This window comes from Leopardus geoffroyi, chromosome D2 (genome assembly GCF_018350155.1).
Source record: "Leopardus geoffroyi isolate Oge1 chromosome D2, O.geoffroyi_Oge1_pat1.0, whole genome shotgun sequence".
In the NCBI taxonomy this organism is placed as follows: Eukaryota; Metazoa; Chordata; class Mammalia; order Carnivora; family Felidae; genus Leopardus; species Leopardus geoffroyi.
This window is the reverse complement of record NC_059334.1, coordinates 76,694,540-76,757,052: the sequence shown is the minus strand read 5'-3', so window position 1 is coordinate 76,757,052 and position 62,513 is coordinate 76,694,540. Positions and strand designations below refer to the sequence as shown.

Sequence of the window (62,513 nt, the reverse complement as noted above, 5' to 3'; positions counted from 1 at the left end):
TTTGCTCCGGGCCCCGAATTTCCTATCCCATTTCCCCAGCGACTTGTTGTATGTCACTGCCCCCAAGTCTCACCCCTTGGCTTGGACCTAGTTTCCCCCTACCCAGGCCCTTTGGATGGGACCCTTCACTTATACTGTCTGCTTCCCCTTGGCACTGAGCCTTGAAGCTTCGGACCTACCCTGTGACAGACCAGGCTCCACTTCATGAGAGCAGATTCCGGGCAGTTTCCTGAAGGTGCTGCAGGAAGAACCTTTATCCCTTGGCTCCCTGGATGACCACATTCCCTGCAAGAATCCATCTCCTTGTACTCTTAGTACCTTCCCAAATCCTCAGCTCTTTACAAGACCCACAGCAACACACAGCCCAGAACTCCCAGAAAAGGACACCCAATCACTCTTTTGTGCTTTCCGTTCTATTACCCATGCCCAGATTTCCAGTCTACTAGGCACACATATCTCTTATATATTCATTTTATGTACAGCAAATTCCTCCCATACAGTTGAGTTACTCTAGAAATGTAATAACATTTGCAAAGCACTCTTGCATACCTGTTTCACTTGGTAGTTACAGAAACCCTGTTAGGTAGCCAGGTGACCCACTAGGATAGGCCATCTGCACAATAACAATCATAATAATATCTGACATTACGGAGAGCTGGCTGTGTTCCAGGCAATGTGCTAATAAGCACCTCATATGCATTATCTCATTAAAGTTTAAAACCACCCTCTGAGGTTGCTATTATTATCCCCACTTTACAAATAAGGACACTGAGGGGCGCCCGGGTGGCTTGGTCGGTTAAGCGTCCGACTTCGGCTCAGGTCATGATCTCACGGTCTGTGAGTTCAAGCCCCGTGTCGGGCTCTGTGCTGACAGCTCAGAGCCTGGAGCCTGTTTCAGATTCTGTGTCTCCCTCTCTTTATGCTCCTCCCCTGTTCATGCTCTGTCTCTCTCAGTCTCAAAAATAAATAAACGTTAAAAAAAATTAAAAAAAAAAAATAAGGATACCAATGCTCAGAGATGTTAAGTAACTTTCCCAAGGTCACACAGCTAGTAAGTGGTGGCGCTGGGATTCAAACCCGGGTCTTCAAAGTTCCTTCTGTTGTACTATGATCCAGAAAGATATGGTGATAGTAATTAGAAATGCCAAAGTGCATGAAGGGTGAAAGAGAAAAACCATAAAAATCAAAAAAGAATTCAAAAAGCACATATATCTAGACCAATGACCCTACACTCCTCCTGGAACCCAGGAAGTTCTGTATCATGATTGATGTCATTTACACAGCACTACTCTGTGCTAGGCCAAGGGGCTTCCGTGTGACTTTTTCTTACTAGTTGTGTGACTTAGGCATGGTCAAGTCTCCCAACATCCTGAACATCGTTTTCTCTCTTGTAAAACGAGCTGAAGATGCCTAGTCACACAGCTGTTATTACAGGTGAATGGATGGCACTCAACATTACCGTCACAATGGTTGTGATCAGAGTAGGGGGACACTCAAGGCCTCCTTAGGTATGAGGGGCCCCCTTCCCAGAGCACCCTACCCCGACCCTAGCCTGCTGTCTCCCCCCACAGCATTGGCCAAGACTGAGTACATGACCATCCCTAAATCAGTCACTGGCAATGGGATAAATGCCATCTAGGTTAGACTAGTCACTGGCGGGGGGGTCGGAGTAGGGGGTGGGGGGGTGGAGGGGAGACACAGTCTAAACGGGAAAAACTAATTTACAAGAAATTCCTTTTTACTTTGTTTAACTTGAGCCTTTCTAAACATCTTCACAATTCTCGGGAGCCACTCAGGAGGCCCCTTCTCCCAAGGCTCCCCCTCTATTTCCAGCCCTCGGATCCCCCTCCTTCGTATGATGCATCTGCCCATCCCTTCTGATGCCAGCTTCCCCTTCTCTCTGGTCTGGTCCTTCTCCACCTCGCCTTGGAGTCATCCTTACTCCTCTTTGTCTCCCACCCAAACCCAATCTAACAGAAAATCCTTGGCCAGAGGCGCTGGTGGCTTCTCAGCCCTTCCCTGCCCCAGCTGTGGTCCAGGCCACCACACTCTCTCCCCTGAATTCGTGTAAGATCACCCACGATCTCCCTGCTCCCACCCTTGTCCCGCGGTGGACGCCATGAAGTGCCACCCAGATCCGCCCTTGGGACCACTGCACTCATTTCCCTAGAGGTCAGGAGTGTCACCTGCTGATGGCTCTCAGCCGAGTCCCTCCCCAGGAAGGCCCTCTGAGGAAGTAAGAGCAGCCCACGTCCTATGACTGGTCAGTGTAGGGATATAAAGCCCCGGCCACTTCCCTCAATCCAGGACATCTCCCATTGAGCCAATGTCGCCGTTGCAAAACACTACGCGCCCTGCCTCCCTCACTCCCCGACGACGGACGGACGCTGCTCTCGAGGGCACACCCTGCACACCCTCCTCCCTCTCGGAGTCCGTTTCTGGGGAAATCCAACTATGACACCCTCTGCTGTCTCCTTTCCCACCGAAGCAGCCAGAAGGATACTGATAGTATCATAACACAAATCCCATCATGTCACACACTCTGCTCACATCTCCCTCGTGGCTCCTTATCTCTCTCAGGCTAAAAGCCAAGATTCCAGTAATGGCTCCAAGGCCCCCAAGAGTCTGTGCATGAACTCTCCCTCCTTTGCTCCCTCCCCACAGCCTCCCCAGCCTCCCTGCCATGCTGGGCGTGCCCCACCTCGGTGCCTTCGTTCACACTCACGTGCGCCCTGCCCACCGCTGTCGTCCAGCTCCCTGCGAGGCTCAGGTCTCACCTCCCTCTAGCCTCCGCCCAGATGTCACCTGTGTGTGAAGCCAAGCCTGACCACCCTTCCAGGTTCTAACACCCCTCCCAGACTGTTCATCTCTCCTAGCCCACTTCATGTTTTCCATTGCACTTACTGTATTCTAGAATACCAGCACTTATTATGTTTAATGCTTATTACCTACCACTCCTCCCACTAGAATGTAAGTTCTCGAAACAAATGATCCCTGTTTTGTTCAGTGCTGCATCTCGAGGGCCTAGAATGAAGCCTGGCTCATAGAAGGCTCTCAGCGAATCCGTGTGGAATGAACAAGTGAATGAATACAAGAATGAATCCAAACGTGCTTTACAAGAGCCTAAATTCTCCCCAAAACGCAACAACAGTTCATTTATGTCATCCTGGGAAAGAGGAATAAATCTCTGTTAATAATTTTTATCCCAGCACATAAATACACTCTGGGCCCTCTACCTTACAGCAGAAGCCTTCCTTATAAGTGAAGATTATACCTTGTAAGTGAAGAAGTCCCACCAATTTCAGTACCCAAGTTCATATCTGTATTAAAATCAGATTTCTGGGGCGCTGGGTGGCTCAGTCAGGTAAGCGTCTGTCATGATCTCAAGTCATTCAGCTCAAGTCACGATCTCACAGTTCACGAGTTTGAGCCCCTCATTGGGCTCTGTGCTGACAGCTCAGAGCCTGGAGCCTGCTTCAGATTCTGTGTCTCCCTCTCTCTCTGCCCCTCCCCTGCTCACACGTTGTCTCTCTCTTTCAAAAACAAACATTAAAAAAATTAATCATATTTCTGCCTAGTGAAAAAAAGAATAAACGATATGGTTGGCCCGTAAAGGCTTCCCCACGTTGTTACAAGGACGACATGAGATCTTGCATGGCGACAGCTTCTTCTGATGCTTGACAGATACTGACACACACACACACACACACACACACACACAGAGTGCGAGTGGGGGAGGGGCAGCGAGTGGGAAGACACAGAATCCGAAGCAGGTTCCAGGCCCTGAGCTGTCAGCACAGAGCCCGACATGGGGCTCGAACTCACAAACGGTGAGATCAGACCTGAGCCAAAGTTGGACGCTTAACCAACTGAGTCACCCAGGCACCCCTGAATACATTTTTTTAAATGCCTTAACCAAGAAGTTAACAGTAGTCAGGTTAACAGACAGTTGAATCAGGAATACAAGATTCAGTTGATGGAAATTGTTATTAAAGAATTTTCCAGTAGAGAAAGTGGTGCATCCAATGCATCAACCTTTCTTAAAAGGCAGAACTAGGGAGCAGATGAAAATGGGCCAGGGTAGTAAGGGCAGTACCCTTTACTATACACAGAGACAAATTCTTCAACCAGCCCAGGTGGTTTATTTGATCCTATCAGGGTCTGATTTTTCTGGCTTTTTTGGAAACTTTTCAAACTTTAACGTTCACTTCCTCCTTTGAAGGGTGAAGTTCACCAACTCTTGTACATACTTAAAGAGATTAATTTTTAAGCTCTCTCCTCTGATATAAAATGTACACCTCCTCCTCTCCTTTCATGTTCGGTTCCCACTGGGGCAAAGCAGGCACAAAAGGTCTGAAGAAGCCTCAGCTACTATTAAGGAAGAAATGCATGGCTGTGATCAGGCTGAAGAAACCGATCAGGAAGATTTAAAAACGAGCCCGTCCACTAATTGTCTTCTATACGTCAGACACTTTACAAACATGAGCTCATTTAAATCTCATAACAGCCCTTAAAAGTGTAACGGCTATCATCCTTATGGGGCACATGGGGACACGAAAGCTCCAAAAGGTAAGATTATACAATGACTAAGTGGTGGAAGAAGGAGGTGAGCAGGCATAGTGATCTGTTTCCAGAGCCCGTGCTCTCAGCCATGACCCTATGTACCTTCTGACCTCTCAGTAAAAGGCCTGCCCAGGCGGATGAGGCACTAGGCATTTCTCCCCTGGGACCACAGACAAGGGTGCAGTGGGAGAAGCACAACAGCCCTGGGGGCACAGGGACCTCACTGAGGGCAAACGCTGGTCCTTGGGAAATGCTCCAAAGAGAGATGCGCCTGCGAAGAATTTGAAGGCAAAGCTATGGAAGCAGTTGTGGGATACAGAGCAGTAGTGTTTGCCCAAGTCGGTGAAGACATTCTAGTCAAGTAGTGACTTAAGGAGTGGTTTAACTCAGCATTTTACCACGATGCACTTTTAAGGTGTCATTTTCTTTGTATTTACTCAGCTTATGGTTTACGGAGCTTCTTGAAACCATCGTCAGTTTTGGAAGGTCCTCGTCAATTTGCTCTTCAAATACTGCTCCTGCCCTAGTCTCTGACCTGCTTGCCTTCCAGGACTCCAAATACACGTTAGATCGTTCATACTCCATATGTCTCTTACACTCTTTCCTGTGTTTTCTATCCTTTTCCTCTGTGTGGTTCAGGCTATTTCTTCCTGACCTGCCTTCTAATTTACTATTCCTCTCTTCAACTACTACATCGTATCTGTGTTGAAACCCACTGCTGAGTTCTTATCTTCTATTACTATATTTTTCAGTTCTAGAATTTCCATTTGGTTCTTTTCACATCTCCAGTTCTCTACTCCAAATTGTCCGCTAATTTCTTGATGATATTAATCACCATCATTTTTAAGTCTGTATCAAATAACTCCAATGTCTGGATCTATTTTAGCTGTGTTTTTTCTTCAGGTCTTCAGTCATGTAGATTTGACATCGTGTATGAAAAATTACACAGAAAATTTGAAGCTCTGGGTGATAGTATCTTCCTTCCAAAACAATTTGTTTTTGCTTCTTGCAGGCAGTTCACATGGGAGCAAATCACTGTAATGCATTCAGGGATTCAGCTGATTTAAATCTGAGCTTCAGTCTTGGTGAGAGGTTCTCTATTTCTGGTTCATCCCCATCTGAAAGAATGGACTTTCAGAAGTCCCAGCTGAAATCCTGTGATTTGTATCAGAACCTCTCCTCGTTGGTGTGCTGTAAACTATCATTTCTGTCCCCTCAGTCCCATAAAAATGCCAGAAGCTCTGCTGTAACCTCCATGGCATCTCAGGCACCACCTTCTGCTTTGGCAATTGCCTCAAGGGGATAAGTGGCACCCACTGATACGTACATTGCTGAATCTCCTCTCTGGAACCTTGGTCCCTTGGGTCCTCGCTTCTTTGGTAGGTCTCTGCTACTCCCAGACATTGTTTTCTAGATATCATAGCTCCTAGTTGTTTATAGTAAGATGGTTGGTGTGCAATAAGCTAGTCCATCATTACTGAAAGTGGAAATCCCTCTCGTGGCTTTGTAATTGAATAAAGTGATGAGTTGGGTAGTGAAAATTGGTGTCACGGCAGTGGGGGCTGCTGGGCAAGAAGCCAAAAAGGGAACAAGTGTATCCTGGAAGACAAGATTGCTCAGCAAGAGGAAACACTGGATGGGCTACTTTGCTCTCCCTCTTCCCCTCTCATGCACGTAATTTGGATTTAAGAGTCTCTGGAAGGTGGATTTGAGAATCTGAATAGGTTTGTAAGGAAACAATACCTACAACCAATAACTGTATTTTCTGAAATTAGAGCTTTATGGTCAAGGGCAAATTTCATTTTTAAATAAGAGTAAATAAATGAAACATGCAGGGGCGCCTGGGTGGCTCAGTCGATTGAGGGTCTGAGTCTTGGTTTTGGCTCAGGTCATGATCCCAGGCTGTGAGATCGAGCCCTGCATCAGGCTCCACACTCAGCATGGAGCCTGCTTAGGATTCTCTCTCTCTCTCTCTCTCTCTCTCTCTCTCTCTCTCTCTCTCCCCTGCCCACACGTGCATATACACTCTCTCTAAGATAAAAATAAATAAGTAAATAAAGTGCCACAGATACCATAAAAGGAATTTAAATATTGCTAACACTGGCTACAATGAATTAGACCAAGGACTAAATTTCCATTTGCTTGAATGAAAGCAAATTAATTGAATGCAATATGAATCATATGCACCCCATACAGTGGATAACTAAAAACCTTTCTGAAATATAAAGCCTTTCCAGAAGATTTGGAAAGGTTCAGAAGTCATATCATTAGGCTTCCATGACCTTATGTGCAAGCCACATTTAAATGACATCTGCTGGTCAAAACAGCTTGTGGATTTAACCTTTTGGGGTGTCTGGGTGGCTCCGTTGGTTAAGCATCTGACTTCAGCTCAGGTCATGACTTCACCATTCGTGAGTTTAAGCACCATTCATGCTGACAGCTCAGAGCCTGGAACCTATTTTGGCTTCTATGCCTCCCTCTATCTGCCCATCCCTCACTCACACTCTGTCTCTGTCTCTGTCTCTCCCTCTCTCTCTGCCAAAAATAAACATTACAAAAAAAAGTTTTTAAATGCCACCTTTTGGTAAACACACCCCTTCTAAGTGAATCAGACTTGAAAGCCACTGTGGGTGTGTGAAATGGTCACTGTGTTCTGACAGAGGCGTGCCTTATAGAATTCTCCTTTCCGACAACTGTCCACTTCACTTTTGCTTTAATTTCATTCTTCAGTAGAATTAACTTTTGGTTTGAAAATAGAAAACCGCTTTACCACCCAGCTAAGTAACTGAGGTTGAAATCTACATGTAAGATGGGGTTTTGGTGGATACCAGCACTGCCATTCAGGGAACAGAATCTTGAGGGTGATTTTGAGCCTTTTGAGAGTGTAAAAAGACTGAAATAAAGCCACCTCAGGAAAGTCTTATTTCCTTAGCAACTTCCTGTTTCATTGGACCTCAGAGAAATCATACCTGTTCAGTGACTGAATTTAAAACTCATTTTGAGTTTATTTTTGTGTATGGTGTAAGAAAGTGGTCTAGTTTCATTCTTCTACATGTTGCTGTCCAGTTCTCTCTCCCAGCACCATTTGCTAAAGAGACTAAGACAGTCAAAGAAAGACAGATATCATATGTTTTCACCCACATGTGGATTTTGAGAAACTTAACAGAAAACCATGGGGGAAAGGAAGGGGAAAAAAAAGTAGTTACAGAGAGGGAGGGAAGCAAACCATGAGAGACTTTTAAATACAGAGAACAAACTGAGGGTTGATAGGGAGTGGGGGAGAGGAGAAAGTGGGTGATGGGCATTGAGGAGGGCACTTGTTGGGATGAACACTGGCTGTTGTATGTAAGCCAATTTGACAATAAACTATATTAAAAGAGAGAGAGAGAGAAATGTAAAATACATACATACATACATACATACATCTTTTTATTTTTTTAATTTTTTTAATGTTTATTTATTTTTGAGAGAGAGAGACAGAGCACGAGCAGGGGAGGGGCAGAGAGAGAGGGAGACACAGAATCCGAAGCAGGCTCCAGGCTCCGAGCTGTCAGCACAGAGCCCGACACGGGGCTCGAACTCACGGACTGCGAGATCATGACCTGAGCCAAAGTCGGACACCCAACCGACTGAGCCACCCAGGCGCCCCAATAAATACATCTTAACTCAAATGTTCACAAAGCTTTCTCTGAAAGGAGGTTCATCAAAAGGTTGATCTAATGTGTCTATCTTCCTATACACACACATACATGTGCATATATATTTGGAAAATTGGAAACAATTCAAAAACCAAATGATGGTGATTGGATAAGTCAAAAGTGATTTAATTTTATAGAAGATTTTTCAATGACAGAAAATTCAAGCAATAACACACATAAAAAGTAAGTTCCAAACATTATAGTGTGATTCCATTTTTTTAATGTTCATTTTTTTTTTTTTAATTTTTTTTTTCAACGTTTTTATTTATTTTTGGGACAGAGAGAGACAGAGCATGAACGGGGGAGGGGGAGAGAGAGAGGGAGACACAGAATCGGAAACAGGCTCCAGGCTCTGAGCCATCAGCCCAGAGCCTGACGCGGGGCTCGAACTCACGGACCGCGAGATCGTGACCTGGCTGAAGTCGGACGCTTAACCGACTGCGCCACCCAGGCGCCCCTTTAATGTTCATTTTTAAGAGAAAGAGACACACACACAGAATGCAAGCAGGGGAGGGGCAGAGAGAGAGAGGAAGACAGAATGCGAAGCAGGCTCCAGGCTGTGAACTGTCAGCACAGAGACTGACGTGGGACTTGAACTCACGAACGGTGAGATCATGACCTGAGCCAAAGTTGGACCCTCAACCGACGGAGCCACTCAGGTGCCCCAAATGTGATTCCATTTTTATGAGGAAAGAAATGGTGTAATTTTATTTTCTCATTTATGCCTCTCCGTCTTTTCCAAATTTTCGAATACAACACGACGTCAAGAGCTATTTCATATTTACACACTTTGGGGTCTGGCAGAGTTCTCAATTATATACCGATAAGAAATGTATTCCCAAGGAGCAGCAAGCAGTCTAGGATGCAGTGTAGGGCAGGTCTAGGATGGAAAGACGTGAGCTCCGGTCCCAGCTTCCTCATCCACTCCCGAGTCTCTGTAGACAAGTCACGTCGCCCCTGGGAACCTCGGTTCCCTCATCTATAAAGATGGAGATGGGGCGCCTGGGTGGCGCAGTCGGTTAAGCGTCCGACTTCAGCCAGGTCACGATGTCGCGGTCCGTGAGTTCGAGCCCCGCGTCGGGCTCTGGGCTGATGGCTCAGAGCCTGGAGCCTGTTTCCGATTGTGTGTCTCCCTCTCTCTCTGCCCCTCCCCCGTTCATGCTGTCTCTCTCTGTCCCAAAAATAAATAAACGTTGAAAAAAAAAAAAGATGGAGATGATCATCCCTGTCCTGCCTTCTTCCCTTAATGAGCACAAAGATCAAACGCAGTGAAGTTCATGAAAGCGTTCTGCCAAGGGGCAAGTGCAAACCAGTAAGAGAAATAATTGCCACTGCTAAAGATGCTCTTAATGTTCGTATGGGTCTGACTCAAGCTCATAAAGTTAAGGCTCTGTATTTTACATCAATTAAGATATTCATCCCTACCGTGCACCTGTTCCGTCCAATACAAACATGGGACCCTACGCAGAGCATTAAAGCGGGGGTACCGGACAGGTGGGTAGCACCAGCCAATCCAGAAAGAAAGAAAAAAAAAAAAAACACAAGATATTTATAAAACCTACTAAAGTAAGGAAGAGCTGTCCAGACCCCAGGGGTACATTATCAACAGTTACACGACGCCAGAAAAGGTAAGGATACTGTGGGAGATACGTCCACATATGAAGGACAGGATAATTAAAAAAAAATTTTTTTTCAACGTTTATTTATTTTTTGGGGGGGACAGAGAGAGACAGAGCATGAACGGGGGAGGGGCAGAGAGAGAGGGAGACACACAATCGGAAACAGGCTCCAGGCTCTGAGCCATCAGCCCAGAGCCCGACGTGGGGCTCGAACTCACGGACCGCGAGATCGTGACCTGGCTGAAGTCGGACGCTTAACCGACTGAGCCACCCAGGCGCCCCAAGGATAATTTTTTAGATGATTAACATACTCCTCTCCCTTCCAAATCCATGAAAAAAAAGAATTTTTGATCAACACACTGAGATATATGGGAGGAACATAAGAAAAGCAATAAGTAAAATCTTGACCTTTCATCTCAGTTTTCCATTCTTTCTTTCTCTACTCTGACAATTCCACCCCTGAATCATTATGTCATCTTAGACAAGTCACTCCATTTTCCTTTTATTTTTAAGTATTTTTAAATGTTTATTTATTTTTGAGAGAGAGAGAGAGAGATACAGAGTGTGAGCAGGGGAGGGGCAGAGAGAGAGGGAGATACAGAATCCAAAGCAGGCTCCAGGCTCTGAGCTGTCAGCACACGGCCTGATGCAGGGCTTGAACTCACAGACCACGATTTCATGATCAGAGCCGAAGCCAGACGCTTAACCGATTGAGCCACCCAGGTGCCCCATCCGCTTTTCTGATCTCAGTTTCTTTACCTGTAAAACGGGCCTGTGCCATTCCAAAGCCACAAACATTGAAGTGATACATGAAGCTGTCGCTAAGTTTTGGGCTCCAGGTGGACACAAATGGGCTTTGGACTCAGGAGACGGGACTCCACGCTGGCTTTGTTGTTGTCTGCAACCCATGCCCACCGCCTCCCACAGTGCTCAGATTGCTCAGGACTGGTTAGGAGGGTCTTGAGCCCCCAAGTCCAGCCACCCTTAAAGCTACACACATCCATCATCCGCCCAGACTGGCTTCCCTCCACTTCAGGTGGCACTCTGTGCGAGGACACTGCCTCTGACATGCTGACCCTGTACAGACAGGGGATGCACGTGGGTTGTTTTTATATTTACAAAAATAAACAGATTTGCACTGAACAGTCCACATGCTTTCACTGCCCAGTAAGATCCCTGGTGGCCAAGACTAGAAATGTGTGAAATCTCATGTCTCCCTTCCTCTTCCCTGACTTCTTCCCAAACTGACCATCTTATTTTGCTTCCAGATCTTCACTCTAAAAAGCTCCCCTGATGAATAATCCAGGGTATATAAATCTGTGTCCATTTTTAAGACTATTTCTGAAAGTGAAACTATGGGGTTATAAGACCATTTTAAGGCTCTTAACACACAGTATACCACATTGTTTTCTGGAAAGAAGTATCAATTGATATTCCTACCAGCAATGTAAGTTCTGTGCACGTCTTTTTTTTTTTTTTATTTGCCATTATGAGCAGTTTTTTAAAAATGTCCTTCTTCTTCCCTCTTAGTTTGTATTTCTGAGATAAGTAACAAGCATGAACGTTTCATTTCAAGTGTACTAGTCTTTTTTAGTGAATTATCTGTTCGTGTCCTCTTCCTATTTAAGTGGCTATAAGTTCACCCTAAAAAATTTTGTGAAGCAATTTCTTCCTTAGGGGGGAAGACTCAATTCTAGCCAGAAAAATAAAAAGTGGCCACTTTCTTTTCAGTTGGTTGGGATTCACACCATGCAAAATGAAACAACATCTATAAAATAAAAACAACTTTAAATATTCATTTCCCTTTGAGGCTTGGCAACTGGGAACGTACTTCTAGTTTACTGCACACGCTCACTCTTGCTGTTCAAGAAAGCTTTCCAGAACTTTAAGATATGACAAGGAGAAGACTTTATGTTCTTCTCTCAGTACCGAAGAAAGCAGACGTGGCTCTAAATTCCAGCCAGCAGGTGGATTTCATTCTCTGCACAGAAGCAGCACATGTTTTGACTAGTGATGCCCAAGGATCAGAAACCTTAATCTTCATGTCTCTTCTGGAGGAGACTTATTGAGACTCCAAATCGCCAATTCAGAACTCATTATATTTGACAACAGTTGAGGTAAACTATCATTTTCAGGTAACAAAACATTGTCATTTCATAGACAACGAAACTCCACAGGGCCCCATCGACAGAAAGTAATGACAGAGGAAGGTAATAATACAGTCGTCCAGAGACCAGAGCCGTGCGAGATTCAGGTGTTGACAAAGCTAATGTGGGAAAAGGAAAAACCATGTAGGGCCATCTAAGGCATTGGGAAATGAATTTTGAAGGGAGTTAGGTGAAAGGCGTTTGAGCTAAAAAAAAAAAAAAAAAAAAAAAAAAAAAAAAAAAATGAGGCAAAGTCTCAAGGGGTAAAAAGCAACTGTACCTCACAACCGTGTTTCTTTTTTTTTAATTTAATTAATTTTTTTTTAATTTACATCCAAGTTAGTTAGCATATAGTGCAACAGTGATTTCAGGAGTAGATTCCTTAATGCCCCTGACCCGTTTAGCCCATCCCCCCTCCCACAACCCCTCCAGCAACCCTCAGTTTGTTCCCCATATTTAAGAGTCTCTTATGTTTTGTCCCCCTCCCTGTTTTTTTTAATATATGAAATTTATTGTCAAATTGGTTTCCATACAACACCCAGTGCTCATCCCAAAAGATGCCCTCTTCAATACCCATCACCCACCGTCCCCTCCCCCTCCCTGTTTTTATATTCTTTTTGCTTCCCTTCCCTTATGTTCATCTGTTTTGTCTCTTAAAGTCCTCATATGAGTGAAGTCATATGATATTTGTCTTTCTCTGAGTGACTAATTTCGCTTAGCATAACACCTTCTAGTTCCATCCACATAGTTGCAAATGGCAAGATTTCATTCTTTTTGATTGCCAAACAACCCGTGTTTCAAACACAAGACTCAAGAGCTTCCTGCCCAAATGCTGAACAAAGTAACAAAATCTGTCCTGTTGCCACACATGACCAAGACATGACCTAAAGCAAGTTGTAATCAGTGATGGAAAAGCGACACTCCAAAAGAGGCAAATTAAGGAATTTCTAGATGGCCTCCGGAAAGATTTACCTAGTAAAAGCAATCATGGATCCCATTTAGAGAAACTTTTTGACACAAAATGATACTTTGGCGGGGGGGGGGGGGGGGGGGGGGGGGGGGGGGGGGGGGAATTTTGTATCTTTTCACGGGTGAACCTTTGTAATTAAAGCTTCTTTGTTCAGACCAACAAAATGAATTCAGTCCGGATCCTTGAAGTGAAGGTGAGCTCCCAAGCCTAACAGACACATCCCGGGACCTCTGTGTGTTTTAGAAGCGGCACCTGCGGCCTGGTCGGTGGCTCAAGGACCTCCCCTCACCAGGTGACCCGCCACACAGGGGTGCTGGAGAGCAGAGGGTGAAGACGTTTACCCTCCCTTCTCCTGGCTTTCGGATATTCAGGTGGGAACCTGTCACTCTGACGTGGCTATTCTGCCTAGGGTGCGGCACCAGGTTGAGGACAGCGTGGCAGAGGCCGTGGGGGCCAGGGAAGAGGGGCAAAAAGGGTCTGCATGTCTGTTCGCCTCCCTTCAATGTCCTTTGAAGGCAAAGGCTGGAATCCCAGTAGTCATTTCCCCCTGTTCAACTGTGCTTTTTGAGTAAACCCCTGAGACCAAACTGAGGCACAGGGGCTGGGGGAGGCAGCGGCCACATGGGGCCGAGACAGGTGCAGGGAGCAGGTGGGACGGGGCTCTGGTCCCACAGAGAGGCCGGACTCGCAGCTCGGGGCAGCACAGCCGAGAAAAGAAAAGCCACTGGGGAGAGTGTAGAGTCGGCTTGACTCATGGAGGGAGCAGAAGGCAAAGCCAGAGAGAGGCTGGGGAAGAGGGCAAGGGGGACAGGAGACTGGGAACAAAGGAAAACCTCTCAGTGGGATGGGGAAGCCAGGGGCAGCGTCTGAGGACAAGCTGGGAGGGCTGAGGTTCAGGCTGGACTGCTGAGCCAGGGCGGTGTTGTGGCTACCTGGGACTGAGGCAAACGGGTCACGGAAGGGAGAATGGAGAACCGGCCTGAGGACGGCCAGCCTGGCAGTGGTCTCTGCGAAGCCCAGGGTGGGCACACAGACCAGGACGCTTTCGACACCCTGAGGTCAAACAGACCATCTTGCATTTATTCCTCCCTTTTCAGTTCAGAGGGTCGTTGTGCAAACGTCTAGGTCCCATTTAGGCCAATTATTTGGGAATCTTCATTAACTAGAAGTTTTTAGCCCTCTGTCAAAGAAAACAAGAGCACTTCAGGCCAAAACGACAAAGCCCATTAGAATCCGCAGCTCCTAGGGGCGCCTGGGTGGCTCAGTCGGTTAAGCGTCCGACTTCAGCCAGGTCACAATCTCGCGGTCCGGGAGTTCGAGCCCCGCGTCGGGCTCTGGGCTGATGGCTCAGAGCCTGGAGCCTGTTTCCGATTCTGTGTCTCCCTCTCTCTCTGCCCCTCCCCCGTTCATGCTCTGTCTCTCTCTGTCCCAAAAATAAATAAAAGTTGAAAAAAAAAAAAAAAAGAATCCGCAGCTCCTAAAACTTATCCTTTTCTTTCAAAGGTATCTTTTGAAGATGATTTGGCTTATGCAATAATAATGCAGTAAGCTTCGTCACTGCCTAGGCGCTTCCATACAGAGGCGGGCAGGCAGCCTGCGAGTATTCAAAGGACTTCCCATATTTTCATTTTGGGGGTTTAGGTGCACTTTATCCAGCCCTGATACTAACTGTATGGCCCCAGCAACACGGCTGGCTTCTATAAGCCTCAGTCTTCTCATCTGTAAAATGGGGTAACACCCACCTCCAACAGGCTCCCGTAAAAATTATGCTAAAGAGCTGGAGCACGCACAGTGCCGGAAACACAGTCGGCGCCAAACCCCCCAGGTTCCCACCCGAGCTCTCGTCCAGGAAGGAACGTTCCAACGATAGCAGCCTTGTTTACCTGAAGCTTCTCTGGGAGTCAGAAGTGTCCTTCAAAATAGCTTTGCAACTCCTCACTGGTAAAGAGAAACAGCTGGACGCAGACCCGAGAGGCACAGGTTAACGAGCACTTGCCAATATTCCAAACTGCGCTCCTGTCCACAAGAGCGAATGCTTACTCAGTGGCTACCGAAAGAAAAGGCGCCACTAGGAATGTTGTCTTTAAAACAATATTAATGGGGCGCCTGGGTGGCTCAGTCGGTTGAGCATTCTGCTCAGGTCACAATCTCATAGTTGGTAAGTTCAAGACCCGCATCCGGTTCTGTGCCCACAGTGCAGAATCTGGTTGGAATTCTCCCTCTTTGTCCCTCTCTCTCTGCCCCTCCCCCACTCTCTCTCAAGATAAATAAACTTTAAAAAAATACAGTGTTAATGACAATCAGGCTCGACACACTCATAGGATTCTTTTCTTCACATTTCACACCTAAACAACCTAATTTTTTCCAGTGGCGGGAGCGGGCGACACCCTTTCCCACGGGACAGCCTCCCACACATCCTGAATGCACTTCCCCACTTCCCACCTGGCCACTACTTACCTGTCCTTTTAGGTTACCTCAAGAGGCTGTCCCTGCCAGTACCTCCGAAGGGAGGGGAAGGGTACCAGGGGATTCATTATACCATCCTCCATACTTCTGAGTGCGTGAAAATTTCCATAGTAGAGTCTCTTAGAAGTCACTCTTTAACATAAGGAATGAAAGAAAAACATGGTGGGTCATCCCAAGGATGCCATTTGCACCTGTTCATGAACCTGAACCTGCAGCTCACCCTCTAACGAATCTACTAGCTCCAGAATGGGTCCTTGATATTCCCCGGTCCGTTTGAGGTGTCATCGTGCGGTTTCACACGCTGAACTGTATTTTGTGGTAGTTTCCGGGGATATTACGTGTGTATACCACCCACGTAAAATCGGTCCCCTGGACCCGAGACTGAGGTATGAAGAGGCTGCGCTGTCTCACGAGCTCCCCCTGGTGGTCACAACGTGAAGTCATCTTCCAAGTGTTCTGCGGGGCCAGTGAGTTTGGAGGAAATCTAGAAGGGTTGATGTTTTAAAGCAGGAAAACGAAATATCAGGGAGAAAAGAGAATTTAAGAAGGAAAAACATGTTTTCTTGATTGTTATCCCAAAAAGAGCTTAGGGAATCGGGGCATGCAGAAGTAACACACAGGTGCTTTCTTTTTTTTTAAGTGTATTTTTATTTATTTTGAGAGTGTGTGCGAAGGGCAGAGAGAGAGAGAGACAGACAGACAGAGACAGAGAGAGGGAGAGAATCCCAAGCAGGCTCCACACCATCAGTGCAGAGCCCGACATGGGGCTCAAACCCACGAACCATGAGATCGTGACCTGAGTCGAAATCAAGAGTCGGACTCTTAACTGACTGAGCCGCCCTGGTGGCCCACAGGTGCTTTCTAACGGTCCTGCTGACCTGCGCGAAGCAGCAAAGAAGCGTTAGCATCCCCACCCCCGCCATCCCACCCCACTGGCTCCGCTGTCCCTCATCCTCCTTTCTAATGACCGCCGCCTCCTCCAGGCCGCCATGCTTCACACACCTGCACGGCCGCTAGCTGCTCTCGGCTACAGGAAACCTGGCAAAAGTACAACCCAGGGAGGAGAGAAGTGGCCGTGAGCCAGCCGCGAAGGCCTGGGTCTTCCCCGACGTGAGTGCTCCTGGCGACAGAACCGGGCGTTCTGAGTGCTGCTACGTGCCTGGTGCTGTCACATGCACTTTCCCCACATTTCCATTGAGTGTCACACAACTGCAGGGTCGAGGAATCGCACGGCAGAGGAAACGGACCAAAACCAAAACACGCCGTGCCTGCCGACAAGCTGGGGACAAAGTCTTGCCCCAGGAGCCACAGCCGAGGGCTTGGACACCAGGGCGCGTGGGTGCCAGAGCTCTTTACGAGGCTGTCAAGGTCTGGGAAGCTCATTCGGAGGTGAAATGGCAGGACAAGACTGATAACCTGCCGGAAGTATGACAGACATCTCGAGGAGAGGGCCCAAGAGCAGGAACGCAGGGTCAGGGTCACTGCTCACAGTCAGACCGCGTGTCGTGACTATTTCACACATACGGTCTTCCCGCCAGGATGGCGGTTATCTACTATGATATAATCTGTGTAGTTATGATTACACTCGCGTTTTGAGAAAACGCCCTTACTTGAGAGACCCAGGAAACACACAGGTGTATCAGAGCTACAGAGCTCTCTCCCCTTGTTACACATCAACGTAACCAGCCAGGTTACCATCATCGGTTTTATGAGGACTCGGGACCTCCAACTTCAGACACTCCTGCTTTTTTTGGTCCCACACTCTGGGTCTGAAACCCTTTCAGAGGGACGAGAGATGACCTTCCTCACCTAGGGAAAGTGAGGACATTAACCTGGATCAGGGGCTGGGTGGGAGGTTCCAGGCGGGGGGGAGTTGTTCCTGGGGGAAGTGGGGAGATTCAAGCTGGACTCGGAAGCTATGCTCACGTCTAGGTTATGTTCTGGAATTTGGTGAAAGTTCTCAGTTTTGCAGACCACTGATCTGGTCTTCCAAGGCCTCTTCCATGCGTTAAACCATGTTTTTGATTCTTAAAATTCTTTTATTCAAGAAATATTTGGAAAGCGCCTTAGTATGAGACAAGACTGCCAGGCCTGATATGCTATCAATAGTGAACAACATGCTAATAGATGCCGATTCCACCCTCATGGGAACTACCAACTACACACTTCTTTTTTTTTTAACGGAAATTGAAGAGTAATACAAATATACGTCCACAGGCAGAGTCACCAAAAAATCCGGATACGTATTTCAAGTGTTAAAATCTCAAAATTCCTGAAACTCAGCTGGTACACTATTCTTTGCACACTGGTTCAGGTGTTTCTTCTTTGCACAAGACTCAAAAGACATAGGCAGACGAAACCACTTGTCAATTGAAAATTCAAACTGGATTTTGTTTAGTATCCATAAACAACCCTCATTTTTCTTTATGTCGTCAGTTTGGGGAAGATAAGTGGCTATTAAGTGAAAAACAATAGTACTAGGTGTAGAGAAATGAAGGCCAAAACGGAGTCAGGGAAACTGTGTTCCAGCCCCGGTCTGCAGTCAGAGAAAGGCACTTAGCGTTGTGTCCTCAGCCGGAGAATGAGGTTGGTTGGAATGAACACATGTTGCCCGAGATCACTTCAGCTCTAAAGTTGTTCTGTCCTAATTCTATTATTAGGAGTAAATGCTAGGAACAAACCACATACAGCACGTACTCACGATGAAAAGGAAATGAATGCAGGAATAGTCACAGGAACATTTTTAAGAAAGACGAGAAATACAGACGTATGCTGCTTTTTAAAAATGCCATTACTGTTTTATTCACACTAGTTAGAATATATACACAAAAAAATGTGTATCATATGTTGCTTTCAAAAAATTCTATGTTCCATGAGAACTATGTAAACAGTGTAAAATGTTTCTATCGCATAACAAAAGAAGAAAAATCGGCATTCCCATGTAGTATTAGGAAAATATTTAAGATAATTTGATTTTAAAGTCATAGTAAAACAAAGTGAAATATTACAGAACAGTCTTTCCAGGAAGTAGATCTACAGTCTAGAAGCAATACATTTCATACTCTGAAATACTTTGGTATACGTGAAATTAATACAAAGCAAAAAAAACGAACAAAAAAAACCCACCCCAAAACCTAAAAAGTCTACTTTGGTTCTCATATTAACTGAAAGTTTAGCAATGAGGCGACTGCACAGCTCCTCAGATGACAAAACGGAAAACCTCTCAATTTGCTCCCCACACCCCTGCGAGCGGACGCGGATGTGCCCGGAGGACACTTCACAGGACCTCTGGAGCATCTCACTTCTTTCTACAAGTACGCTCTCAGCGAGAGCCTGAAAGGCTTCAAAAAACCTCAGATTCAACTCGGAATATAAGTGCTCTTGGTTACTTCCTCTTAGACACCAATGACCCCTCATTAAAGCAGCTCGAAACTACAAGTCACATTGAAGGTAGAATATAAATTTTTGGAAAGTCGTATTACTATAGTTTCTCAAGAAGTCCATACTTGAATAAAAGAACATACTACGTTAATTTAAAAAATGCAAGTTTAATGGCCCATTGACAATAGGTTTTTAAGAAACAGAAATAACCATCTGCATGCTACAAATATTTCTTCATTGATATCACGCATTACTCTGACAGCTGTACAACTAAACTGATCTGAGGAATTTTTAATTGCATCATTTTTCAAATTACGTTTTCTTATCTATACTGTCCACATGTGGTACTGATTTTCTCCATTGTCGTTTTGTTCTGTACGTTTTCTTTGAAACGACTTCCTGCATGTGAGAAATTCTGAGCAAACGCTGATGAACCACTTTTCTGTCATCCATCACGGGAGCAAACTGGGAATGTCTTCTGAGGGTTTTCTCAGCAATGCAATTTCTTGCCCGACTTTCTGGAAAGACAAGAAAGCCTTTAGAAGAAAAAGAAAATGCCTGGTGAACTTCACAAAGTTACAGTAATAACACACTAATGCACTGTTATTCCTTCCTGAAGTAAAAGATATACTGTCAAGTGCCTCCGAAGAACACAGCCCGTGAGCACAAGGCCTCGGGCCTTCCACGGGGGTGGACGTGAGGCGAGGAGCGTTCACTGAGAGTAGCCAGCATGGTAGCTCTCCAGAACAAAACACGTATGGAAAATAAGAGAGAAAGTTTCTGTCAGATTCATGAGAGGCTTTTTAAAGAACAATTCTTTTTCTATTTTTATTTTTTTAATTTGAGAGAGCGTTCATGAGCAGGGGGGGAGCAGAGAGAGAGAGAGAGAGAGAGAGAGAGACGGAGGGAGAGAGAATCCCAAGCAGGCTCCACACTGTCAGCAAGAGCCCAATGCGGGGCTCAAACTCACGAACCGGAAGAGCATGACCTGAGCCAAAATCAAGAGCCGGACACTCAGCCAACTGGGCCATCCAGGAGCCCCTTAAAGAATACTTCTAAAAAGGACTAAAGGAGAAAAACATAAGATTATTCAATAAAACTGACCGAAGCTTACATGAACCAAGTAGAGAAGAACTGTTCATATTCTCAATTATCGTATACTATTACAACAGCCTCAGGAACCAAAGTTCTGGCCCAAATTTTACAACCAAGTGTAAGGAGAAGTAAAACAATGAGCAGTGAAAAATTCTGTATGAAATGAGAAAGGTTCTTAGTTTTTCATGCTAGCTTTTGCTTTCTTTTGGGGAAAGACACTGTCAGGGGAACTTGGGTCATTTCAAAAGTCATTTGCGACAACAGCCAAGACCGTCGTATACTCAGAACTTGCACCGCCAGACAGCAAAATCTTTGTTACAGTCACTAAAACACCGTATTTCACGGTGTGAGACACCATCGATTGTGAGATGTACCATCATTTCAGGCACCCATCTTAGGCAAAGAAAAAAAGATGTTCAGGATACAGACTCTAAAAGGAGACAGAGACCATCACAAAAAGTGGGGACACGGAATGGCCACCGCCTCAATGAGGGGTAAAAAGAATAACCCTTCCTCTACAAAGGACGGCCAAGAAGTCTGCACGCCTCTTCCTTGATGATGGGAAGAAGGGAAAAGATATTCCTTGGTATGTGAACTGGTCCCCCAGCCCTGCCAGCCCACAAATTTTGTGTCTGAATTCATACTAGCAGCATCGTCCAAAAACCTGAAGCAGAGAAATTAGCTTAAGCAGGCTCAGGTTGGTAGTGCCCCACCCAGTAACTGGGAGAAAATAATGCAACCCCTTTTGGCAAGAAGTCAACTACCATCCAGGCAACACCTGATTAGAAGATGCAGTCCGGGGGCACTTGGGTGGCTCAGCCAGTTGAGTGCTGACTCCAGCTCAAGTCATAATCTCACGGTTGGTGAGTTCAAGCCCCACATCGGGCTCTGTGCTGACCGCTCAGAGCCTGGAGCCTGCTTCGGATCCTGTGTCTTCCTCTCCCCCTACCCCTCCCCTGCTCGTGCTCTCTCTCTCTGTCCCTCTCAAAAATAAATAAACATAAAAAAAAAAAAAAGAAGATGCAGTCCAAACGTAAAGATAAAATGTGGAAAATATACGACTTGCAATCAGTAAAATATGGTAGACAGATGAATAAGTCAATAGAAGAAATGTCAAAAAACCTAGAAAACAAAGACTGGGTACAATTATCCTGATGAGCACTAACCTATGTATGGAAGTGGTGAGTCACTATATTGTACACCTGAAGCTAATATAACACTGTATGTTAACGACACTGAATTAAAAAAAAATTTAAATCAATTTTCTTGGGGTGCCTGGGTAGCTCAATCGGTTAAGTGTCCGACTCTTGGTTTCAGCTCAGGTCATGATCTCACAGTTTCATGGGTTCGAGCCCCATGTCGTGCTCTGTGCTGGCAACCCAGAGCCTGCTTGGGATTCTCTCTCTCCCTGTCTCTCTGCCCCTTCCTCACTTGTGCTCTCTCTCAAAGTAAATGAATAAACTTAAATAAATAAATTTTTTAAAAGCAATTTTCTCATCAAAAAAAGAAAACAATACTGGGCATATAATAAAAATGTCAAACAAGAACTTATCATAGAAACATCAAATCAATGACAAAAGGATGCATTTTAATATATGGCATGGGCAAAACAACTAAGAAAAAAGTTAAATCCCTCTATTCTTCTAAAATATGTCTTTCTAACCTATAAAGTTAAATTAAAACACTATATAAAAAAAAAATTAAACGTAATTATTGAAATGGTAAGTAATCTCAAATGACTGGCTTATGTATTTTTAAAACATATTCTCTACCCATCCAAACCCCCAAAATCCAAAGCATAAGCAAAAATAAAAGGCCAATGTCAAACTGGAAAAAAACTCTGCAGTGACAAAATGTTATTATCCTTAAATATTATAATATAAATCATTAAGAAACAAAAATATCCAGAGAAATACACATAGGTTAAGACTAGACAACTGACAAAAAATACAAATGGGCACCTAAATATACCAAAAATGTTCCATTTCACTAATAATGGAAATATAAACTAAAACAATTATAACAATTTATGCTATCAAATAGGCAAAATTTTTAAAAATAGTAATACCCAGTGTTGGCAAGGGTACAGGAAAACCAGCACTTTTATACTGATGGTAAACATGAAAACCAAGAAACCTTTCTGAAATGCAATTTAGCGATAGGTAGTATAGATCAAAATCCTTTTATTTTGGTTGTTTTTATTTAAGAGAGAGAGAGAGGGAGGGAGAGGGAGAGAATCCAAAGCAGGCCCCACATTCAGCACAGAGCCCAACAAAGGGCTTGATCCCACAATCCTGGGATCATGACCCGAGCTGAAATTAAGAGTCGGATGCTCCAATGAGTCACCCAAGCACACCAAATTCCTTTAAAATGTGCAATACTCTTTTTTTTTTTTTCAACGTTTATTTATTTTTGGGACAGAGAGAGACAGAGCATGAATGGGGGAGGGGCAGAGAGAGAGGGAGACACAGAATCGGAAACAGGCTCCAGGCTCTGAGCCATCCGCCCAGAACCTGACGCAGGGCTCGAACTCCCGGACCGCGAGATCGTGACCTGGCTGAAGTCGGACGCTTAACCAACCAAGCCACCCGGGCGCCCCATAAAATGTGCAATACTCTTAAATCCAACAATGCTACATGTAGGAATTTATCCCAGATATGTGCAAAAAGCATATGCAACTACATGTCAGAATTATTTATAATAAAGTTGGAAAACATCTAAACACTCGACAATAGTACATAAATTAAGTATTTTAATAAATAACAGAACTATAAAATGGAATACAATGCAACTCTTACATACTATGAACAGTAAAGCCTTCTTTATACTAGTAAAAGATCAGAATGACCTAAATGCCTATTAACAAGGAGCTGGTTTAAAAAACTATAGTGTAGGGGTGCCTGGGTGGCTCAGTTGGTCAAGCATCTGACTTCAGCTCAGGTGGTGATCTCACAGTTCGTGAGTTCAAGCCCTGTGTCAGGCTCTACGCTGACAGCTCAGAACCTGGAGCCTGCTTCAGATTGTGTCTCCCTCTCTCTTTGCCCCTCCCTCCCTCCCTCTCTCTCTCTCTCTCTCTCTCTCCCTCTCTCTCTCTCTCTCTCAAAAATAAACATTAAAAAAATTTTTTAATTAAAAAAAAAAAAACACAGGGGCGCCTGGGTGGCTTGGTCGGTTAAGCGTCCGACTTCGGCTCAGGTCATGATCTCACGGTCTGTGGGTTCGAGCCCCGCGTCGGGCTCTGTGCTGACAGCTCAGAGCCTGGAGCCTGTTTCAGATTCTGTGTCTCCCTCTCTCTCTGCCCCTCCCCTGTTCATGCTCTCTCTCTCTCTCTCTCTCTCTCAAAAATAAACATTAAAAAATTTTTTTGATTAAAAAAAAAAACACATAGTGTAGCAGTCAATAGAATAGCACACAATCATTACAAAGAATGAGGCAGCTCTTATGTTGTAATATATATACTTCTCTCTGCCTGAAATGAGCTTTCCCCAGATACCCGCCTTGCTCACTTGCTCCAATGACATTGTATCAGTGAGACTGTCCCTCACCATCTGATACAGAATAGCAACGAGTCCCATCCCAAATGCACTCCCTCTCCCCCTGACCCTGCTGCTCTAGTTTTTACCATCTGGCACACTTCAATTGTTTATTTACTGTCCGTCCTCCCCCAGACGAAAGAAGATCCCTGAAGGCACCACCAATGTCACCACCTATCTGCATCAGTGTCCACACTCCTCTCCTTCATCTGGCACTGGGAAAGATGCATCCCTGTTCTTTTCCTAAGGCTAAACGCTTCACTTGACCTAGGCCCCTTCCTGCACTGCCTTTGCAAGTATTTCCTCCACAATTATCCCCTTTTGCTCCTGTCTTATCATTTTCTCCCCCCAGCACTGGGTCGTTCTCAGTAGCAAACATACCTTAATATCATAAAATGTCCCCCCATCTTATTTCTATTCCTTCACAGCAGAACTCTTTCCTATCTGATCCCTTACTTCTCCTCAACCCACTTTACCTCTGCCATGGTGTTAACAAGGTTACCAGTGAAGTTCTACGCCCTCCTCGAGCCTCAAGCACACGGCCAAGTCTTGGCCCTCCTCCTTCTTGACCTCTGTGTCAGCAGCCCTGGACACCACTGACCACTCTCTCTTGAAGCAATCTTCTCTCAGCTTCTCTGAGATCGTAAACCCCCAAATTTTCTTTCACTTCTATGGCTCCTCCTTCTCCACCAGACCTCTTCTCTTCTCCACCTACTCACTCCAAAGTGATCCCATCCAGTTTCTGGCTTCAAACGGCCAAGTATATGCTGATGAATGATTTTAAGGTTATTACCTTAAGCTCAAACTTTCTTCTGGGCTTCAGGCCATCAGCTTCACAACATCATCAACTACTGACTTAACACAACAGAACTACGGATTCCTCGTCCCCACCCCCACCCCCACCCAAGAGCCTGCTCTGTCCATAAGCCTTCCCAGGAAAGGTACACCATCCACCCAGCTGCTCACCTCAAAATCCTAAGAGTCATCCTCAACTTCATTCCTTCCCCGCTTACCATGAATTCCTCTGGAAGTCCTGGACTTCCCTCCCTCCACAACAGATCTGCCCTCAGCCATCTGTCACCATCCCTATCACTAGAGCCCTCGTCAGTCACCACTAGCCTCTTCACAACTCCCCCTTCCACCATTCTTGCCCGGCAGTCTGCCCTCCACCCAGCACCGAGAGCATTCCTTCTACAGCCTAAGCCAAGTCATGTCACTCCGCCCATTAAAGCCTTCCATGTTTCCATTATACTCAGAGTAAAATGCAAAGGCCTTACCAGCGACCTCATCGCCAGGCCCGCCCACCTCTCTGACTCCTCTCCTCTTTTATTACCACCAGCCACAATGATCTGCTTGCTGTCCCTCAAACGTGACACGTCTGTTCCCATCTCGTGACCTTAGAAGGAAGCTGCCCTTCCTTCTGTTTCTTCTCCCCAAATCCTCAGATGTCCACCTCCTTCTCATCTTTCAAATTTCAAACCCAATGTCATCATCGCCAGCAAGGCCTTTCCCAGTAGCTACCCATCACTTGCCACGTCTTCCTATTTTCTCTCTCCACAAAACCTACCAATATCTGGAATGTACTTGTGGGGAAAGCACAGGTTTACTACTGCTCTCCTCCCAGGAGAAGGGAAGTTCTTTAAAGGTGAGAAGGCTATCTTATTATCCATTTATCCACAGCATGAAAACTGGTGCCTGGCACACAATAAGTACTGAATAAATATTTGTCAACCAAAGGACAGACCATTTTATAACTGAAAATCTGAACTGGGGTAGCTTTTGACATCACCTCCAGTTTATTTTAGTACTATAGTATCAGAAATGGTGAGAACTGGTAAAACTATATCAAGAGCCTGATTGCAAAATGGCTTTTTTAAACCTCTTACCTACTCTGTTGACTAAGACTCCCTAATATATATTAGGGAATGCTCTAAATGTGCATTAATGGGAAACTGGCTAAATAAGACGGAGTACAGCCACACAAGAGGTTACTATGCGGCCACTAAAGAGAATGAAAAAGATACCAGCCAACATAAAATACAAGCTGCACAAGTGAGAAGGTTGATGGAAACCATCAAGTAGCACAATACGTTCAATGAGATCCCTTTGTTTCCACGTGCACACATACCAGCCTGGATATACACAGGGCGATCCCTCGAGGGCAATCCTGAAAGTGGTTACCTCTCCAGAATAAGGTGGAGGCTGAACTTTACATTTATTATTAGAAAGATACAAAGTGCCAGGAACTACTTTTGACTTCACAGTTTAGAGCTCACCACTTGTATTTCATGCTTTGAAGGGCTTCAAAATTTCGAGCTATTTAAAAAACACACCTCTTTTTTGTAAATGATGCAACATCTAGTGAGGAAGAGGAGGGGTCGGGGTCTCAGGAGAACCGTCAGGAACGCAGGCTGGCTTGTTCTTCATAGGTTTAACCCCCTTCTCTACCCCTTCCCTCTATAAGGACTGGGGCGCATAAAGCATTGCTTTTATAACCCTCCATGAAGTTTGGGGTTGGAGGAGACACGGGACATGTGGTACAGGCTTAGTCAATAGCAAATTCATTAGTGAATTTGCTTTCCTAATTAAAAGGAATAGATATAACGGGACAATCCTTTCCCTCGTATTCATGTCTCAAATGTACACATGATGCCTGGAACCACAGGACCCGTCTTGTAATTGTGGAGTAAGAGCCGAGGCGCAGATGAAAAGATGCCAACAGTGTGGATGTCCAGTGACTTTACCCAACAAATGACACAAAAAAAACAAACCTCTCTTCATTTAAGGTACAGTGAGCTGCGTTCTGCTACCTACAACCAAAACAACTCCTAACTGATATTCTTGGGAATGTCTCATTGAAAGAAATTGAAAACAAAAGAACTCAAATTTGATGTGGAATTAGAAAACTGTTAACACATCAGAAATGTAGACTGCAAACCAATTCCCCTCTTTAAGGTCTCTATTCTGAATTTTTCAAAAAAAGGAAAAAAAAAAAAACTACTAGGAAGAAACAGAAAAAAGAGAAAATTATAGTCAACATCAACTCCATAAAAAAGACTTCAGAGAGGTGCCCGGCTGGCTCAGTCCAAGTGGAACACGTGACTCTTGATCGCGGGGTCATGGGTTCTAGTCCCACACTAGGCACAGAGATTACATTAAACAAACAAACAAAAAACAAAAACTAAAAAAGACTTCAGAATGAAACATTCACAATGTATACGCATAATAAAGATAAACTCACAGAGTGAAACTGAAGTCCAATCAATGCTGGGGCTGTTCTGGACTAATGTTCATTGTTCGATAAATTTCTTTAAGTAACAGCAGGGCAGTATCTTCAGATTCCCTATCACAAAGAAAAGAACATTTTTACTTAACAGACCATGAGGAGAAATTAACCTCTATGCATAAAGGTGAAAAATGCAACTTTTGTTCTAGTCAACCTACCTAAGAAAGGCAAATGAAAATAAAGTAGTGTAGCCTTAAAGCTGCCCTTAAAAACTGGATGGATACCGACCAGCTACAAAACAGCTGGGCCGAGGGGCGCCTGGGTGGCGCAGTCGGTTAAGCGTCCGACTTCAGCCAGGTCACGATCTCGCGGTCCGTGAGTTCGAGCCCCACGTCAGGCTCTGGGCTGATGGCTCAGAGCCTGGAGCCTGTTTCCGATTCTGTGTCTCCCTCTCTCTCTGCCCTTCCCCGTTCATGCTCTGTCTCTCTCTGTCCCAAAAATAAATAAACGTTGAAAAAAAAAATTAAAAAAAAAAAAAAAAAACAGCTGGGCCGCAATATGAAAGGGTGGCTTTTCAAAGTCCCCACGGCTCTCATTCTGTGAAAGGTATCCCTACAGAAACAGTGTGCAAGTACCAAAGGCCTGTGGTCAAAGTCAGATGACACACTGCCATCTTGTGGACAACAAACTAAAGGGGGAAAATACTGATTCTGAATACACGGCCGCTGAAATTAATATTCCATCCCAAGTGATAAATCCGCAAAAGAGTCTCCCTAAAACTACTGTATGTGCTAGCACCTAAAGGCCACGGGAATGTTATCAAAGAAGAAGACACTTACCAATAGCATAAATGACTCTGAAGAGCGAAAAGATATTCATTAAAACTCTCTATTGGCTTTTCTTGAAGAACGTAGTCAATTCGACGGCCTCCGTTTAGCATTCCCACCTTTCCTAAGTAGTCCTCATCCTTGGAAAAATCTGGACTTTCAACAATCTTTTCTGCTAGAATTTAAACCATTTCAATATCAAAGTCAATCACTTAATCATTATCCTTTGACTTTAGCTGACTTTCTGGGCTCAAGAGAATATCGCTTGCCACACGTAGCAACCTGGGGAGCTACCAGGCTCCCTTCCCATTCCTCCAAAGAGCCGGGGGAAGGAAGAGGGGCTGGTTACCCGAGAGAGAGGAGAAAGAGCCAACGAGCTGACAGCAGTTTTGAAGAAAAGGGGTGAGAGAGTTGCAGAAAGAAAGGAAACAGAATTAGAATCTGAAAGAGTCAAAAAACATCACGGCACAATGACCTGACTATGCAGGTAAAGTCTACAACATAATGACACAGTTCAACAACAGCAAGATAACTTCTCACAGCGAGCAGGCCTTTAACATGCCTGAATACGAGCTTAGCTCTCAACTCTGACATGCCATTCTGGCCTTAGGAGTTTCGACAAAAATTTAAGATTGCAGAGTAAAAAAGTCCAGCAACTATCAGGCGAAACTCCAGGAAAAGGCCGACATGCATTCTGAAGCAGTTTATCAGAACAGATTTTCCTTTGTAGGAAGAACATTTTAACAAAAGAGATTAGAATGGAAAGGCCTCATTGAACAATTCGTAAGTATTATGTTTACAAACGACATTTGTACTAGAAAATGCCTCAAAGGTTAAATTTACCTTCAACGACTTGTTTTTCTTCTTCTTCTTTGATCTGATTGGCCACCTTTTCCAGTTCTTCCTGAAGCTGAGCTGAAGAGGTGTGAGCGCGGGCAAACTCGTTCAACGTCTGCCAAGCGCTTTTCAGGGAGCTGATGAAGCCCTGCTTCAAATCAGATCCCATACGAGAGAGACTGTCTTTCAACTCTAAAGAGATTAAGACGACATATCAAGTGAATTAGGCACTGGGTAAAATTCTGTACCATGAAAATTAAAACAAAAGTTAACACCGTCCTCAGACAGGTTAAGACCCCCTCAAGGCCTTAAACGCCAACCACTCGGGAGTTTCTCAGCCAAGAACTTTCAACATATAAAAATGTTTTGAGGAGTCTTACTCTGTCATTTTTTTAACAACTAAAGCTAATCCAGCTAAAATGTATACACTTCCTCTCTCCAAAAAAGAAAAGAAAAGAAGAGAAAAGAAAAGAGTTCAAATACCATAAAAATTCACGTGCTTTTTTTTTTTTTTTACCATAAGTTAGAAGGAAAAAAATAGACCCATAAGATTTAAAAGATGACTGCTTTTCTAATCTGTAATGGTAAAATGGTTTTGAGAATTTGAGATTCTGACATAACCACAATTTAACTTCTTTAAAAATGAAAAAACTCCTGCCCCTTCAACCTTTTCTACTTCAGTCTAATAAATCCTATTTGAACTCAAGGTATTTGAGTATCAAATTTCTCATTTTAAGTCCAAAAGAGTTAAATACATTTTTATTTATTTTTTACTGTTTATTTATTTTGAGAGAGAGAGAGAGAGCAAGTGAGTGCAAGTGGAGGAGGGGCAGAGAGAGAGAAAGAGAGAGAATCCCAAGCAGGCTCCATGCTGTCAGCACAGAGGTAGATGCGGGGCTCGAACTCACAAGCCTCAAGATCATGACCTGAGCCAAAATCAAGAGTCAGACAGACACTTACCCAACAGAGCCACCCAAGTGCCACAAAAAAGAGGTAAAATGTTTTTTAAAAGCATGATGTAAGCAAAAAAAAAAAAAAAAAGGAAAGGAAACCCCCACTTTCAAATAAAAAGGCATGATCACTTTTCTCGCTCTTCTGCGCTACACTCCCATCCTTTCCACCCAGATCTTTAAACCTATGAGTAATATACACCCTTAACTGGCATAAGAGAAACCTAAACCCCACTTGGAATTATTATCGATCCACTATGTTTAATGAACATTTTTAAAGGGAAAAGTTTATCCTGTTAGCAAGGACATCACAGCTCACTTAACTTAGCATAGGGTTTATTTCCTGATTGTTGGTCCTTAGTTCGTGTTACTCGGCTTCCCAACTCCAAAAATTATGACCAAATTCTATCAAAATCTATGCGTCTCATCATTTTATTACCAACTTCCCCCATTCCTAAGTACCTCAACCATTAGAACGCCATTTCAAGGAAAAAGTCAACAAGGAGAAGCAACGCATTCAAAACCTTTCTTCACAGTTCCTCTGAATGTTCTAATAAATGGGTTCTAAACACAGCAGGCATTTCAATAACACTAATTCCATCAAGAAAGAACTTAGTGTTAAAATTTTCATAATTCAATTACAAATGACAGGAAACACCTAATTCATTAGGACTGACAGATTCCAAAATGACAAGAAGGAAACAAGTTTTTACAGTATTTGCTTTTTACCTAAATGAAGTCTTTTTCTGCCTTTGTGATGGGGAATGAGAACTGCTTTCAGGTCCAAATCTGGAACAATCATAGGCTCTAATCTATACGCCACTGGATCAAGCTGTAAAGGGAAGAATTGGAAATTCAGGAAAAGCTGTTTTATCTTGAGTTACGTATCTCAGTTGGGCGACCAAACGGATAACCAGCAAACCAGAGATTTTGATTTTTTCCCCCAGGTTATTCTGGTATATTACCAGTATAATTATACTGGTAATTATGAGGAGACTTCCACGTTTGTGGGTAAAATTACTTTGCAAGCAAAACAACAGAAATATTTCCTTGAACAAAGGCTCTCTGGTAGAGAAGTTTATTGGAAAGCATCAGACTGTTCTCTATTAGGACAGAGAGCTGAGCTGTATGTACCTCAAAATCAGAGTTAGTTCCTAAGAAATAAGGATCTGAGAAGCTATTAGGATGATCGTGTTTCTATGTGGGTGTTTCATCTTCTCCAAAATAAAAAGTAATTCAATTCACTCACTGGATGATAAATATTGAAGAATCCTTTACAGGTGGGAAGCCTGTAGTTCTCATCTATCCTATCCACTCCTCGAACAGTGAGAAACATACCAATTGGAGATCCCAAGGCAAAGAAAATCTCTGGTTCAAAGTCTAATGAGTTGTAAACAACAGAAACCTAGGGAGAATCAAAAATAATGAAAGATCATCATTCCAATGGCATATAATAGAAAATTCACAAGTTCAAGCTGGAACTGCACTTAGTTAAAATCACCTCAACATAGATGATGCCATTCTGGGTGCGGCTTGTGAGGCTTATAATCACTGTCACAGCTATTTTAAAAGGGACTAAAAACTCTCTCTTTAAAATCTTCACAGGCTTCTCCATCTTCTGTCTATATTTCTCCTTGTTGTACAGCATAGTATGTGCAGTACACAGTAAGCATTCTATTTACTTTGGTTATAAATTACCCTTAAAACTGCAGACTCTAGCTTCAAACCGCCTGGGTTTGAATCCTGGCTCCACGCCTCACTATGTGACCTTGGGCAAGTTTCTTAACCTCTCTTGCCTTAGCCTGTTTCCTCACCTATAAAATGGGGATCATAACAATGCCAAACTGATAATGGGGTTAAAAAATCAAGAACCTAATCCACATGAAGGGCTAAGCACAGGGCCTGGCGTTCACCAACTGCTACTTCTATTCCAGCCACCATCTTTGTTTGTTCAAGCAAGTTGCTTTCCATTAGGAAAACGATGTGCCCCCAAAGAGCTGTTTTGGGACAGCTTGCATGTAGTGTTGCAGCCCACTGAGAACTGTCGAGATTAAGAAAAAGCACCTACATTGGTGACACTCTACAGTTTACAAAGCTCTTCTGTTTGCTGCTCAGTGGCAGGATACAGGCCTTTGTCACCCGAGTGCCCTGAGAACGAAGAACAATCCCCACGTGCACGACAGAGGCCCACTGAAAGGGATGTAGGCAAGATGATCATGCCACCCCTTGGATGAAGATGTCACTTCTCGGATGAAGACGGTTAAGCTCAGACAGGTGGCACCACTCACCCGAGAGCACTCAGCCGGGGTGGCAGAACGAGGACTTCTCATTCCCACTCCGATGCACCCTCGACTACACTAGGCTGCCCCTTCCAACAAAATGTGGACTGCACACACCTTGGCTTGTCCTTATATGTGCAAATTCAATGGTTTCTGCTACTGATGAGGGCCACACAGGATGTGCTCCCAAGATTACCCACTTCCCCCAGCTCCAGACAAGAAAAAAAGAAGAAAATCCAAAGCTAAAAGGAAAAACACCAACCAGAAAAGGTTTTTACCACACAGATGACAAAGACCAAATACCCTTAATATACAGAAACTCTTCGATATCTGTGAAGGGAAAAAGAACTCAGCAGGAAAGTAGGTAAAATCAGCACTTCTACAAAGAAATCATGCCAAACAGACCTACGAGCCAACAGCTAACTTGTCTAGTGCTCAGAAACACAGCGAGGCGCCATTGTCCCCACAAGGTTATCAGATCAATGAAATACTAGAAAGAAAGTAAAAGTCCTCTGTTTTCACGAAACAGTTATTTCTTCAGAAGAAAGAGACCAAAGTGACAGCACTGACTATCCGTAAAGGAGCCATGTGCAAAGGGTAGCACCAGTGTCAGTGAGGAGACCGGACGGGGGTCAATGCTATAAACTGCTAGCCAGAGTACAAACCGGCACAGCCTTTTCAGGGGCAAGTAGACAGAACTACCAGAATTTTGTGTGTGCGTTCTTGGGCCCAGCTATCCCACTTGTACTTATTTAGCTAAAGGAAATAACGAAGAATGTGCACGCAAAATTGGTTTTAAAGTGTTTATCACTGGGTGGCTCAGTCGATTAACCATCTGACTTCGACTCAGGTTATGATCTCAAGGTTGGTGAGTTCGAGCCCTGCATGGGGCTCGCTGCCATCGGCATGGAGCCCGCTTCGGATCCTCTGTCTCCCTCTCTCTCTGTCTCTCCCAGGCTCACTCTCCCTCTCTCAAAAATAAATATTAAAAAAAAAAAAAAAAAGCGTTCATCACCGGATTACTTAAAAAGGTGGAACACCAGAAACTGCCTACATGTCCGATGTTATGGGTGAACTGTGTCCCCCACAAGATACATAGCACTTCCTCAGACCTTATTTGGAAATAGGGTCTTTACAGCGGTAATCAAGTTATAATAAGGTACTCAGGTGGGCCCTAATCCAACATGACTGGTGTTACTATAAAAAGGGGAAATCTGGACAAAGAGACAGACACATAGAGGATTCAGACACAGAAGGAGCCATGTGAAAACAGACGCCTGGAGAGCTACATCTATAAGCCCAGGAGCCCCTGGAGGGCCGCCAGAAGCTGGATGAGGCAGGAAGGGTTCTTCCCCGGAGGTTTCAAAGGGAGCGTGTCCTGCTGACACCTCGCTAGACTTCCAGCCTCTAGAACGGAGACAATAAGTTTCCGTTGTTTAAAGCCACCCAGCGTGCGATAGATACTTTGTCACGGCGGCCCGAGCAAGCTAATACATCCGGTAACAAGTAAGTGACAAAATAAATCATTATCTTTCCAAACAGTAATACAAGGCAGTCATTAAAAATGACAGAAATATTTAGACATGGGAATATGTTCATAATATAGTGTTTGAAAATAGCAGTAGAATGTTTTGGTAAAACACTATGTAGTATTTTCCCATTTTTATTAAAGCATATATATATAAATATATGCTTAAATAAAAGTCTAGAAGGGCTTGTTCAAACACTTCACAGTGGTTAGTTCTGGCTAAGGAGAATATGATGTTATTTCTTTTCTCTTGCTTAAGCAGAGTTTCTTGGCTTTCCGGCAACAAGCCTGCACACAGGCTATTGTCCACACTGCCCCATAGGCCTTTGGGTAACAGACCCTACTTGCCCACATTGGCCCACCCCCCACAGAGGTGGCATGTAACTTGGGCTGGGTGAATCAACTTGTGCCCCATTCCCCAGGCAGTATGAATTGGCCAAAATGGACTTATAACCCAAACTAGGTCAAGTAAATTTTCCTAACTGGACCAACCAGGGGAGATTCCTTTTCCTCTGTGGTCATAAAGCTATAAGGAAAGGAACATACAGTCAATGACACCCATGAGCCCAGGTTCATGGAGAAGGCCAACTACCAGGGAAGGGCATGCAGTGAGCGTCCTGGTCACAGGGAGTCCCTGGTTCCACAAATCTTCTGTGCTCTGATCCTTCACAGTTAAATGAGGAAATACCTGCCCTTCATTTGCTAAAGTATGCTCAAGTTTGCTCATGTTTAAAAAGAAAGACATTTTAGAGGCGCGTGGGTGGCTCAGTAGGTTAAGCATCCAACTCTAGATTTCCTCAGGTCATGATATCACGGCTCATGGGTTCGAGCCCCCACATCAGGCTCCACACTGACAGTGCAAAGCCTGCTTAGGATTCTCTCTCTCATTCTCTCTGACCCTCCCGCATTCTTGCTCTCAAAATAAATAAATAAACTTAAAAAATAATAATAAAGGGTTCCTGGGTGGTTCAGTCAGTTAAGTGTCCAACTTTGGCTCAGGTCATGATCTCACAGTTTCTTGAGTTCAAGCCCCACGTTGGGCTCCACACTAATAGTGCGGAGCCTGCTTGAGGTTCTCTGTCTCCTTCTCTCTCTCTGCCCCTTCCCCATGTGAACTGTCTCTCTCAAAGTAAATGAATAAACAGGGGACCTGGGTGGCTCAGTCGGTTAAGCATCCAACTTCGGCTCAGGTCATGCTCTCACAGCTTATGGGTTCGAGCCCCATGTCAGGCTCTGTGCTGATAGCTCAGAGCCTGGAGCCTGCTTGGGATTCTGTGTCTTTCTCTCTGCCCCTCCCTCGCTCACGTTCTGTCTCTCTCTGACTCTCAAAAATAAATAATAATAAATAAGTAAACTTAATAATAGTAATAAGTAAAAAGAAAGACATTTCAAAAAATGCAATCTTTATCAGTGGATTGGGTTAAAACCTTGAATAGACTGTAATAAACACCTTGTTCCCTTTTCTGCCTTCTTTAAATCAGTCATGAATTCCTTTATGATAAGGAACCTTAGAGACCCAACTATAAATACACTCAAAAATACAATGTCTATAAAGATTTTAATACTCCCAAGCCACTGAGATACAAGTATAGTAAAGTATACTATTAAATGAAGCACCACTGACTCCTTGGTTTTTATAGAAATTTTCTGGGAAAAAAAAAAAAAAGAAATTTTTTCTCCAAGGGAAGAACTGTGAATACTAAAAACTGTAAGTCAAGTGAATGCAGCAAGTTTCTCTCACAGGAATCTAAGGATATATTTGTCTCCCCTCATCCAAGGGGATACACTCCAAGACCCCCAGTGGATGCCTGAAACCTCAGATAATCTGGTACGCTATATACCACGTCTTTGCCTACATACCTGCCTACATACATACCTACGACAGTTTAATTTATAAATTAGGTACAGTAAGACATTAACAATGACAATAAAATGGAACAATTGCAACAATATACTATGATAAAAGTTATGTGAACGTAGTGTGTCTCTTTTGAAATATCTTCTTGCACTGCACTCAGCCTCTTCTTGTGATGATATGAGATGATAAAAGGTCTACGTGATGAGATGAGGTGGGGGGAATGACGTAGGCATGTGATGTAATGTTAGGCTACTGCTGACCCTCTGACCATGTATGTCAGAAGGAGGATCATTTGCTTCCAGGTCACAGTCGACCTTGAGTCACTGAAAACTGCAGGTAACTGGCGTCTACTGTGTTCAGAACATAATTTTCTTTCTAAGTACTGCCACTCTGTTGCTGATGGCTATGAGAGACTAATACTATAAAATATAAAGTACTGCTACAAAATAATGGAAAAACTGAAATGAAAACAATTTCAAAAGTAGTAACTTTCAGTACACAATCCCTTATTTGGAACATTTCCATGAAAGAAGCATACAATCCTACTGAATGCAAATCAGTTTTCTCCATCGCCCCCCATAAATGTTGAATTTTTAAAGAATTTAAAGCCAACTCGGGGCGCCTGGGTGGCTCAGTCGGTTAAGCGGCCAACTTCGGCTCAGGTCATGATCTCGCGGTCCGTGAGTTCGAGCCCCACGTCGGGCTCTGTGCTGACAGCTCGGAGCCTGGAGCCTGTTTCAGATTCTGTGTCTCCCTCTCTCTGACCCTCCCCCGTTCATGCTCTGTCTCTCCTCGTCTCAAAAATAAATAAAACGTTAAAAAAAAAAAAAATTAAAAAAGAATTTAAAGCCAACTCAAATAAAAAAGATACACGATTCCAATATAAAATTTGCAGCCCTAATCAACATATAAACTTACCTGTCCAGTGCCAACTTCAAAAGATTCATAATCAACATGCACAGAAGATACATAAGCACCAACTGGAAGTTTCCTCTTGGACTCATTAGATTCTGAGGGGAGAGAAGCCGTCTCTTTAGCTTTCTGAGCACTTTCCTCTTGCCCTTTTGTCGAAGCAGCCATCACTGCCTTCTTTTCTGATGCTGCTTTTTTCTGTTCCTGTGAAACACCAACAATTCATAACATAACCTTGAGGAAAAGTTCAGTTAATCAGCTATCACGATGGAACACGTTATGTTGATAGTAAGGAATCCTCAGTCATTTCTTAGGCAGTGTGGTGATTAGAGAAATGTCCTTTTTAGAGACACACACTAAATATTTAGGGAAGAAACACCAGGATTTCTACAATTTACTTTAAAATTCTTAAGAAAAAAGGGGCACCTGGGTGGCTCAGCTGGTTGAGCATCCGACTTTGGCTCAGGTCATGATCTCACGGTTCGTGAGTTCGAGCCCCGCATCGGCTCTGTGCTGACAGCTCAGAGCCTGAAGCCTACTTCAGATTCTGTGTCTCCCTCTCTCTGCCCCTTCCCTACTTTCTCTCTCTCTCTCTCTCTCTCTCTCTCTCTCCCAAAAATAAATAAACATAAATAAATAAAATGCTTAAGAAAAAAATGACTAAGAGACTAAGAAAAACAGCAAAACAGCAACAGTTAAATCTAAATACTGGCTATCATTATACTATTCACTCTACTTTTCTTTTTTTTTTTAATATATGAAATTTATTGTCAAATTGGTTTCCATACAACACCCAGTGCTCATCCCAAAAGATGCCCTCTTCAATGCCCATCACCTACCCTCCCCTCCCTTCCACTCCCCATCAACCCTCAGTTTGTTCTCAGTTTTTAAGAGTCTCTTATGCTTTGGCTCTCTCCCACTCTAACCTCTTTTTTTTTTCCTTCCCCTCCCCCATGGGTTTCTGTTAAGTTTCTCAGGATCCACACACTCACTCTACTTTTCCATAGAACTTAGATTTTTAATAAAAACTGCCAACTTCTTCCTTTATGGTCTCAACTTTAGACAGATTAAAGTACCATATAATTGTAAAATACATACTTCCCATAAAGATATGAATTTGGGGAGAAATTTCTTCATTCAACATGTTTACACCCATCATGTCTACATGGAGCCACTGACCAATTTTCCTCAAAACCATTTTGGGAAGAATGGACGAGCACCCTACAGCTAGAGTCACACAATGGAAAAACTACTCAGAGATAAAAAGGAATGAACTGCAAATGTTGCAACAACTGGATGAATCTGAAAAACATGATTGTGAGTAAAAGAAACCAGATACAAGAATATATGATGCTGATTCCATTTATGTGAACTTGAAGAGCCAGCAAAACTCCACAATGATGGAAACCAAAGTAGTAATCGTATGGCAGGAGGAGTGGACTACAAAGAAGCATGAGAGAACTATCTGATGGCAGAAATGTTCTAACTCCCATCTTAGGTGGTGATTACACAGATGCAAAAACGCTCAAAACTTCCTGCGCTGAACAGAAGACCCACGTATTTCCATGAGTAAGGAAGTAACCAAAGCGTTAGGAGCCTCTGTGGAACAGGTGTGCCTCCGCAGTAATGAGATCAAGTCCACTCACACTGGTTTGTGAGCGCAGCCTGACACAGCAGCCCGACAGAGTCAGAGGAACGTGAGCAGCTGCCACGGGTGGACTGGCCTGTTCACCACAAGCCCACATCTCAGCGGCCCTCGCTCGCCAGGCTGCACACGATTGCCTAAGTCTCTGCTTAAAAGGGCGCCTCAACAAAACAGCTGGCCAACCGATCTTGTCTATTAAGGGCTTCCAAACACCAGGAAATCGGGAATCAAGTCTAATTGGTTAATTCTTAAGCAAAAAGAGAATACAGAACTCTCTGCCAGCCTTCTTTTCCATTTCCCAACACACCCCCATCATCTCTCACTGAGTCACTGAATAATCACAATGACTGCTCTGAGATGTGTAACAGCCCCTCACTGCCCCACTGCCCGACAGCAGGGGTTCGCGAACCGCGTCCCCTCAGAAACTGGAGCAAGAGGTTTACGGGGGCTATATGAAACTATGGCCCAATTCACACACACACAAATTTTTTTAATGAAATCAATCCAATTTAAAAATGGGCAGCAGATTTAAATAGACATTTTCCCCTAGAAGACACACATACACATGGCAAACAGGTACACGAAAACATGTTCCCCATCACTCATCATCAGAGGAATGCAAATCCAACGCACAATGAGGTATCACCTAACAACTGTTAGAATGGCTATCGTCAACAACGGCAAGAGATAACTAGTGTTGGAAATAACGTGGAGAAAAGGGAAAGCTTGTGCACTGTTCATGGCAATGTTACCTGGCGTAGCCACTACAGAAAACAGTATGGAAGTTCCCACCAAAATTAAAAGTAGATATACTATATGATATCTAGAGGGATAACTAAATCAAACAAAATCACGGTCTCGAAAAGACATCTTCTAACCCCATGTTCATTACAGCATTTTTTACACAACAGCCAATATATGAAAGCAACCTAAGTGTCCACTGATGGATGAATGAATAATGTTTTGGTGGGTGTGTGTATAAATCTGTGTGTGTGTGTCTGTGTGTGTGTATATACACGTAGGAATATTATCTATCAACAAAAAAGAAAGGAATCTTACCACTTGCAACATGGATGGACCTTGAGGGCATTATGACAGGTGAAATAAGAAAGAGAAACACAAATGCTATACGATCTCACTTAAGTGTGGAATCTAAAAATCAACAAACTTATAAAACTTGAGAACCATTTGGTGTAGCCAGAGATAAGGGCTGGAGGGTACGAGAAATGGGTAAAGGGGGTTAAAAAGTACAATCTTCCAGGTATAGCATTTAAAAAAACTTTTTTAACCAAGCTGATAATAGAATTGTTTCAATTTTAAGCTGACCTCCAATTTTTTTTCCTTTAGCCCTCCATATCAGCCAGTAGGCCCTAGCCAATAGCAAAAGAAAGCAAATGTTAATGGCAAAACCAGGAAGGAATCAAAATGTTAAAAACTCATTTATTACAGACACATTGCTCATGGCTGAAATCTTATAATGTGGTTTATAGTACATATTTTTAAACTTTAACATTTCTAAAATAAAAATTAAACTTCAGACTAAACAGATGATTTGATACTAAGTCGTAATTTATGACAGAACTAATAAGCAGGAGAGTATTTCATGGTATTTCTTTAAAAGCACCATGACTTTTATGGCACCTAGGTGGCTCAGTTGGTTACACATCCAACTCTCGATTTTGGCTCAGGTCATGATCTCCTGGTTTTTGAGATCAAGCCCCGTGTCGGGCTCTGCACTGACAGCTTGGACCCTGCTTAGGAGTCTCTCTCCCTCCCTCTCTGCCCCTCCCCCTGCTCACATACATATGCACTCTCCCTCTCTCTCAAAATCAATAAATAAACTTTAAAAAAAAAAAAAAGTACCATGACTTTCATGGCCATAAAAACATGCTTGAGAACCACTCCCTTATAAAAGAAAATCCAAACTCCAACACCTGCCATTCCCGCCTCCAGGAACCTTTGTCCTACAGTATTCCCAATTCACCTGTTTCAGCCCCAGGAAAACACAAGCCCACTCCTGGAAAGCCATCTCCCCTAATCCTCTCTCTCCTTCAAGCTCAAGCATCAGCATTTGGAGGAGTCTTCTCTCCCCATTCCCAGCCCCTTCTCCCCAGGCCAGAAATACCACCCCTCCCCTGGCTGACAGCACAGACGACGCTCTGTTCCAGGACCGATGCATCATTTGTGGTCAAATCTCTGCCCCTAACTAGACACATAACCTTGTTCGTCTCCAAATTCCAAATACCGAGCATGGTGCCTGACCCAAAAGATATTCATAAGATGCCGAATAACTCAACTACACAAGCTAATCGTAACAAATCAGTTCTATGACTTTATAGTCCTATTGCGTATAAAGTGACGTATGTGAAGTTCCAAACACGTGACACAAATAGAAGAACCACAGAAATTCAAAAGATGGAAGGATCAACATAGACCATGATAACAACAATAAAAATAAAGTAGCCACCCTAAGTGCTAATTTCTCTAAGTATTGAGAAAATCTGTCAAATTAATTTAATAAATGAAAATTAAACAAGCGAGTTTTTTCCCAGTTGTTCTATTTCTTTCTGCATGCTTTTTAGTTGTGGCTTTGTTTTGTATTGTTAAGAATTTTTGCTTTTTGGTTGTTACTAATTTAATGAGATTTTAGTGGTCTGTTCTTGTTTCTTTAGATGGTGAGGCCTGAGAAGGGAGAACATGAGCTAACATTTACTGGGGGCAGAGCCGACACGTATGACTTCATCCTCACTGCAGCTCTATAAGGAAGGTAGCATCATTCACATTTTAGAAATGAGGGAAACAAAGGATCCGAAAAGTGAAGCAAATTGCTCATGAGTAAGTAGCTAATAAGTAGTTGAACTGGGAACTAGGGTGACCAATCCATCTTCCTGTCCAGGGCCTACCCAGTGTTTGCACCAGGAAATCCCCAAATACCAATTTTAAAACTGCGAGTCCTTTGGCCTGGGAATTCTCTCAGTTCCAGGAAAATCAGGATGGTCAGTTACCCTAACTAGGACTGAAATTCAGCTCTGGCTGCCTCCAAAGTCTGGGCCTCCGGCAACATGACTGTGCCCTCGGGCAGGGAGCACACCCGCTGGCCTAACCATACCAGTATCAACACAAACTTCCAAAATACAAAGGAGCTAGTCAAAGATGGGTTTGGGTTTCTATTTTTAGGGCGGAAATCAACTTTACCAGTTTAACCGCTTTCTGTTTTACAAAGTTAGCTATCTTCTTTCTGGGTCCAAGGGGTATGCCCATCTCCTTCAGGTCATCAACTGTGCACATAAGCTTTAAAAGGAAACAGATAAGCACATTAGTTAATTGGTCTAATGACAGATGAGCTGTAACTGAAATAAGGAAATGATAACAAGAACCCATATCACTAAAAGCAATCTAAGATCCAGTCGGTTTTTTAAAAGTCCATTTGTTTTTAAATCATGGATTAATTTAGGTTGTAAAATCTGGGGCCTCCACATCTAAACCATTCTATTTATTTTTGGCTGAAAATACATGCGTGTTGTACAAAATTCAAAAGCTACAGTCGAGCAGACAATGAAGTCTCTCCCCTCCCCTCCTGTCCTCACCACCCCTCTCAGCAGCCACTGCTGACAATCTGCTCTCCTTCCAGAGACACCTTCTGTATATACAACACCTATGTGGTTTTCCTTGTATGTGTAGCCTGCTATACAAACAGGACTAAACTGTGCGCTTTTCTCATAACATACCTTAGGAATCACTTCACACCAGTATTTCTGACACTACCTTATTTATTCCACAGCTGCAGGGTATTCCATTGTGTGCATGCACCATTAATTATTTCACTGGTGCCCTACTGGTGGACATGGAAGGTGTTTCTGAGGTTTTGCTATTATAAACAGTGCTGCAGTGAATACCCTTGTAGAAATTCTCGTGTAGGGGCGCCTGGGTGGCTCAGTCGGTTACGTGTCCAACTTCGGCTCAAATCATGATCTCACCATTGTCAGTTCGAGCCCCAAGCCCCACATTGGGCTCTGTGCTGACAGCCCAGAGCCTGGAGCCTGCTTCCGATTCTGTGTCTCCCACTCTCTCTCTGTCCCTCCCCTGCTTATGATCTTTCAAAAATGAACATTAAAATATATATATGTATATATATATATATATATATATATATATATATATATATAATAGTTTTTTTTAAAAATTCTTCTGTAAACACTTTTTTTTCTTCACTTATTTTCCTACTGTGTTGATGGGCTTTGTGGAACTATTTTGTAGGAGCTTTAAATAATAAGGAAATAAACTCTTTGCCCAGAAAGGATGTTCCAAATATTCTTCTTAATCTATTGCTGGCCGTTAGATGTTGTTTAGGGCATCTCCTGCTATGCAATCTTTCTCTTATGGCTTCTGGGTTTTGTGTCCTACTTAGAAGCATTCCCAGATTATACTAAAAAACAAACAAAACTCCCGCCTTCCATTTTTTAAACATGTAAGTTTCTGCCTTATCTGAAATGTATTATGACGTAAGAATGTTCAAACCATTCTTAATGTGTGATCTTACAGGAAAAACAATTTCAAACAGAAACGAACGAAACTATCATCGGTACCAGAGATTCCATGTCAATCTTTTCCTTTTCAAAAGTGCTAACATATTCAGAGAGGCTAAGTGCTTCCAGAGTTTCTTGCAAACTTAGGACTTCTTCATTTTCAACATCAAGGTCACAAGACTCATCCAAAGTCAGCTTTGACTCTTCAGGCATCTTAAAAAAAAAAAAAAAGTCAAGGGAATGTTACAAAGCTCAGAAAAACTTCCACAAAATGTCTCCTGACCTACAGAAAATCTTAAACAATTTTGCTCCACAAAGAAATCCATTTTAGGTAGTTTATCTTCCAAAGTTTGAATATTCTGAAAAAGAATATAAATTTAATAAGTCATTCTCACTCCCATTTTCTACAGTAATTTGCTTAACATTTTTTAAAATCCTAAACCTTCTTTCACATTTAAGTTTATAATCCAGAAGAAAGAAAAGTGAGAAACTCCAACAAGCTACATGATCCTATCATACTTATATTATAAACTTCAGGATAATTTGATTTATAAAAACATTTCAGGAGCACCTGGCTGGCTCAGTCAGAAGACTCATATGACTCTTGATTTCAGGATTGCGAGTTCAAGCCCCACGTTGGGTGTAGAGATTGCTTAAATAAACTTTAAAAAAAATGTTTTTCCAGGAAAGTTCAGACTTTAACAAACTGTTCAGCTTCACTTCTAAATCTGAATGTTAGTCAGGCCATACCTGCTTTTCCTGAAAATGTGGCTGCTTCACAACTCCATTAGCAACAGCAAAAGGCCCAGGAGACTTTGACAAATTCAAATCTTTTTGATTAGATAGGATGTCAAATAATATTAAAGAACCTAGAAAAAAAATTGCATTTTGCTTTATAATGTACTAATAATTTTGTAACACTAATTATCATTTTTTTTACAAAGTCCCTAGACAGAAGTCATACAAAGTTAAATGTCATTCAAGATCTGATCATCAATATCATTGTTTTACCAAATAGCAAAATAAACTAAAATACAAAGCATTCCTAGGTAATTGAAAAGCAAAAGCAGAATCTAACTAGACTCACCGCATTCATGTCTACCCTTTATAAAACTTAAAACCTGGGGCACCTGGGTGGCTCAATCGATTGAGCATCTGACTTTAGCTCAGGTCACAATCTAATGGTTCGTGGGTTTGAGCCTTGCGTTGGGCTCTGTGCAGACAGCTCAGGGCCTGTAGCCTGCTTCGGATTCTGTGTCTCCCACTGTCTCTGTTCCTCCCCCACTCACACTCTGTCTCTCTCTCAAAAATAAACATTAAAAAAAGAATTAAAAAAAAATTAAAACCTGTAATTCTAAATCTCACACTAACACTGTCACCCTCTCTAAAAGCAGTGAGGACTCAACAAAAATCATGTTTAAAATGTGGATATTTGACAGTTTTACCTAAACTATGACCAGCAACAGAGACTCCTCCTTTAAAGTCTGGATTCCGACTCATAAAAAGTGCATGTAGACGGTTGATCTCCATGCTCACTTTTTCCACAATCGTCTGACAGTAGGTGGGGCTATTGTAAAATAAAATATCTAGCAAGGTTTCATTGGTAAAGTGACGAAACCGACCAATACTTGGTAAGGTGATTTTCTTAATATTCCTGTTTAAAGAGAAGAAAAAGTATATTCAGTCAGTAGCCACCTTAAATCTATATATTTTTTAAAGTTTAGATCCTGATTTCTAAATACACAATGAGTAAAGGAATCCCATAGGCTCATTATGAGCTGATTCTGTAGACAGTTATTATAAATGAATCAAGATAAAGCAAAAATTATGTGTGCCTATAGCTATACTATGACTTTGGAGCTTCATGAAGAGTTATTACATAAAAGAACGCCTACGTAAAAACTTAAATTTTATTTTTAAAGATGAAAGACTACTCTTCCATTTTTCTTCCAATTAAGTGGAAATGAGGACACCTGACAAAAACTGCAGCGGAAAGGACAACCGGGAATATAACAAAGAATCAGAAAGCAGCTTCATGCACTGAAAAATCTTTCCTGATTTGAGAATGGAGGTAGCCAAGTTCATGAACATCCACATGGAGAGAAAACATCCTCATAATAGGGCCTGCCTGGAATAACATATGGAATAACACAGAATGCCGTTTGTAGAATTAGTTTTATTAAACTACGTGCCTTGAAACATTATGATGTTCACTAAAACCCAGACATGTTATTAGCCCTGTGCCCCAGCAGAAATGTTTACCTCAATCTGTGTTTCTCAACAGGGAGCATTCAAAACTGAGTGGGACACTAACTTGTCGTAGTGCCTACTGGTCACCAGAGTGCTGCTGGTCTTTAACAACGACTGGAGAGGTCTTTGGCTGTTACGGGTTCGAGGCCAGAGGAGGGGGTGCGTGCTGTTGTTGTCTAGTGGGTAGAGGCCAGGATGTTCCTAAATGTCCTACAACATACAGGACAGCACCCTGTCTCAACTACTACAGGTGAGAATAGTATTCTAAAACTGGCTTATATTTCTTAGATTCTCAGGGCACCTGGGTGGCTCAGTCAGTCTGGTGTCTGACTTCGGCTCAGGTCATGATCTCACATCTCATGGGTTCGAGCCCCACGTCAGGCTCTGTGCTGACAGCTCGGAGCCTGGAGCCTGCTTCGGATTCTATGTCCCCTCACTCTCTGCCCCTCCCCCGCCTCGTGCTCAGTCTCTCTCTCTCTCTCTCCCTCATAAACATTAAAAAAAAAATTCCTTAGAGTCCCTTATTTATAATAGGAACACATACATGTGCCTACACACATGTGCAAAAACACACATGTAAACACACACAGATAAGTAGCATATAAACATTAATGGCCAGTATTTAAATCATATGTCAGGGCAACTAGAACATTTAAATAAAGGACTGTATTTGTTGAATATATCTGTTGAAGCTACAACAAACTATTTTATATTATGGTTTAAATCTTGAATCTAAGTGTGACTAATCTGAACGACGAGTTATCAAAGTCCACAAACCTGTCAACACCTGTGGCGTCCCCACCCAAGGAACTGTGCCAATGAACAGGAAGAAACTCCACTCTGCTTACTTTCCGATCGTCTAAAGATTTCTTGAAATGTGTCTGCAGCAATTTCAGAGAAACCACCCGAAAATCATCCACTTAAAAAAAAAAAAAAAATTCAGGAAGGCAAATTAAATAGGTTAAATTTTCCCAGCTTGACAGGTAGTTAGCAATTCCCATTAACTATGCCAGTATGCTTTATAACAAACTTCTTAAGAAAAAAAAATAAGGGGGGCGCCTGGGTGGCGCAGTCGGTTAAGCGTCCGACTTCAGCCAGGTCACGATCTCACGGTCCGTGAGTTCGAGCCCCGCGTCGGGCTCTGGGCTGATGGCTCAGAGCCTGGAGCCTGTTTCCGATTCTGTGTCTCCCTCTCTCTCTGCCCTTCCCCCGTTCATGCTCTGTCTCTCTCTGTCCCAAAAATAAATAAACCTTGAAAAAAAAAAAAAAAATTTAAAAAAAAAAAGAAAAAAAAAAAAGAAAAAAAAATAAGAATGACAAAATCAGTCCAATAAAGAAAAAACCCAACTTTTAGGAAGCTCTTTTCAACTTTTCAATAGTTTAGAGGAATATGTAAATGAATTAACTTAACTACCACTTCTGGAAGGCAGCATGGCACTATGGGTACAGACTCTGGAATCAAACCACCTGCCACTGGACCCCTGCCCAAGAACCCACAGACCACGAAAGCAGAAAAGCTAACTTGCGCTTACAGGCCTCAGTGCCGCACCTACCAGTGCAGAGGACAGACACCCCCAGGGTTTATTGGGAGAGGTAAGTAAAATGACACACGCAAAATGCCTGGCACAAACCAAGTATTGAATAAATACGAACTATTATACAAACATAAAAACAAAACTTCAAAAATGTAAGTAAACAGGCAGATTCACTGTTCCATTAAACAACTTCAACTAATTCACTTTAAATTTAAAGCTCAAAGCATAGGTATTCCCAGTTGCTAGAGGTGCTTAGGCAGAGGGTGTCTGTCAGGAAAGGCTAAATCATTTCAAAGATCTCCCTAATTCTAATTATTCTAATTCTTCACAGTCTAGGATTTTATGAGTTACACATATCATAAGAGCAAATCAAGTACAAATTATTTTCCAGTGACTATTTAAAAATCTCCCCTTACAGTTCCTCAGCCGGTAGTACACAGCTGGAAACTATCTTAAAAATGAACATTTAGGGGCACCTGGTGGCTCAGTCGGTTGAGCGGCCAGCTTCGGCTCAGGGCACGATCTCGTGGTCCGTGAGTTCGAGCCCCGCGTCAGGCTCTATACTGACAGCTCAGAGCCTGGAGCCTGTTTCAGATTCTGTGTCTCCCTCTCTCTCTGACCCTCCCCCGTTCATGCTCTGTCTCTCTCTGTCTCAGAAATAAATAAACATTTAAAACATTTTTTTTCTTTTAATGAACATTTAGTTTTGAGTGAACAGCTCTATCTTAGAAAATATTTTGCCAGGTATTTTCTATTTAACATAAGGGTGTCACCTTTTGAATGTCTCTGAATACCAGAAAATGATACTTGTTCCAGGAAGAAAAAAAAAAAAAAATGAACATTTCAATGTTCTTCTGTTAGTTCTCAAGTCATCACATGAAATAAAATGACTAACTTACCACATTCAATAATGCTTCTAAAGCGCAAGTCACACACAGGTCCAATGCCATGCACCATGAACACCAAATGGTCAACCCGAGGCATTTCTCCTACAAAAGAAATGCATACATGGCTATATACATGCAATATTATAGATATCCCTTTTGTCACCACAAACTGGGCAAAGAACTGTAGGACCCTTCCATGCTAATAAGCTTTATTACTCTCTATGAGATGAGAAGAACAAAGCTCAAGGTCCATCTCGGTAAGTAACAGTGAACTAGACCAAGAAGTGGAGGAAGGTCACCCCTGATCCCAGAAGTTATGAGCATGTGATAATCATTAGTTTTGTGCCTACTGCATCTCCATAACCTTTGTGATTTCTTCAGGATTCCCCAGGAGACTACTAAGTCCCACATGGAAAAGCAATATGCCAATATAAAACTTTAAAATATTTCCCCCAGTGGGGCGCCTGGCTGGCTCAGCTGGCTCAGCTGGCATGCAACTCTTGATCTTAGGGTTGTGGTTTCAAGCCCCACACTGGGTATAGAGATTAAATAAATAAATGTAATTAATTAAAATAAAGCATTTTCCCCAAATCCTTCCATTTCCCTATACAATATATATCCTGTATCAAGAGCATCTTCAAGATATATATAGGAAAATCAAGTTAAATCTATTATCTTACTCTGGCATATAGGAACATCTACAAGTTAAATTTACTATTTCACTCTGGTTATTTTGTTCAGATTCACAATGAGTACATTTCTTTTATAATTTCATAAGACAATGAAACAAAAACGAAGTACGTAATTGTCAAAATAAAATGTGTATATTTTTTAACGTTTATTTTATTTTTGAGAGAGAAAACGCACGTGCGCGTGCCAGTACAAGCAGGGGAGGGGCAGGGAGAGGGGGACAGGATCTGAAGCGGGCTCTGTACTGACAGCAGAGAGACCGATGCGGGGCTCAAACTCGCCAACCACAAGATCATGACCTGAGCAGAAGTCAGACATTTAACCAACCGACCACCCAGGTGCCCCTGAAATGTGTCATTTTGAATGGTGCAACAGGAGAAACCAAAGCATATACACTGGAGCAGGGGTTGACCAAACAGGCCAAATCTTGCTCACTGCCTGTTCTTTACAAAGCTTTACTGGAACACAGCTATGCTCATTTGTTTATATACTATCTATGGATGCTTTCGCACTGCAATGGCAGAGTTGAGTAGATGCGACAAAGTCCATATGGCCTGAAATATTTACTATTTGCTCCTTAACAGAAAAAGTTTGCCAACTTGCACTGGAGTAATACAAGGTAGATAAGGCATAACCAAAAAAAGCCCAAATGTATTGCCAAAAGCCTGGTTTCAACCAGCAAGGTGTTTCTTCACAACAATACGTATTTTAGAATTTACATTACATGGTTTGTATATCTTCAACAGGATTCTCAACTTAAAAATTAAGAGAGAGAAAATAGAATAAAAAGAAAGATATGTGCCAACCTGGCTGATTTCTGCATGTTACAGCAAGTATTCCTAATAATTGCTCCCTTTTTCATCATTCTAAAAATGATGTTACAATAGAGGAGTCGAAAAAAGACCTTGGCCCTAAGCAAACTATACACACCATCAGGAATTTCATCAAGGTTATCATCAATTCCACGCTTTACAACCCTGGGCCTTGTCTGTCCATCTTGTGTGGTTCCCCATTCATCTGGCACTGATGAAGGCTGGAACTGAACAATAACCTTCAAGACATGACAGAAGGATTATGACAGAGCTCACGACCAAGTGCATTTCCACTACAGGCTAAATAATTTATTTCAATACATACTAAACTACTTCATAGTATGAATAATTTATAAATCAAGTACTCGTATTGTTCTCCCAACACCAATTTTAGAACAGTCCTGCTAGAGTTCATTAACCATTAAAACTAGGCAAATCAATACCATTACCTCCAATGCATATACTGGAAAATACTACAACTAAATCAGAAGTAGTATACCTTGATTTTAAAAATGTAACGTAATAATCCAGGGTTATGCGAAAGAAATTAAGGAAAAGTTACCTAGAAGAGAATCTTTGCCTAACAAAAATATTTAAGGCATAATCCTTTAAATAGCAAGATTCTCAATTAATTTACAAAGTTCAATATCAATGCCAAAAACTGATATACCCACCACTTTTTAGGAAAACACATATTCTGTTAAACCAACTGTATTGAACTTAGTCCTATGTCACACAGAAAATTTTCTTCAAAAAAAATAAAGGATGCATGTAAGATGGTATGCAAAATGTTTGTGTTTGCATCAAAAACAAATGAAAAACAAAAGAGTAGTTACTAACAGGAGGAGAAAAAGGAAATGCAGAGTAAGAGGCTTTTATTCTTGATTTGATACCTTTTTATATTGTTTCAATTTTGTTGGCAAATGAATGTTTTTATTTTTATTTATTTCAGTATCAATAAGAACTACAGAAGTGATGAGATTAAAATTACTTTTGTTTTCTTTTATGCTTTTCTAAAATAAATAAATAAATAGCCTATGTTCTGAGAAACTATGGTATGCCAAGTACTATGCTGGATGTTTTTGTAGAAATTACTTCATTTTATTTAAAATATGATCCTGACCCTGGGAAGACTGAAGTAAATCTTATCACAGGTGAGGAACCTGGAACTCAGAGAGACTAAGTGTGGTAAATGAAAGACCACCACTAATCGAGATCTTAAAAAAAAAATAAATTCATGGAGACAATACGAACAAAAATAGGAAGAACGTATTTTTAAAAGGTGAAATGAAACATCATCAAGTGGAGGGTGGGTAAACTGTGACGCACACTAAGCTTTAGCAGACACACAGACATCAACAGCCTCATGAGAAAAATTCAAATTTCATTTTTGTTTCTACGATCAATGTGAATAAGTAAGCTTTTAAAAGCCATGTGCTTGTTACAACTAGATCCCTACAGAAGTTAACAAAAATGAGCATTTATCTACAAATCAAAGCCACACTGAGATACCACCTCACACCGGTCAGAGTGGGTAAAATGAACAAATCAGGAAATTATAGATGCTGGAGAGGATGTGGAGAAACGGGAACCCTCTTGTCCTGTTGGTGGCTGGTGCAGCCACTCTGGAAAACAGTGTGGAGGTTCCTCAAAAAATGAAAAATAGACCTACCCTATGACCCAGCAATAGCACTGCTAGGAATTTACCCAAGGGATACAGGAGTGCTGATGCATAGGGCACTTGTACCCCAATGTTTACAGCAGCACTTTCAACAATAGCCAAATTATGGAAAGAGCCTAAACGTCCATCAACTGATGAATGGATAAAGAAGATGCGGTTTATATATACAATGGAATACTCCCTGGCAATAAGAATGAAATCTGGCCATCTGCAGCAATGTGGATGGAACTGGAGGGTATTCGCTAACTGAAATAAGTCAGGCAGAGAAAGACAGATACCATATGTTTTCACTCATATGTGCATCCTGAGAAACTTAACAGAAGACCATGGGGGAGGGGAAGGGGAAAAAAAAGTTACAGAGAGGGAGGGAGGCAAATCATAAGAGACTCTTAAATACTGAGAACAAACTGAGGGTTGATGGGAGGCGGGGGAGAGGGGAAAGTGGGTGATGGGCATTGAGGAGGTCACCTGTTGGGATGAGCACTGGGTGTTGTATGGAAGCCAATATGACAATAAATTATATTTAATATAAAAAAAGGAGTATTTATCAACCACATTCAATAAAATCTTTATTGAAAGGAACCTTATACTTTAATATCTTTTTTTTTCCCTTAACACTTTAATATCTTAAACATTAACATTACCTTTGGATTGTGCATAACGATGGTCTCTCCACTTGGGAACTCTAATCTACGGTGCCACTGATTGGTGGTTACTGCTTTTTTATATTCAGCCTAAAATAACAGAAACATATAAGCCAAGAAGACAAATCTATGCCACAGTGAGAAAAAGTGTGGAAGAAAAGTAGAACTATGATGATGATAAAAATAACGTAACAGCAGTTCTCATATACTATTTATCATCCTTGTCTGTCATTTTACACACATTATCTTATTTAATTAATTACTCTCAATCACTCCTAAATAAGATTATCCTCAGTACATACAGGAGAGAACAAAAGTTTACCCAGTCTATTAGTTTCCTAGAGCTGCTATAACAAAGTACCACAAAATGAATGGCTTAAAACAATAGAAATGTACTGTCTCGGAGTGCCTGGGTGGCTCAGTCAGTTAATCCTCCGAGTTCAGCTCAGGTCATGATCTCACGGTTCGTGGATTCGAGCCCCGCATCAGGCTCTGTGCTGATAGCTCAAAGCCTGGAGCCTGCTTCGGATTCTCTGTTTCCCTTGCTCGCTGCCCCTCCTCCACTTGCACTCTGTCTCTTTCCCTCTCAAAAATAAATAAACATTTTAAAAATTTAAAAAAACAAAAACATAAATAAAAAAAATGTACTGTTTCACAGTTCCAGAGGCTAGAAGTCTGAAGTCAAGTGTCAGCCAGGGCCGTATCCCTCTGAAACCTATAGAAGACTCCTTACTCCTTCCTTGCCTCTTCCTAGCTTCTGGTGCTTTGCCAGCAATCTTTAGTGTTTTTGCTTTAAAGATGCAACACTCCAATTCTCTATTTTTACTTGGTATGATGTCAAGTCATACTGGATTAGGGGCCCAACCTTTTCCAGAATGATCTCATCTTCACTAACTATACCTGCAAGCACCCTATTTCCAGGCAAGATCACATTCTGAGGTGCTACAGGTTAGGGCTTCAACGTATCTTTTGTGGGGTGCAAAGGAGGACACAATTCAACCCCTCAGTAGACATTTTAAGTTCACAGCTGCACGAGATCGCAGGCGTAAAGGAGCACGGGCAGAACCGCAGTTCACTCCCACCCTCAAATTTCTGACTCCAAAGACTGGACTGTTGAACAATTTTCTTTCTAGGGAAGATTAACATTTTAGGGGCCCCTTTCAACGTTAACACAGTGTTGTTTTAATGTTTTCTGTTAGTGCCAGTTATCTCAGTTTTAATAACTACTACATTAAAAAACAGTAAGTAGGAACGCCTGGGTGGCTCAGGCAGTTAAGCGTCCAACTCTCGATTTCAGTTCAGGTCACAATCTCACGGTTGGTTGGATTGAGCCATGCGTCGGGTTCTACGCTGACAGCCCTGAGCATGCTTGGGATTCTCTCTCTCTCTCTCTCTCTCTCTGCTCATACCTTGCTCGCATGTGCTCGCACATACCCCCTCTCTCAAAATAAATAAAAGTTAAAAAAAAAAATAGCAACTAAAGTGTTCTGTATCTCATTTCCAGTGTACGTAAATTGAATTCATTTATTTATTTATTTATTTTTAATTTTTTTTTTTTCAACGTTTATTTATTTTTGGGACAGAGAGAGACAGAGCATGAACGGGGGAGGGGCAGAGAGAGAGGGAGACACAGAATCGGAAACAGGCTCCAGGCTCTGAGCCATCAGCCCAGAGCCCGACGCGGGGCTCGAACTCACGGACCGCGAGATTGTGACCTGGCTGAAGTCGGACACTTAACCGACTGCGCCACCCAGGCGCCCCTTGAATTCATTTATTAATTCAACCATTAAGTAGAATTATCGTAAGAAATGAATGCAATTATGTGAAACAACATTAACCACCACTTTTAGAATGGCTAAGTCTTAAAACATTTGTTTCTATTCCGTTTTCTATTTTCAAAAATCAGAAGTTAAGCTCAAATCTTTTACTGAACAGTGATCAGAAAAGAATCCATATGCTTGGCACGTGCTTTGAACAACAGATCCCAGCAGACTAAGTTGGTTTGAATGTTTGATACAAGTATCTAGTTTCTAGATCTGTGATACGCCCCTATAAAACAGTCTACCTTCAGCTACTGAGGCCATGATTAGCACCTCATCTGAACAAAGGCACCACTGAAAAAGCAATCTTCTCTGTGAACAGCATCAAAACAGGCTCTTAAAAAGCCTGCTTCGTTGTGAGTGGTGTCACGTGAGGCTCCAATGTATACAGGGCCTACGGTTTCGAAGGAAAGCATAAAAGAATGAAGCCCACGTACCTCTAGTTTTTCACTGAACTCCTCCGTATAGGGAATAAATCTGCTGTCTGTGTCCCCTTTGTAAAACCAAGTACAGCGTCTGACTTCCGCCGGCTCCTCTTCCCAGTACACAGCCTTCCTCAGTCGATCATAGAGATAAACGTCATAGCGCCCTCCATCTGTGCCTAGAACCACACTCTCAGGGTCCGGCTGGACTGGAGCACAAAGTTCACGTTTTAACTTGACAGTTACAAGGCAGGTTGAAAAATGATAAGTAATGAAAAAAAATAAATGAACTTTAAAAAATAAAAAATAAAAGTAATAAATAATGAATATGGTGGCTAGTTGACCCTTAATGACACAGAACTAAGTTCGTTCGTGTTTAAAAATTGAAGTTTGGGGCGCGTGGGTGGCTCAGTCAGTGGTCATGATCTCAAGGCTCATGAGTTTGAGCCCCGCGTTGGGCTCTGTGCTGACAGCTCAGAGCCTGGAGCCTGTGTCTCCCTCTCTCTCTCTGACCCTCCCCTGTTCGTCCTCTGTCTCTCTCTGTCTCAAAAGTAAATAAACGTTAAAAAAAAAAAAATTAAAATTAAATAAATAAATAAAAATTGAAGTTTAACATTAATTTGTGCTACTCAAAATTATGACTCTTCCTAAGTGAAGAAAAAATAGCCGGAGCAGAGTTGTGAAGTAGGACCATAAAATAATTCAAATTAAAAATAAATAAATAAATAAAATAAGATAATAATTCAAATAACTGGATTTTCTTTCTTTAATCCAAGCAGCAAGTCTCCATGAGGTATGCTTCCAGAAGGTATTGAGGGATTTTTAAGTCTCATGATGAAATACCATCAGGATGAACAAAAACACATAATTCTATACTCCAGGACTTCTCAGAGCCTTAACACACTGCATTGCACTATCTCAAGAGGTGAATGAAGTTAAGTCACTTTCAAAACTGCCTGACTACAGAACACTTTTCAAAGCATCTTCAGGAACGAGAGTTCTAAAGAAGATGTTTTATAAATGTCCGTAACTACAAAAGAATGACAGAAATAGGAAAATTGACACCTACATCCTATGAACTACTCTATGTCTCTAACTTAAAACATCTTTAAACAAAGAAGAAAATTACTAAAACATTTTAAAAACCTTGCTTAAATAATTCAGGCCTTCTATTACTATCACTATCTTAAGATGCAGAGTCTGGTGGAGTCTACAAGGATTAAGGAATTTGACATTCACAAAATATAAGCCATGGATAAATACTATTTCTTCTCTTCCTAAAATGAGATAAAAATGATGCATGATCTGTCCTTACCTGAATTATAGATTTCTTCAAGATTCAAAGAGTCAAACACACTGAAAGGCATCCACAATTGTTTGTATTCTACCTCCTTGCAGTAAAACCAGTGGGGTTGAACAGGTTCATATTGGTTTTGAAGTAGAAAAGGAGGGGGCGTTTGCACAGAAGGACCTGTGGGTCTAGCAAGAGCCTGCTGTTGTGTTGGAGGGGTCAACCCCGATGGCACTGAAGGAGGAATCTGGAACACACCAGAAAGACAGGACTATGATGTTTGTCCAAAAAACAACAATTCCATATATGCCTCAGACCCAAAGTAACATTCATAATGATTATCCTACATATATCTCTGGACAACCATTTAGTTCAATAATTGGGCCCTAAAACAATGTTTCTTAACAACAACAAAAATCAACAAAATCCAACATCAGTCTCAAAGTAGACTGGGCTTTCTCAAACTGATGGTGAAGTAAACTGGCACCTTTACAGAAATCAATCTAGCAGTATGTCTCCTGTGATTTATTTAATCTCTATAACTTGCATATTCCTTGACCTGACCATTCTATTTCTAAGAACTCATCTTAAAGACGTAATACAGAAACAAAAATTTACCTACAAAGACATATACTAAACGGTCACTTATAACAGAAAATCACTGGACACAACCTAAATGTCTAACAGAGACCTGATTAAGTACATTATCTGTGACTTAAAGGGTGGAATTCTCTAGAGCCATTAAAAATGTTTTAGAAAAGGGGCACCTGGGTGGCTCAGTCGGTTAAGCGTCCTACTTCAACTCAGGTCATCATCTCGCAGTTTGTGAGTTCAAGCCCCACGTCGGGTTCTGTGCTGACAGCTCAGAGCCTGGAGCCTGCTTTGGATTCTGTGTTTCCTCCTCTCTCTGCCCCTCCCCTGCTCATGCTCTGTCTCTCTCTCTCTCTCTCTCTCTCTCTCAATAATAAATAAATGTTAAAAAAAATTTTTTTTAACGTTTTAGAAAACAATCTTAACATGTAAAAAATGTTCACAGAAATCATATACAATGTTTGTCTACAAAAAAAGATAAAACATAAAAAAAATGAGAAGGGTTATCCAGATGCAATTTTTAATCATTTGACTATTCTGCATTTTTCCAATTTTCTGCACTGCAAATACTTTTAAAATCAGAATCAGGGATGCCTGGGTGGCTCAGGCATCTGACTCCGGATTTCAGCTCAGATCATGATCTCACGATTTGTGGGTTTGAGCCCTGCATCAGGCTCCACACTGGGATTCTCCCTCTCCCCCTCTCTCTAGCCATCCCCTGCTTATGCAAGTTCTCTCTCCCTCTTTGTCAAAAAATAAACTTAAAAAAAATTTAAACATGATGTGGCGCCTGGGTGGCTCAGTCGGGTAAATGTCTGACTTCAGCTCAGGTCATGATCTCACAGTTCATGAGTTTGAACCCCACATGGGGCTCTGTGCTGACAGCTCAGAGCCTAGAGCTTGCTTTGGATTCTGCGTCTCCCTCTCTCTCTGCCCCTCCCCCACTTGTCTCTCTCAAAAATAAACAGTACAAAAATTAAAATTAAAAAAAAACAATTTTTTTAATTAGAAAACAATTATTTTTAAATGTTTTAATTAAAAATCATTTTGGAATGTTGTATCAATGTTAAAATTACGGAGGTGACAACTGTACTGTGGTTATGTAAAAGAACATCCTTATTCTTAGAAATTTGCACTAAAATAGTTAGGAGTAAAGAGTCATAATGCATTCAACTGACCATTTCCCAAACAACTTGCACACACACATAGTGACAAGGGGAGAGAGAGGATGTCCAAATGTGTGAGTGTGTGCCTGTGCACAAGTAAAAGAACAAATGAGGCAAAATGTTAATGACAGGTAAACATGCATTAAGGGCACTGGGGTACTGTTTGTGCTATCTTTATTTTTGTAACTTTCAAGTCTGAAATTATCATTTTTAAATTTCTTAATTAGAAACCTTTTCAAAAATTTAATCAGCAAACTAATATGTTAACTATCCCACATGCTGTGATGCGCTTACCTTCCAATATGCTGAAATTCAACATTATCAAGTTTGTGTATTGATAGGATTTAAATTAAACAATAAAACTGAGCCCATTCTCTATTCCCAAGAGAGAAGTTAGGTTATTTTCTGATTATAATACCGCTATCCCTGCCACACTTGGGTTAATTCTTCCTTTGAATCATTTCCCTTTTTTTGATTCAGTTGATTTCCCTGTGGAAGTCAGTTCAACAATCAGCTGGGGAAAAAGCATAAGGGAATTTCATAGAATTTACCCAATGCAAATGTTGCCCCATCACCCTCCTGAGATAGAGTTTGACTGTCTAGACCCAAACTTCATAAAGTAAATAAAAGAAATTATAGAAGTAATAAATTTTAGTCCCTGTAATTGAATGTTTTGATTGAGTAGGATAATTAAAAACTGAGAAAATGGCAGTCTGTTAATAAATGCTTCAACTCTGACATATCCCCAGATAACATTTATTATTGGTATCTTACTCTAAAATCTGGAAATACTGACATGTAGTTAACTCATTAAAATCAGGTACTACTTTCATAAATCAATAATATATGAACCATTTAATGAGCTTCCTTTAAATTTTTTTGTAATGTTTATGTATTTTTTTGAGAGAGAGTGGCAGTGGGGACCCACGGCAGAAAGAGAAGGGGGACAAAAGATCCAAAGTGGACTCTGCACTGACAGCGGGGAGCCCAATGTGGGGCTTGAACTCATGAACCGTGAAATCAAGACCTGAGCCAAAGTCTGACTCTCAACCAAATGAGCCACCCAGGTGCCCCTTTATGATTCCTTTAAAAGAATGTTTACTTCAAAACACATAGCTTACAAAGAATCACCTCTGAGAACAGTTTATCATCACATTGACTATTAAACGCCCAGTGTTGGGACACCTGGGTGGCTCAGGGGGCTGAGCGTCCAATTCTTGATTTTGGCTCAAGTCATGATCTCGTGGTTGGTGGGATCGAGCCCCAGTTCGGGCTCTGCGCTAACAGTGTGGAGCCTGCTTGGGATTCTCTGTCACCCTCTCTCTCTGCTCCTCCCCGACTTGTATATGCAGGTGAGCATGCGCCCGCTCTCACATTCTGAAAATAAATAACTTAAAAAAAAAAAAAAGGAATGAAAAAATAAAAATAGAAGCGCACTTTTTAAAAACACAGGCTAAGATGAGAGAGAGATAAAAAATCAGAGTGAGGGAGGGGCGCCTGGGTGGCTCAGTTGGTTGAGCACCCAACTTTGGCTTAGGTCATGATCTCACGGTTCCTGGGTTCGAGCGCCGCATCAGGCTCTGGGCTGATGGCTCAGAACCTGGAGCTTCCTTTGTATCCTGTATCTCCCTCTCTCTCTGCCCCTCCCCTGCTCGCATTCTGTCTCTGTTCTCTCAAAAAGGAATAAACGTTAAAAAAAATTGCTTTTAATAAAAAATAAAATAAAAAACAAAATAAAATAAATCAGAGTGAATAGCTAAGATATAAAAACACATCTTCATACCGGTGGCAAAGATCCTACAGGCATCTGGTACATCTGAACCGGGGGTCCGGCGGGTGGAGGATGGGGGGGATGGCCTGGTGTTTGGCACTGCTGCAGCTGTGGGGGTGCAATATAAGGATTAGCCCTGCTGCTTACAGGGGTGTGACGATATGGATTGTGTCCTTGTTGGGGCGTTCCTTGCGGTGGGCTCCCAAAATTGGAAGGAGGGAGACTACTTGGCTGAGAAGGCAGGTAAGTATTCATTCCCATCTGTGCAGAAGGTGGAGCACCATACTGAGCCTTCGAAATGGCTGGTGAGCACGCATTCGACGCATCTTGGGATCCAGTTGTAAAAGGGAGAGCAGCTGGGGACTTGGAGTATGCTGAGTGTCCAGCCGATGCTGCCACAGTTGTTAACGGCGACTGTCCAATATTCCCAAAAGGATCACTACTGCTTGATACCTGAGAGAAGTAACTAAAGGTCTGTGGGGTAGACGTGTGAGCAGAAGTCTGACCGAGGAAGCTGTCCTCCTCCCCAACGTCAGTGGAATCTTCTGAAAAGGAACAGGAGAGCAAAAGATTTAAAGGATATTCTATTTTTCTGTAGCTACGATCCTATAAGGCAGATTGAGCAATTGCACGTGTTCTTTTTCCTATTTCTGAAATATTTCCTATTTCCTATTTCCTATTTTCCTATTTCCTATTTCTGCATTACAAAAAAGAAAGAAAGAAAGAAAGAAAGAAAGAAAGAAAGAAAAGAAAGAAAGAAAGAAAGAAAGAAAACCTTGTTCTTTTTTTCTTTGAGATGAAAAACTAGAAAATAAGAATACGAAACAACAAAAGGAGGGAAAAATCAGAATTCATTCATAAGCCCACCTCCCGAAGACAATCACTGTTAACACGTTAATGTTTTGGTACATAACCTTTTATATTTTTTAAATGAATAGCCAAGTATTTATTGTAAATATATATAAATTACACATATCTGTATATAGGAGTTTTTGAAAACAGAAACAAAATCTATACCTACTATTTTTACATCTTATTTTGAATTTTCTCCTGGTAAAAAATAATTCAAATATTTTCTGCTACCAAATACACACAGTTTTATTTCTATAGTAATAAGAAACTTAGGTACAGCCATGAACTCTGTTGACAAGAAGGGGTGTGTCAGGACTCTTACCTACAAAGCATTCATTGTACAAATGAACACGTGGTATTTGTATTCCCAAGGCAAAGTAGGTCAACCATTAATTGCCATCCCTAAAATCACACTATTGCGACCAGAGAACTAGCCATTAGAGAATGCCAAATCACTAAAAAAGCCATTTTCTAACCAAAGTTCAGTTCTCTTCACTTCCCTTTGCCCAAACTGATCTTCACCACAGGGATTATCAACCCCAAACTACCTTCTCTTCTGCAACCAAGTTGTAAAATAAAAGTATTCTCCCTCTACATGGCCTCAAAAGTCCAGCCCACTCTTCTTACTAAACTTTTATAAGCCCTTAGCTTGTAGAAACTTTCTTCCTAGGGGCGCCTAGGTGGCTCAGTCAATTGAGCGTCCAACTTCGGCTCAGGTCATGATGTCACGGTTTGTGGGTTCCAGCCCTGCATCGGGCTCTGTGCTGACAGCTCAGGGCCTGGAGCCTGCTTTGGATCCTGTGTCTCCCTCTCTCTCTGCTCCTCCCCTGCTCACACTCTGTCTCTCTCTCAAAAATAAATAAAGATTAAAAAAAAATTTTTTTTAAAGAAACTTTCTTCCTAATCTTTTCCTTCCCCCGGCTCATTCCCTCTTATCTCCTACTGCTGGAGGCATGGAGCCCAACAGAAGACCCACACTCAGCACACAGGCACACTATGATCCTTGCCCCCTGAGAGGCCTTCTTTCACTGGCTCACAGAGATTCTGGCTTGAGCTTCTAGGCTGCTCCCACTGTATTTCTCACGCATCAATTTAACTGAGATACTCCACTACTCAAAATACTCCTCTCCATTGTTTCTTTGTAACCAAAAATAAATTCTCACCTCCTTCACAAAGCCCTTTGTCTGCTGGCTTTATTCTCCTTTGGAGATACATCTCCAGTTCCCTCTCTCTCTTTTCAGCTGCCTGGACCTCACTTGTCTTACATTTCTCAGTTCACCTCTCAACAACTAAAAACATGGAATGGAATGGAAACAAACAAACAAACAAACAAACCCCTGTGGTATCTTTCATCCTTTAAGACAACCTAGGATCAACCTGATCCAAGAGACTTTTTTCTGATTAGCATCAACTGCAAATGAAATACTGATCTCCGCATGCTGCCAGCTCACCTCAGGGGCACTTTCTAATTACATGTGGACACATTCGGCATCGAAACCTACAACCTTAATGAGTACTTGTACACTTTTGACACTCCCAAATCTGTCTCAAACCAGGAGCGTTCTCCTGTGCTCCAGAACCTATCAACCAACTGCTTCCTCAACACTTCTGGCAGACTCAGCCACATACACCTCAAACCTACTAAGCCTGAAAAAGAACTTACCACCTTAACTGTCCTCCTTCATGAGCTCCTTTTAGCACACCGCACTATCTCAACAGGTGTTCACCAACATCCATCCAGACACTCAAACCAAAACATCATCTCTTAGACTCCTCCCCCGCTTCATTTCTCAATCCCTTCATTTAACCATTCAGACACTCATTCAAGAAACATGTACACAGTATCCATTACATGCCAGTTAGGGAGCCAGGTCTTCTGGCTAAAACTGAAGGAAGAGAAGAAGCCTCTGGGCTGATAAAGCCGACAGTATGGCCTCCAGGGAGTCACTGAGGCCCAACAATTTATAGTCTAAAATATCTCTCCTCTCTCTTCCCTGCTCTTCATACCCAATGTGGCTGGGTAGGGCTAGAGTGCCATCCACTCGTGCCTGACTCCCAGCGGCCCCCAGACTGACCGCTCTTGCTACCGTCGGCTTTACTCTGGTGCAATCTCAAAAAACTCCAGTCTTTCTGAAACACACCTCCAGTTTCACTGCCTTGTTACCTTAAGATCCTTCGAAGGCTCCCCCACACCCTACAGGATGAACTACAAACTCCTCAGTACGGCATATGAGGGGCTTCGTGATCTAGTCCCCACCGACTACTCACGCCACTCCTCTGCACACACTCTAGCAACAGCTGCAAACTTCAAGGAGCCCACAGTCCAACTAGAGAGGCAGATATGTTTATTTCACAAACATGTAGGTAACACTATGTGCCAGGCACTGCACTCAGCACCTTACAAAAATCAATCCACTTCTCATTACAGTTTTATGAGGCTGTACGGACATGGAAAGTGAAGCACCGAGAGGTAAAGTAACATGCCTAAGGTCATACAGCAAGTTCCTGGCACAGCCAGGGCTGGAACGCAGTCTGTGCCCCTAGATACTGTGGTCTGGGTAATGCCACACAATCATTAAAAAGCAACACCCCTAGACAATAATAAGGAAATGAAAGAGCTAGGGTGCACGTAGGAGTGGGGGCCAAGGAGAACAGGAAACGGCTTCTTAGACAATGTGATGATGCACTGTCTTGAAAGATGAGTACTGCATTGTGTACCTCTACTTTGCAAGTATTACAGGTCTATCCTAGGAGATCTCCTACTGTATCCTAGTTGAGAAGCACTATTCTCTTTGCATTCCCTGCCAGCACCTGGCACACTAGCATGTGTTCGACAAAAATCTGTGTAATGCCAGTGCCAGCGTGGAGCGTCCAGCCCTCGGATCAGAGGGTTCCCCGGACGAAAAGCAAGCCTCACGATCTGGCCCCCTACTTCCAATATTTCAAAGTCCCCAGACCACTCAAACCTGGCCACGGATGGCCCTGGCAAGCCACCCACAGAGTCACATCGAGGCGCAAGGAATACCTCCTTTCCGACCCTCGTCACCCCACGCCCTCCGCCCGCCTCCCTGCACACACTCTTCCCACCGGACACCCCCCTGCCCCCACTACCTCCAGGCAGGAGCAAGGAGGCCGAGGCAGCGGCGGCTTGGGTGACTGGGATGAAGGGCACGTTGAAGCTGAATTCCGTGGCCGAGGAGGAGAAGAGTAAGTTAGTGCCTGATGAGGAGGTAGAGGCGGCGCTGCCGCTACCGTTAAGTCTCCTCTCGGCCATGGCTGCGGCCCACCGTCCGTTACACGTCTCCTGGCAGCCGGTGCGGCACCACCGGCCGGAAACCGGTCACACTCGGGGCCAGCACACTTCCGCACTTGCGCACAAGGCCCGGAACTCGGGTCGGCTCATCAGCGGCCTTGCCCTTCCCCTGGAAAGCGCCGCCAGAAACCAACATGGCGGCACTGGCTTCACGCCCGTGTCCTGGCACGTGACACTCCCCGGCGCGGCCGCGGCGGAGGCTGGGACTGGAGCGTGGGAGTGGCAGTACTGCGGGTTCTGAATCGAGTTGACGCTGAGGGTCACGGATTGCGGGGGGCGCGCTGGGCTGCCTAAAAGTATCGACAGAAGAGTTTAACTGGCAAGATTTTGGAGGAACAGCGGGAACCTGCGGGAGCAGTCAGCAGAGCGCTGTCCCCATTGGGAGGGAAGAAGAGGTGTTGAGCCATTTGTAGCCAAAGCTGAGCCCAACTCACCCACGCTAGCACTCACATCCAACCCGCCCACATGTCTTTCTGGACTGAACTGAACTCTTTTTGTTGGCCCAGAAATAGAAACGGTAAAACTTTTGAAGTTTTTAAGCCATGTTTAAAAAAGGAGCCAGGGAATTGAAATTTGGAGATGCTACATTTTAAAATAGCTTTCTATATCTGTCTACAATAATCTGATTAGTTAAATCCCAAAATGCGCCGTGGGTGACTTGGATGTAATTGTCACCTTTCATGTAGGTAGAGATTATGAAATAAAAAATAACAGACAAGTAACTTTTT

At 42.7% G+C, this 62,513-nt stretch overlaps 1 protein-coding gene across 6 annotated transcripts; it reads right to left on the bottom strand.

Annotated features, from left to right (window-relative positions):
• Positions 1–18,236: 18,236 nt before the first annotated feature.
• Positions 18,237–61,896, bottom strand: LOC123577162 (SEC23 interacting protein). 6 transcript variants are annotated; one of them, XM_045439136.1, is made up of 19 exons: positions 61,584–61,896; positions 57,633–58,165; positions 54,117–54,339; positions 52,817–53,010; positions 50,560–50,649; positions 48,353–48,473; positions 46,745–46,834; positions 45,088–45,229; positions 43,506–43,714; positions 42,811–42,929; positions 42,121–42,273; positions 40,730–40,825; positions 35,896–36,093; positions 30,562–30,717; positions 30,042–30,144; positions 28,369–28,554; positions 27,538–27,700; positions 26,714–26,815; positions 18,237–19,362 (listed from the first exon to the last, which is right to left on the bottom strand). In XM_045439136.1, the coding sequence occupies exons 1-18, from the start codon at positions 61,744–61,746 to the stop codon at positions 26,734–26,736; spliced, it is 3,021 nt and encodes a 1,006-aa protein (XP_045295092.1). In that variant the 5' UTR covers positions 61,747–61,896; the 3' UTR covers positions 18,237–19,362; positions 26,714–26,733. The 6 variants fall into 6 exon arrangements, with proteins under 6 accessions (XP_045295092.1, XP_045295095.1, XP_045295097.1 ...); XM_045439139.1 differs by having other exon boundaries at positions 57,633–58,162; positions 61,584–61,838; XM_045439141.1 differs by having other exon boundaries at positions 57,768–58,162; positions 61,584–61,833.
• Positions 61,897–62,513: the final 617 nt, after the last annotated feature.

Coding starts and splice junctions, on each gene's coding strand:
- LOC123577162 (XM_045439136.1), bottom strand. CDS start 61,746: ATGGCCGAGAGGAGACTTAACGGTAGCGGCAGCGCCGCCTCTACCTCC. Junction 53,011..54,116: donor TGAAGAAATCTATAATTCAG/GTAAGGACAGAT, acceptor TTTGTGCTCCAG/TCCAGCCGGACCCTGAGAGT. Junction 30,718..35,895: donor TTGAAGTTGGCACTGGACAG/GTAAGTTTATAT, acceptor GATTCTCCCTAG/GTTTCTGTTGTTTACAACTC.